At 40.9% G+C, this 61,415-nt stretch overlaps 2 protein-coding genes across 2 annotated transcripts; one reads left to right on the top strand and one right to left on the bottom strand.

Annotated features, from left to right (window-relative positions):
- Window positions 1–4,102: 4,102 nt before the first annotated feature.
- On the bottom strand, window positions 4,103–22,335 carry pde6d (phosphodiesterase 6D, cGMP-specific, rod, delta). The gene is made up of 5 exons (XM_079267022.1): window positions 22,109–22,335; window positions 13,597–13,685; window positions 11,847–11,972; window positions 7,082–7,187; window positions 4,103–5,660 (listed from the first exon to the last, which is right to left on the bottom strand). Exons 1-5 carry the CDS (start codon window positions 22,156–22,158, stop codon window positions 5,579–5,581), a joined length of 453 nt encoding a protein of 150 aa, XP_079123148.1. The 5' UTR covers window positions 22,159–22,335; the 3' UTR covers window positions 4,103–5,578.
- A 5,227-nt stretch (window positions 22,336–27,562) lies between these two features.
- On the top strand, window positions 27,563–55,267 carry cherp (calcium homeostasis endoplasmic reticulum protein). The gene is made up of 20 exons (XM_079267973.1): window positions 27,563–27,710; window positions 28,782–28,955; window positions 30,590–30,628; window positions 33,904–34,073; window positions 39,605–39,742; window positions 39,836–39,987; window positions 40,104–40,215; window positions 40,922–41,011; window positions 45,708–45,900; window positions 46,168–46,331; window positions 50,111–50,365; window positions 50,540–50,732; window positions 50,840–51,078; window positions 51,533–51,666; window positions 52,285–52,371; window positions 52,600–52,752; window positions 52,883–52,996; window positions 53,094–53,188; window positions 53,332–53,517; window positions 54,415–55,267. Exons 1-20 carry the CDS (start codon window positions 27,686–27,688, stop codon window positions 54,450–54,452), a joined length of 2,751 nt encoding a protein of 916 aa, XP_079124099.1. The 5' UTR covers window positions 27,563–27,685; the 3' UTR covers window positions 54,453–55,267.
- Window positions 55,268–61,415: the final 6,148 nt, after the last annotated feature.

Below are 61,415 nucleotides of genomic sequence, written 5' to 3'. Positions count from 1 at the left end.
TAATCAAGAGATAAAGTGTATGATCATTATATAACAATGTTTAAACAATATGTAACGAATGTTTAATGCATAGAATGATTTAACAAATGTAAAAACTGATTAACAAATGTTCTGTGTGACCGGAGCTGCGATAAAAGTGTTTTGTCAGGATGAGTTGGCAAAAAGTAGGAACAGATGTTATTGGGTGGGGTTAGGAAAAGACTGTCGCAAGAGATGAGTCATAGAGGCATAATATAGGATGAAGCCTGGACTTGTGGGTGGGGAGATGAGAGCATGTATTGAACAAGGGGGGGCCGACAGAGCCCAAATGATGGATAAAAGGAGAGTTTGCAGGCAACACACTGGGATTTCGACACGGGCGCCGTCCAAGTGAGCCGATGAGGAGATACGGACGATTGCAACTGATGTATTGAGGACTTCGTCTCTGTTCACGGAAAGAAGACCGCTGTTCGTGGACAATAAGATTTAAAGACGGAGGTTTTCCTCTCCCCACTGCTCGATTCTTAACAACTGGACAACGGAGAAGACGCAGCAGCCCTAGAAAGACTTTGTACTGAGTTTTGAGGACTGTTGAACGGACTCCGCTGCAGAGCGGGAGGACCGAGGGTCCGGCCGGACCTTCGCTCCTAACAACTCCAAAAGAACCTTTTCATCGCACCATTGAACATCCAGCTCCAACCGAGCCGTCTCGGCATCTAAAACTAATGAGTATAATCTAAGAAGAAAATTAAAGTAACGAATCAAGTGTAGTAACGTTTTATGTGAGCTGTAGCTTAACCCTTGTTAACTAACTAAATATAACCTGCAATAAATATCTAATCTGCATTTAAAGTAAAATTCTCAAGTGCATTTATTTGCTCAAGTAGTAAAAAGTTCCTCGTGGCAGTAAAAAGTTAAAGCCATTGTATGTCTAACAACTGAGTTCTGTAAGGTTATCCTAGAGACCGAATCCACTTAACAATCCCTTACGGTTTTAGAAAGAAGTAATCCTAGCCGTTAAAACCTAACCTGGCATTTACCAAGAGCACGGATCCAGAAGAGGGAAGCTGCCATAACCGATGCGACTGGTAGGAGCGCCCGGGGCCAGGCTGGCCTCTCGGCCGAGTGCACTCAGACCGGAGGAAGCAGGGTAGACGTCGGGAGTAACGGCAGTTAGAAGAGCCAGGCGAGTTCCCTCGCAAGAACGCCAGCTCGACAATCTTTTAATAGAGAGCTGAGTCAGTAAGTAGCCCCGTATCGGGCCAGAAGTACCCCAGGATCTAACAGTGTATATGTGTATATATATGTATATATGTGTATATATATGTATATATGTGTATATATGTATATATATGTGTATATATATGTATATGTATGTGTATATATGTATATGTATGTGTATATATATGTGTATATGTATATATATGTATATATATATGTATGTATATATGTATGTATATATGTATGTATACATGTATGTATATATGTATATATATATATGTGTATATATATTGTTACGCCTAGACCTTCGCGATAAATGCGCGATAAAATAATTGTCTGCGTTAATTAATTAATGCGTTAACTTGCCCAGCCCTAATATATATATAGATATATATATATATATAAAACATCAATAACAGGGTAAGTATAACAATATCCATAAACAGATATCCAAAATATACACGATGCTAAAAACCTAAACAAGGTTAACGGTAAGGGTCATAAATTGCTAATTTCTCAAGTTGCTTCTTGGTGAGTTGCATATATATGCATGTAGCATATCAAATTTCAAGAATGGGTTAATGTGTATGGTTAATTCAAGATGTTAGCTCAATGATTATCTCCATAATATTGTGCTATATGTCCCATAAATCAGGAAGTTGTAATGAAAATGACTTCCTGTGGCGGTGTTATCAGTTTGTAATCAGTTATCTAATGATATAGTTTCTCTAGATGGCATGCGCTGGAATCCAGCAGCACCGTAAAGAATCTCAGAGTTATCTTTGATCATAATATGTCCTTTAACTCCCAGATAAAACTAATTTCAAGGACTGCCTTTTTTCACCTACGTAACATTTCAAAAATCAGGCACATCCTGTCTCAAAGCGATGCAGAGAAATTAGTTTATGCATTTGTTACCTCTAAACTAGATTACTGCACTTCCTTATGTTCAGGCTGCTCTAATACGTCTCTTAAATCTCTCCAGTTGATTCAGAATGCTGCAGCTTGTGTACTGCCTACTTTGGACTACCCCGCCTTGCCTCTGCCCCGGTAACTCACTCAGCCTTCTGTCCTCGACCACGAGATCCTGCCGCTGTTTCCCTGTGATTTTCTACCTGTTCTGTCCAGAGTAAAATAAAGCGTTGATTCAAACTATCCCTGGTGTTTGTCGTACTGCTCCTGGGTCCTTACTATACCCGTTACAGCCATAGGCCTAGACTGCTAGGGGACACTGAGCTCCTCTCTCCTCTCTCTCCTTCTGTATGAGTTCATGTTACATTACTAACTTTGCTTCTTCACCAGAGTCTCTGTGCTTTCTCGCCTCACAGGTTTCCATGGATCCTGGTGATATCTGCACCATGGTCCTGCCTCCTGCCGTGGTTCTGTCATATGCATTGGATTTTGTAACTCTGTTATCTTGTTTATTCTGTACACATGACATCTATCACACTTCTGTTCATCCTGATAGAGGGATCCCTCCTCTGTTGCTCTCTCTAAGGTCTCTTCCTCTTTTCTCCCAGTTAAAGGTTTTTGGGGGGGTTTTCCTGTTCCAATGTGAGGGTCCTGGGACAGAGGATGTCGCATGTGTACAGATTGTAAAGCCCTCTGAGGCAAATTTGTGATTTTGGGCGATACAAATTAGATTTGAATATTTTTCAAATACTGTGCATATCATACTGTCCAAGTATCATGCTTGCAGCTAATGTGCAGCACGCTGTTGGATCCTGCCCACCTGACTAGTTACACTCCAGTCACTCACCCCTTCCCTTTCCTCTCCTATAAACTGCCACCTCAGAGCAGAGTTTCCCATGACTGTTACTCCTACTGGCCCAGCCTGTCATTAACCCCCTCAGCTGTAGTTCTCCCCATTCTGACTATCATGACAGACAGGCTGCTCCGTTCACACCGCACTCTTGAAGCCATATACAACAACAAGCTCTCTTACATCCATCCCAGTGATGTTCACATAAGCTCCCAGCGCCAGTTTATCGTTTACAACTCCACTTCTGTCAACTCAATCCCGTCTCTGTCGACTTAGCACCGGCGTACAACCACTCCCTCATTACGTCATCATAACAAACAGCACGTGAATCCAGCCAACCTCAGTCAGAACCCTACCCAAATCCTCACAACCAATCAAAAAACATTGTATGTTCGAAATGCAAGGCAGTAATTCTTCTCTGACATCATAACCAAAAACAAGAACAATACACGCGCCTTATTTGCTACCGTCGACAGGCTAACAAACCCTCCAGTGTCGGTAGCTGCTGAACTCCAATCCACCTGGGCATGCAATCAATTTGCCTCCTTTTTTACTGACAAAATTCAGAAAATTTGACAAGCAGTCAGTGCCTCCACATCAACCACAGGATATGTGTTGTCCCGATCACTGAATAACATCCATTCAAATATCATGACACAATTTCATTCAATCGACTTACCGTGGCTCACTGGGTTAAGAGGGTCGTCTTGACCGGAAGGTTCGATCCCCGACTGGGACGTGTCGAAGTGTACTTGAACAATACACTGAACCCCCGGCTCCCTGGGCGCCGATCAATGGCAGCCCACTGCTCCCTATATACAGGGATGGGTCAAATGCAGTAGTCAAATTTCGTGTATATGTAAATGTATATGACAATAAAAATGGTTTCTTCTTCTTCTTACTTGTATCAGTTTAAATCTTCAGTACACAATGAGCCTTCAACATTCAGCTAAACCTAAACAACCTACACAGTGCAATTACAGTATGAAAGTTCCTTATTTCATACTGCTGCTATGCAAACCAAATATTATGTGACACAGCAACAACCCCCAAATGTTCGGAATATTTGGTTTAAACATGATTAACTCACAACGGGAGAGGGAACCTTATCTGAAAGCAATGAAGACCATAAACACCATGTTATTACAACATCGGATGACTTTAATCCACAACTCCAGTCATATTATAACACAAGTCTATTGTACACTGCTCAGTTAGCAGCTAAGAAAAAAACAAACAGTGAATTGGATGGGAAGCCAGAATGTGCAGGGAAGAACTGAGTTTAGCCGCTGGTAACATCTTGAACTACTGAGAATAAATGATGCAGGACTCCGTTTACACCTGATGATGATTTCGTGAAAGTTGAGCATTTTAAGTACAAGTGGATGTATTTAACCCCCCCTGTCTGCTGATGAATGTCCCCCAAACACAGTGCTTTTCAACCATGTGTCATGACAAAAGTGTGCAGCTTTTCATTCAAAACAATACAGGCAAGAAGCAATCGAGATAAACCAGCATCTCTCGTGGTTTACTGGAATAAAAGCAGGTGCTTGGTCCTCCATCACACCACACTGAAAACCTCTGTTCTACACTGGGTCATTTGGTCAGGAAACAGGAAAGGTTTGGTTGGTAGAAGCTGTGTCCCACTTCAGAGGCTGCCTGCAGGGATGTGTCCTTCGGAGGACTAAAGCGAAATCACAAGTTACAATACTTGACCTCACAGAGACCACCATTGACGATGCATTCAGGCAGTCCTTGTCAGCTCGTAAAAGTGGACATTTCAGAGTTGATTTGTCATATCCGTATGACGTCCATTTCACTGATGATACACACAACAATATTCCGACTTGACAAGTACACAAAAAGTAACCAGTGCAACAGATTTGGGGATATTGAAGACTACAATGTACCTTTTGTGTTCTTCAAATGTATACAAAAAGAGGCTGCATCCCAATGGGACCTTGGAACGGGACAGTCAATATACCTTATCATGAAGTGTGGACTTCACAGGCCTCTGGACTTCACTTGCCTCTGGAGTGGGACACAGCTAGAGGAAATGTTAACCTGTGTTTTATGATGAGAAACTCTTGAACGTATCTCAGGAGAGGCACTAAACTTCCTCCCTCGACACTGACAACACATGGAGAGCAGTGTTTCCAAACAGAAAGAAGATCACATCAGGCAGGTTATGCGTCTGATGTTCTGTTCCTGAGTAAATGCAACCTTGGAGTGAGAGAGAGCAGAATTCTAAAAAAGCCCAAACCAGAGAGTGGCTCCCTGGCTGACTGGTGATCAGTGGTAATGTGTTTACAGTGGAAAAGTCTGGAGGGGGATAAGCAGAGAGAGATGATGTCGGAACAGAGGACACAGCAGAGTGCTCTCTCCTCTTCTCACCTCTTCTCCCAAGGTCTAGAGGAAGTTTTCAGGTCAACACAAAACAAGAGAACAACCAAACAAAAAGCTCACTTCACTGACTTGTGGAGCTGGGTTTCATCCAAATGTGCTGATCCCAAGTCAGCAACGAGCCGTTTACTGCTGCAAATCGTAGCTAACATTGGTAATTTATAGACCTTGGCAGGACATCAGCATTTTGGAGGGTAGTCAGGGGGTCAGAGGTCAGACATAGAAAAGTCGTACCCTGGAGGTGCTGACATGGAGGTCGTCATCGTAGAACTTGGTCTCAATGATCACATTACCACTGGAAAACAAAGACACAGTCTGAGGCATTGAAGTCCACTACTGTGTCATGTACACTTTATAACATTATAAATTCATGAATGTGCAAGAATCAACAAAAGGTTTTCAGGAACATTTCAACTGATTACAACGTGGGTCCTAAACCTGTAGTTTTCATTCCTCTCCGTTACAAACACTACACTTATCAAGTCAATAAAGAGGTCTGGTGATAAATAAAAAGTCTGACAGAAGAAACTCGCGGGGACAGGTTGATTGTTTCTATTTAAAAATGACCATCGTAATTAAATGTACAAAAGGCCTTATCTATAAATGAGTCAAGTGAATTAGTGCGTAAATAAGGCTTCCTGAGACCAAATAAATGCATTTAGGCAGAGTTAACAGGTTATCTCATATTAATTTCCTTTTACCAGTTTAACAATATACATTAAGGTGGAATCAATCTGCTCTTTTTTCTCATCAGCAACACAAACAGAATGGAAGCTAACTTTTATTATTCGATTCAATGCTAGAAGTAGACTACAATTATCAGAAAAAAACGAACATTCAGGCTCCCTCATGTGGCTCAAAGGTGTACTGCACATATAAATGTTAAAGAAAAGACTGGAAGAATTTCTGCAAATGTATTTGGCGACCATAATAAAATCTCCTGCGACCCACCTGTGGGTCAGGACCCAGTCTTTGGGAATAACTGATCTAAACCACTTTAAGTGTATTCATTTAAATACAACATGCTTATTGGCATGAATGTAACAAGGACAATATTGCCAAAGTGTAAAGTAATAATAAGATTATAAAGAAAAAGAAAAATGTATAATTAATAAAATCTGCCCGTAAAAGCCATTTGGTTGCTTTTGTAGCTCGTAGTTTGAACATAGCACAGGAACACTACAGGAAGAACAGATGGTAAAAGTTGAAGCAGGAAGTGGGTCAGTACACTGTTCACCTTTGTTTTCTCTTTTCTAACCAGTGGTTTGTATTTCTAACCCATCAGACTTTACTGTGGTGATGTTACGGTGTTCCCAGATCTGAACTATTAACTTGGTGTATACAATGTTATCAGAACCGATAAAATGATGGACAAAACTATGAAAATAAAACACACACTGTGAAAAGTTTCCTTTTAATATTCCCTGCTCATTTGTAAGATTGTACAAATATGCGCAATCCTCCAATCTTCAGGTCATTAGAAATCAGAGTACATTGCCAGAGACTGGTGCAGAAGGTTTACATCACACAGGTTGTTTCTAATGTGCACACGTTTAAAAAAATAACCTGTAAGTCACATGTACAGTTTTTTGTTTCCTTTTGTGTTGGTTAGATAGCTGTACAAACTTAAATAGAAGAGATGAGAAAATAAGATCTACTACATGTGTCAGCAGTACGGGAACCTCAAACAGAGAAATTAACTGATTGGTGACTCACGTTAAAACATTGGCTGGCATCATCTGGGACTCTGGGGCTGCTTCTATCAGAGACTGCCATGTGTTGGTGGAGTTGGGGATAACAAAACCAAACTCAAAGAACCATTCTGGACAGAGACACAGAAAGACAAAGAGTTCAGTGTTGCCCTCACAACATACAATATCATTACTAAAAATCCTGATTAGAAAGTAGTTAGTGTACCATAATGACCTAAAGACATTGTCAGACTTAGAAACGAGCAACATAAACATGTTATGCCAGTGTGTATTGTGTGTTGTCTCCTGGGGCTTCCTCTAACCTCACCTCTGTACAGCAGGGCCCCAGGGAGAGCACTGCAAACACACAGTAATAAGGAAATGACAACGGCTAACAGTTCTCTGTTTTTTAAGATATATTTTGCCATTTCGGCTTTATTTGATAGAGACAAACAGGAGAGGCAGGGCAGAGGGAGGGGATGACATGCTGGGCCCGATCAAACCCAGGCTGCAGCGGGAAAGACTCAGTCTTAATTAACCTAACCAGTAGGCCCCTCCCACAGCTGTCTGTTGAGGACCTGAGGTATAAAGCAACTGCTGTATCTTATGACACATATTAGGGAACAAAGTATTTTTGACTGCCTGTGTCCAAATATTTAATTTTCACACTTTGGACTGGAATTTAAAAAACACAACAAGCCATTTCTCACCAGACAACGTTTGGTAGAAACTCCCCCGCTTAGTCTAGAGGTGGGTAGTATACCGGTTTCATCACCGTCACCGGTGTCACGTTCGATTTATTTATTAATACTCTCTTTACAGTGATGAATACACACACGTTTTGGTTTTAGCACAATAACTACGTCACTCCCACACAGTTCATACTGTTACGCACAAGCTACCAGCGTTTCGTTTCGTTGCAGAACCTGTTTTTATTTTATTTTTCTTCTTTTATTTTAGCGCCCATGTTCACAGGTTGGAGCAGACACATGGCCCGCTAGAGCAGCGAGGCTGCAGCCGCTGTTGTTCTGCCACTGCCAGGCCTCAACAAATCATTTTTACTGTCTATTTTTTGTGGAGAAAAAATAGGCGACACACACGGTTCATTTATTGTCATTGTACAACAGGATCGAGCAATAAAAACCCCGAAATACACTGCCTGCGTGACCAGCACGGAACCTCTTGCTTTTTATTTCGGCCCCCATGTTAACAGGTTAGAGCAGCCACTCCGCCCACGTGACAAATGCGGCACAGGTGTGGCTCGGCTGCGTGCATCTTCATGGTTCGAGGTTTCACCTATTTTTTCTCTGTGCCTCCGGGTTCACAGCAAAAAAAGACAGTGAAAATGATCTTTTGTAAGTTTATTGACATCATACCAGCAATAATACTACAGTTTTGATGTATATATCTGTAGAATTTGTCATTGACATGAAAAAGGTTTAACTTAACACACTGTAAATAAAAGCTCCCACATATTTTCTGTGGACAGAGTACCATCAGTTGTTAAAACAATATTTGCAGGCAGTGTTGTATGAAATGCAGTAAGTTGCACGGCTCCATGCATTAATAGAGTAGCATTTTTTAATTGTGGATTGTTATTATTTTATACAAATGAGCATACACTTTTAAATCTTTTTCTGTGTAACTGGAAGAGACCCCTATGGACCCGTTTTAAACTTTTTTTTAGGGGGGACAGGGGAGCTTTAGGTGAGGTAGCAGTTCAACAGTAAGTGCCACATATAAGTGTTGTACACAGTGGCGGGCCGTCAGGGCCTGCAAGGCCTTCTCTGCTGGCCTAAACAGAATCAAAAAGCTATATATATTTAAAAAAAAGAAATAAATCTATTTTATAATTTAATACTTTTCTTAAACACACTACATGTATTACAATTTATAGAAATATTTTTCCCATTATCTTATTTTCTCATTGCACAGACTCACCTGCAGCCACTGCAGCTTAAAGTAAATGGGGACGATATTGTTGATTGTCATAGTGTTCAACCAATCAGATCTTTAGTTTGACGTGTCAGCGCCTGCTAGCCGGCCTATAATGACGTCAGCATTACATGCCGCTCAGTGTTCATCTGTAGCTTTCCCGCTAGGTGCAGAGTGTGCTGTGATTGGTCAGTGGGCGAGCACGTGACTATCGTGAAACGAAACTTAACAGCTAGCATAGGCTGATGGGTAGTCACGTGATGCAGCTCAGTCAATCAAATATGAGCATTCTGACCAAGTGAGCTGCACCATGACAGAGAGTGCTGAGAGGAGGAAAGACACTGCAGAGCAGTACATTCAAAGTTCAAGTTGTGAAAGTAAAATCCTATGATAATCTCTTTGGGTCGTGGCTTGTCATTAAGGAATGACAGTGGATACCACAGCCAGACGGCCCGCCACTGGTTGTACATAACCAGAAAGCTGAGAACCAGATGATTAATTTCTTTATGCAGCTCAGCAGTGTGTGTCAAAAATGAATAAATTAATGAAAATAACTTAAACATTATGATATGACATATACGATGGTCATTCCCATGCTTTATTATGTCTCATCAGTTGTTACAGCAATTGTTTGAGTTGGGTAACCATTTGTTACATAGATTTGGTGCTCAATTTAACAAATTGTTACCACTCGACAATTGATAAAAAATATCAGAAATGCCTCCAAAATACCACATGAAGGACCATCATATAAAAGTCATGAAGATTTCAGTTTTTTTTCACTACACATGATTGTTGATTTCAGGAAATCTTTCAAATTGTGTCATTGTTCATCTTTCCTGAGCTGACGGGTGTTGGATACCCCTGACTGTGGTGATTGCTTCTTTGTTTCTTTTCAATCAATCTTTATTGCCCCACCTCAGGGCAGCTGCTGCTGATTGTGAAAAAGATCTGTTCTGTGAGTGTGTGTGTCATGAGGAATTGTGGGTCGGTTGTTTTGCCTGGCCTGGCACTGCTCACTTCTCTCAGGCTAAGTAGTGGCCTCTCACTGCCCGGATCTGCCGTCCTCCAACCTTCCACTAGATGCGATCCCTGAGCTGCAGGTGAATAGTCAAAAACATTGACGTCCTATATCTTTTCTTCCTTGATGGAAAACACCATGAGGTCAAGGAAAGATGTGAAGAATGGTAAATGGTAAAAGGACTTGCATTTATAAAGCGTCTTTCTGGTCTTCCAACAACTTTCTGTGCGTCTGCATTCAATTATTATTTTCAATAACTGTCTGTCTTGCTAAATAACAATGCAAGACAGGTGAATCCGTGTGTTCCAGTACTGAGTGAGGACTTTGACCATCCTTGCAGTTATTTCACAGTGTACTACTGCAGATCATTTGGCTATGGCAGGAAGTGGACCCAAATGTAAGGCTCTGCATTGTGTTGCTTCAGGTACTGGTGAGAAGTTGAAATACAATCCAGGAAGTCGGGTTTTAGCAGTACATGAGTCATCAGATACTAGAGAACTTTAGAATACTTTGAGACAGAATGCATTTCCATCCATCAGCTATAACCGATCATCCTTGGGAGCAGGGGTTCTTAACCTTTTTGACCTCGGGCCCAACTTTTCAAGTACAAAGTGTCCCGGGGCCCACTCTGACTATATGCATCAAAAGTGTCAGAAAACCTGTAGGTCATACAGAAACAGAGCAGTGGGCCTTTGGAGTCAGTCAACATTTAAGATTTTTGTCCGCATAAAATAAAAAAGTATCTTTCAGTATAAATAACTGCCGGTGGCTGTATCTGTACAGGTAAAGGACAGTATAGGGCTGTAACTACGCTATCAGTGAACAACTGCCTCAAATTTGAAGAATTGGACAAAGTATGACCATTCTACAGAGTTTCTTCCATGAAGAGATCCAGGCGGAGCTCTAAAAGGATATTTGGAGACCCAAATGGACACATGGTAACCACATGATATTCTGACACACTAAAGGTGTTTCTCCTTTTATATTTTGATGTTATATTATTTTACTTTTATTTTTATAATAAATGAGATGATACAATGTGATGATCACAAAGACATTTATTATCATGTGTATGTAAACCTGCATACACAACAAGAAGCCCAACAGGCTTTCCCACGAGCGTTGGATGTTTCGTCGCTTGGTGTCGCTTTATTTTTGAAGGCTCCAGTGCTTCGTTTGATAGCATTAGCTCACATTCCACACACTGAGCCCTCGGCTCTGCCTCGTTGCCTCCGTTCACAAAGCCGTACTTAAGAAAGTCAGGGTTGTACTTGCGCACACATTTAGACTTTTGGGGGGTATGGCACCACTGTCGTCTTCATTTTTTCTTTTTAATAACTTATCCATAACTTTCGCTACAGGCTAGCGGCTAGCTGAGTGTCTTCTTCTGCTTATTGCAGCTTGTTAAACAACTGACTGACGCATTACCGCCACCAGGTGGTGGGAAGCTATATTGTAACTGAGCATCTCATGGATAACAGTAATATCTCTGGTGTCTTCAATTGATAACCTATGCGGTCCTGCGGCCCTCGCGCGGCCCACAGGTGCAAAACTGAAAGTTTTTCGCGGCCCTCTAGGTGGCGCTCGCAGCCCAATCATGGGCCGCGGCCCTATGGCTAAGAATCACTGCTTTAGAGGGTTGCGGGCGGAGAGTAGTAGGGCACACCCTTGCCAGGTCGTCAGTCAATCACAGGTTTTACACATAGAGACGGACAAGATCAGTGGAATAGTGTAAAACCATTGGGATTCATAGTGCCATTAATGGTCAAAACATCCGAAGGTACCTTTTACTGACTGACCTTCAGGTTCTGTACCTTTAAAAAGTTCAGATTACCTTCTAGACACTGTCCTTTGAAGAAAACTTTCTGTTCCAGTCTGAACTTTTCCAGTTTCTCTGAGGAGGAAAAGTTTAATTCTCTGGACACTGCTTTACACTTCAGGATCTTCTTCGGGACACGAGCTGCAGAGACAATGAAACTAGAATTAATCAGAATAATAAAAAACAACCAGACAAACAAATTCCTTGTATGTGAAAGCATTCTTGGCCAAATAAAGCTGATAATTGAGAGCTATAGATTCAAGACCTGAAACTTGTTGATTTAATAAATGTGACCCATAGCAACCAGATGTTTAAAAACAAAGCAAACACTTCCTTTGTAGGTGACCGTTTGTAGGCTTCCATTGTCGGCTATCAGCTGAAAGAGGCCTGAGACTGTATAGTATAGCCCTTGTATAAAGGGTTTGCAAAAAAATCATTTATTTTACATGAAGAACAAAATGCTTTACAATGTCTCAACCAGATGGAATTCTAAGGGCAGAAAGAGACAAAGATCCCTCTTTCAATAAGAGTAGAAGAAATCCCAAGTCATCAAAATGTGTGCATAAAACTATTTAAAAAAGTGTAAATAATACATTTGTTGTAACTTTGTTTGTGTCTTCATTTAGTCATAATTGAAGGAAAGAAGAACAACTTAAATACAACAGGCAGTGTACGTAGTTCAGTCAACCAAAAAGATCAGCATGCACTAAAAGGTTAATTGCATTGTAAAACTGTGTGCATGACCTCAGTATATTATGTGGCATAGTGTCCTCCATGAATCCTTTTTGCCTTTCTGAATGTTTGCACTCTAGTGCATACAAAATTGTTTTGTAAGTCAAATATTATTCTTATTTTTACACTAGTCCTTCTGCATAGCCTGAAGAGCATATGCTACATTACATGTCACAAATTACCATTTCTGTATGGGTCACGAGAACTTTTGAATCCTAGTTTGTTTATAACTACGGTAAGAATGGTGGATAAAAGATAAACCAGAAAGTAGATCATACAAATCTGGTTTAAGTTCAAACAAAAAGGCTTCGGTACACTTTTTAATGATTCTACATAATTGGAGTAAACTCAATCTCTGAACTCATCGGTCTGATGACAGATAAGCCTCTGCGGGGCAAGGGGCTGTACTTCAGGGGTTCCGGTGTAGCCAGCGGATATCCGGGCCAAGACTTCCTTCTCTGTGCGCTGCAAACTGTTTACAGTCCGAGGAGTGACTTGAGACTGGAGTTAGAATTGAGAGACATATACGGCCAAGGTTGTTTCATAAGTCGTCAGTTTACAAGCTCTTTAAACCAATGAAAAGCTAAATCATGGTCAGACCATAGCCGGTGGGTTCCCAGATTACATTTTGGTCAATGCTTTCCATCTCTTTTGCTCTCCACACGGATGGTTTACCTGTATTTAACCAAAGCCTGCCTCAAACGTGATTGGGCAATACTACTCGGACTACAAACGGAAACAAGAATGCTGCTGATGCCATAATATTGTTTGATTGCCTACATACCATGCATATCAATGCAGAATCTGTTCATTGACATTCGGGTAACTGTCTCATCTACCTGTTCGATGGCTTGTTGCCCCCCGTGTCTCCACATCCACAGATCTTATGTAGTTGATGAGCAATGATTAACAAAAAACAAAAAAGGGTAGGGGCCAGGAAAACCATACCGACCAAGACAACTGGCCAACAAAAAATAGCCCAAAAAAACCACGCTGTGCTACGATACATATACTGTATGTGTGTCTAATGTACCTTCATGTTCTACTCCTGGAACAGAGAGGTCCTCAGTTCCCTGCCACAGCACTTTGCCCGTCTCTGCATCTCGAAGGTTCATCCAGTTTCTGTCAGGAAACGGTTAAGTGGCAACAACCAAACTAAAAAATAGACTAAATAAACTGAACTGAACAGTCTTTGAACATTTACTAGCACTTATGTTATCAACCTTCAGACATCCATCATTTGACATTTTAAGTTAGCAGAGTTTACATCATATAAATGAGAACAGCAAAGAGAGCCAGGAGGAGTGAGACGGTGCCTGGATGCGGGCAAGTGATGTGACCCATGACCAGATTATCATCTGGGTTATAAAAAGGCAGCGCAGTGAGAAAACAGACACTTCATATACATTGATGTATATAACGTGGACCTGTCGATGAGCATTCAACCCGTGTTGAACCCGTTCATATGAGACAGCTGTCCCTATGTTTGTCTCTGTTAGTAATGACTTCAGTCTGCAGTGCAGCTCATAAACTTCACTGATAAACCAGAGAATTGTAGAACATTTTTGTATCATGTCTCTCTCTCTTCAAGTTTTTCAATTTAATGGCATTAATTGGCTTTATTGGCATGCAGTCCCATATTGTGCAGCTAAGTGCTGCATGTCATGTAGCTCTGTGAAGCTCTGTGTCGTATGTAGGAATAATCCATTCAGGAACCATCCGTCCAATTACATTTCAACAGATCACATCACACTGTGTGTGTGCATGTCTTTAGGTCATTCACTGTCCCACAGTTTGTGGCATGTTAACATATGAAGCTCTAGCATAAGTTCAGTAAGGAAGACTATACTTTGCATGCTTAGGCCTGTCGTTTATTTCTCATACATCTGCCATCCACTCTTTTCACTCATGCTCACTCATTATTCCATTGCTCTTATTGTTCGGGGCTGTCAGTCATGATATCAGCTGTTCTGATCAGCTGGTCTCCTCTATCCAACAGCACAGTTATCCTGCTGCTGTCTCTTTTTAAATATGACTGTCTCTCTACCTTCAGTACGTTCATGCTACTGTTACCTCCCCATCTCCACCCAATCTTCACAGAGTCATCCACTTCATCAACTCATCATTCTATCAGCCACCACCACCAGTGTCTGGACTCTACGGGGGGGATTTATCTTCTGCTGCTCAGGGCAGACGCCGCTACATTACAAATCTCCCTGTAGAATCCAAGCACCAAAGACTGTCAAGACTTTATCATCACATGTCATCTGTTAATAATAAACTTATCTTTTCTGTCTCTGATTGAAATGCTGTGTAGGAAGATATGCCTTGTCTCATTTTCCTTGGAGTCTTTTTTTTAATGTAGAGAGGTCATTAGGCTGTTTGAAATCTGAAATTACAGTTGAACTGGTCAAAGTAAATGATGTGTCTGATAATATTCTAAACTACTTTGGCTTTTAGTTTATTTTATCCAATGTTCCAAACAGGTTTCTTTACTTTTGGTTTTCTCTGATTGGTGTTTGGAGAGCAGAGTTGTTGTGAGACTGGTCCCAGTTTTGTCTGAAAGGGGGCAGTTAGCAACTGACATAGGGGACTCAGCTGTTGGGCTTGGAGGGCTTTGGAGTGTGGGTGTCTCAGGGTTTTAAGGTGGTTTAAACGTATGAGTGCTCTCTTTTGAATTGTAACTATAAGTGTGGCTAATTCTGCTCTATGTGCATTTGTTGGTGTATTTCTGTGTATGTGTAGATGTTACCTTATGTACTTATGTATAGTTGACTGGATCAAACTGGTGTACTACATATAGCCTGTATCCCAGTAAAAAAATAGGAAAACACTGTAGATTTATCACCAGATAGTTTTTATAATAGCTGAGGTGAAATTTCAGCATATATACATATCTAATATCAGGCTTCCATCATGTTGGTCTAAATTCATCTGAGAAAGCATGAAAAGAAGCTGTGTGGAGGGGAGTGAGAGGAAGCTGAAGAAGTCTTTGTGTGGATGATGCCGGCTCTGTCCCATCAGTCTGTCAGTTGGTCAGCTGTTCCTGACCTCCACATTCACTATTAACACAATACAGCTGTCAATCGAAGAGCCTGGAAGGACCCAGTATGTGACTGCACTGTACTTTTCAGCTTCTCTTGCTGCGTTGCATCTTCACAATCATTTCAACAACAGTCTATGGGTGCCCCAATGAATCATCACACTTTAAATGTATCCATCTACTTACCTACCTATCAATGTACCTTTTTAACTGTGAAACATACAGAGCTTTTAGAGCAAAGTCAATTGGTAGGTAAACAGGTAGGTAAGTGGACTGTACTTGTATAGTGCCTTTCTCGTCTTTCCAACCACTCAAAGCTCTTTAACACAACATGTCATCATTCACCCATTCACACCCATTCATACACTGATGGTAGGGGCTACCATGCAAGGTGCCACCTGCCCATCAGGGTTAAGTGTCTTGCCTAATATATACTAGTGGAGCAGAGGATCGAACTGCCGATTCTCTGATTGAAGGACAACACCACTTAGCCACAGTCGCCACATGCAGGCAGGTAGGTACACATCAGTAAAGCAGTAAAGAACAGCAGTAAAGAATTATCATCCCACAGCTTTCTGTTCTAGAAGATTCTCCACTCAGTATCCTGTTACACTCAGAAACTACTTAGTGTCACACACACTTGACTCCACGCCATCTGTGAAACTTCCCATCCTAACTGCCTCAAAACACAGCTTCTGAACCTCCGGGGCCTGCCATGTCAGCATATCGTTCCATGAGTGATGAGAACAGAGTTGCATTACAAATGCACACAGCAATCTGAAAGGGCACGATTTCTCTGTCGCAGAGATTCACCCTAATCTCATAAGAACATTTTGATAGTCATAAATCCAGACATTTAAAAAATATTCAGTAGAACACATATGTTTAAGAAGGGTTTGTTCCACTGTAGTAATGACCATCATTTTCACCAGTGTGTCATATATTTCATTAGTTAGGCTACATATTTGATTATTCAATTTGGATTTATTAACCCTTTCTTTCTGCAAGAGATACATGTGTGTTAGGGTTCATTTTTATTTCCAACAATGAAGACATTTAATTGTTTTATGTCTCTAATTAATAACAAAGCCCTCAGAGTGAGACAGGTATAAATGTAGTCCACCAATAATCTGAAACAGCCAGGGTGGACTGATCATATATGGACTAAAGAAAAAAACATAAAAATCTGATTTAATATTTGTTTTTTATATAATATTTACACCTAACTTTTAATCTCAATCAACAAAACACTCAATTCCACTTAAATGTATTCAATTGATGTTATTACAATTTCAAATCACATCTCAAATATCTTCACATGTATGTCAGTTAATACCATATTCTACTAATAGCAGAGATTCATGAAACCCCTGAAATGCTTGATTAGTGACTATACTGCTTTAAGGGCTGTTTGTAATATGTATTTATCTACTCGGGGTGTCCACGACTAAAAATCTAAATGTGATTTGGTCGAGTTGTGGCTATTAGTTGACTGATTGTCAAATGATGTTCTTTTTCTTATCTTGGTTATGGATGCGAGATCTAGACACGGTTTCTTATCCTGCTTGCTTTTCCTGCTACGCCTCTCCTTTAAAATATATGTAGCTCTGATGGTGCTACATTGTGTTATTAATTAATGATGAATGATCCTTTATTTCATTACCATATTTTCCAGGCGCTGGGACAATTTCACTGTGAGATTTGCAGTCGAATCAGGCTCCTTAATAGGACCCCTAATGTATGTATGAATACACGCACACACACGCTTAATCCTTGTCTATCAGTGCTGTACCACTTCCACCATCCCCCACCTCTCCTTCAGGCTTTCTAGTAAAGTGTGCTGAGTTGAATGGTTTCTCTAATCCTCTAAATCCAACTAAATCCAATCTCCTACATCAAACTCATCATCCTCCACACCTTCCAGAATAATCCACGCCACACTGCAATGTCTTTCTCACTCTTTCACCAGGTGGCACGTCTCATTTCTAAATGTTTCACTGTAATCAAAAGAGAACCCATGCATCATTTTAGAAGGATGTCCATAATGAAAGTGGTCGAACAGATATGTCAATGAAAGAAGTGGGCAACTTGTTCTGCTTTAGGAAGGAAAAACCATGATCCACATTTTACTGTTCATATCTGATAGGATAATGTGTGCCGTTTTCATTTATTCTCTCTCAAATCACTTCCTCAACAAACTGACCTAAAGAAATTGATTGAAGCTCCAACAACATCATATGAGGTTGTACCACTGCCTCCTTGGGGCCTGCTGCAGGTTGTGTGTGTGTAAATCACTAGGGTCCCTGCACACATCAGAACACACACAAGCTAATGAGCCCCGAGTGAAAAGCTGATGTCACTGTTTAGTCTGCATATGTTTTAATAGTTCAAAGTATATGCAGTTTCCTAACCCCAACCTCTATAACACTCCTGCTGCACAGACACAAGTTCTCACGTCAGTCAATTCACACCTCAACAACAGATGGAGACAGTGGGATATATTCTTGCCATCCATTTGTTTGAAGGCAACCCTGCCATATTATTATCAATTAGTATAATGTAGTTTTTGTTTTTATTTGGTCTATCAAGTGGAACAATTGACAAATGTAATGATCTCAGTTTTGTTTGTTCAAGAAGAGTATTCGCAACAGAAGGTCAACCAAACATATCCTCAGTTAGACTTTAGAAGATGGACGCATGTTCTTTTAAAATGGATTAGGTTACATGCAGTAATCTAAAATTAAAATTAAAAAATAAATTAATCCTCTGGTTAAAAAATTAACCAGAGGATGTCCCCAGTGCCATTTAGAACCAGATCAGAGGCATGTTTCATGAAGAAGTTTCAGGGTTTACGCAGCAGAGTTATCGAACTAACTTTTCTCAGGACACACGATCTGCTACCAATAACTAAGTGTGACTCAAGAGCAAAGTCAGATAAGCATCCTATGGCTCAACTATTGCAATTTAATTCCTTCTCTCCATTATTATTGTTAATAAGATACAATAACAACAAACAATCATCTTATACAACAAGCTATATGCTAATGAGGGACACAAGGTTAAACTGTGCTTAAGGCATGTAATTGAAGACGTTCAGGGGAAGACTACTATTCTGTTCACTGTTGCAACAATCAGTATCTCAGGATGACAATACGTTCAGTCAGTCTTTGGGTTTGAATATGTGAGACTAATAACTGACTATGGCAGCAGCTACTGCTTGTGTCAGCATCTTAGATGTTCTGCTCTTGAGAAACATTGACAAACAAAGAGAGTTTCACAACTAGACCGTCTGCTATCTTTGCTTTAGGGGTAGTTTTATATTCTTATTTGAGTTCTTCATAAGGATTTTAGATAGCACATGATGCCTTTCAAGTCTCGAAAAGAAAAAGATGTGTTTATTTTCTGTGCTGGCTGTAATAGACAGAAGGTAGTAAATCCCTGTTCCACTAAATCATGGATTTAGGCATTACCACACTACAGCAAGAGGCCTGACCTTACCAAGAAACATATACAAGTTCACACCTTCATCTTTTGTATGGACTGGGAGAGTAGTATATAATAAGGGGGACAAATAGTTTAGGTATTTCAATATGCATACTAACTAATGTTGTTTGATTATGTTTTCACTGGCTGGAACACTAGGTCTCCGTTGCAGTAAGGGTAGCAGGCTGCAGTGCTCTGCTGCTTATTCTAGAAGGAATTTCTGGTACTAATTCGGTTTTACATAGTCCAGCCAGTGAGATGGAAAGCATCAATTTGTCACGTTGGCTCCACCCACACACACGCTCCCATCCTAGACACAAAACTACAGTTTGCAGTCGTAAAAAAAAATTCAACAAATTTGGTATAGTGTAGCAGTGGGGAAGAAAAAATGTGCAACCACTGCAAATTAGTAGGTGATGCTGGATGTTATTTGGCACAAAAAAATAGACGCGATGTAAGCAGGCAATCGCTCAAAGTTGTCATTTCACACTAAATTAATCTCACCAAGCTGCCTGATCGCGTAGCGGTGGCTAAGTTATATAGAGGTAGGCAGCAGCGTGTGTATGGTAGATCTATTAGCTGTTAGCCAAACAGACTGCAAACTGTTATCTCATTGTGGGCACAGAGTAGCAGATGGGGGGGTTGAAGATGCACTCAGCAATGTCATCACTGGAGGCCCAAACCGGTTAAACTGGAGAGTAGTGAGTGAGAAGTCAGAAGCAGTCAATGGATAAAAGATAAAAGAGGCAATAAAAGGTATTTTGAGAAAGGGTGAATCACCACAACCACGAGACATCCTTAAGCATGCAGTCACAACTGGGTACCCAAAATATTAAGCAGTTTACTGCAGCAGAATGCGAGATTAGCCTTGGATGGACACATAGGTAGTTTAGGTACACACTTACTCACTCACTCATGTAAACCACACACGCAACCGATCGCATGATCCTCCTTGCAGAGATAAAAGGGTCAAAGAATACTGTTGATGAACTGACTTCAATCTCTTAATACAACATTTTGGTTTTGGATTATAATTCCAGGAGGGTTCTCGTCAATGTGGCCATCTGTCTGAGGTTACTGAAAAATGTAAATGATGTCAAATAATGATGTTCAGGTGCGATGGAGGTTTAAAACCAACAATATCTCATCTTACAATCTATATCATCGTCCTGCTGCTTTCCTGTTTAACTTGGGTCCAAAACGGATGTGGTTCCGTTTCTACTCCCTTAGGTGTTCATGTTTACATAATAGTCTGCATGTTCATACGTTTTGACTTAGACAATATGTCATGGAGAGTATCACTTAAGCCCTTAAGTGCTTATGGCAAAACTGAACTGCTGTCCAAAGTGTTGAACCTGGGATCTCCAAGCCATTCATTTTCTGACAGGCAGGGTTTCCGTTGCAAACTAACAGTAATAAACACGAATAACAGGTTTAATGTTCCAGATGTCATTTTAGAAAGCTTGGCAGTGAATTCAGCTGGCTGTTTTTTGGGTCACAAGCTTTTTGTATTATTTTGCAGAAAGAGGAAAGGCCCAGTCACTCTCTTACAAGATATATATAGTAATAACTCAGTAAGTCATAAGGTGCCCAAAAAGTGGCTTCAGCCCACACTTTTTTCCCTTCAAATTTGATGTTGTGTTTTGCAATGTTTCTTTTGTTGTATTCAATTGATTTACAGCTGGCAGCTGGTGTTTAGAAAGCCCTTCACTAAGAGTACCCTACATGTTTTTGAATTATTATATTATCTTATCTAACCATTAACACACTTAAACATATAAATCTCCCAATGAGCTAATATCTAATGAAACAGAGAAACTTGTGACTTATCTTAAGTTCAACAACGCATGTTATTTTTTAGATCATCTTACCCTATGCCACTTATTTTCAAACAAAATCACAAGTCAAACAGGTGCTAAAGCATTAATAATCAGCAGTAAATCATCATAATATCAGCCAACAAACGGTATCGTAAAAAAATAAGTTCCTGATGCATATAAACACATCCTCATTGGTCGGTTCCAGCCAAGGACATTTGTCATAGGTCGCGTTCTCCTCTCTCTCTTCCTATGTTTTCTGTTGGTGGCTCCTTAATATACTATCTATGACAAATGACTAAAATTGAAAATAAAAATTGTCTATTGTATGTGTGTTGGAGAATATAACCTGGTTCAGGTCTGCCTGCCCGGTCACTTGTTTCCAAAGTAATTTCACTCGTTTTAAAAGTACTCTTAAACAAAGGACTATTTTCAAATGGCAGCAATAACACACATGTGACAGTAAGTAAGACACTCACTGTGACACAAACATAAACATTCAGATCTCAAAACACTATCAGAAATAACAAGTATACGTGACCTTCGGAGAATCGGATAACACAATTCCCTGGTATGATTGGTAAGAAGTGGCGCTTTGAAAGTCACTCATTTGTGATGAAGTTTGGCTTCACTTCCATAACGTCACACATCTTCCCAAATGTAAAGTTACGTTGCTGTCAAACAGCAAACAAGCTATAGTTAACGCGAGCAACATGTAAGCTAAGAGCTTAAGTCACTATTAGTAAGTACAAATGTGACAGAGATCTCTGTCACATTTGTACTTACTAATAGCGACTGATCAGTCGCTATCAGCTACGTCAACGTAACAGTGACGTTAATAAAGCAGCGTACAGCTGCACACCGAGCAGCTAGTCGGCTAATTAGCCACAGCCCAAAGACACTCAATGTAGCCAGCTGGCCGTCATTCAAATTGGAACTAGCTGGTTCGTAACTACAAGAAGATTTTTATTTTGTCACATCATATAAAGACAGACATCGCCTGTGAAACGTTAGCTGACGTTATCCAATGAGAGGTGAAACTGACATATTAGCCACAGCAGCTAACCTTACTGCACAATCCTACTCAGTCACATGTCACTAGCATCTTGCTTATATTAGTTGACGCTATATTGTACCACAGAGGACAGACAGTACTAACTTACGTGTCTAACCTTCGCAGAACATCAGCACAAAAAGGATACAGTTTGAAGCCCTTCAAAATGTCCTTGGCCCTGTCTTCGTCTGAAGACATTTCTCAAATAGTCTGTTTTCGGTTCTTACAGAAAATCCAGGATCTGCTGAAATAACAAAGCTGCTGTTGAAGTAAGCTTCCCTAGTTAACTAACTAGTCTTCCAGGTAATGGTTGCATGAAACCAGCATAAACTATGTGTACTTAGTCTATATTGTTGGACTGCAGGTTAAATCTGATCCGATAAGGCAATCAGCTAAATATATCCAGCAAACTAACAGACAGCTAGCCAAGCCAGTCAACGGCACAGGGTAGCTCCTATCAGCCAATCATAGGCCGAGAATGAGAAGCATGGGTGGGACAACACTGGATAGAGACGCGTCACCAGGGGCAACGCCGCACACACTGACGACTGATCGGGGCCACGGTGACAGGGTTCGTGCGTGAAGCACCACTTATTTCTCATTTCAAATGGAAGGAAGACTGGAGTTGCAATAATTCTTCCATTTCTTTCAGTTACTCAGAGATTATTTGTGCTAGCAACCAAATCGTATATCTTGCTGCTAATTACGCAATGCAATTTAAAGATGGTTATGTGACCACAATCCGAATCAGCTTTATTGGACAAGTATGCGTCCACGTATAATGAATTTGTATCCGTTTTTCAAACTCTCTCAAACTATTTCCACAGAAATAGATACTAGGGACATTGAAAACAAAGCTGGACAGATAAGGGTAAAGAATAGCAAAAAAATGTAGTGAAAATAGGCCTAATTATATATATATATATATATATATATATATATATATATATATATATATATATATATATATATATATATATATATATATATATATATATATATATATATATATATAAATAAAACAATTACCAATAATAAAAAGCAACAAAACGTCGATATAGAAGTCAAGTATTATGTGAGGTGTAAACAAAACAAATAGTGCATTGGTTATAGAGGATTGTTGCCAGTGTATGACTGTAAATAAAATATATTCATTCAATGTTAAACAATATGCGCTATACTTGTAAGCTTATATTGCGGAGTTGTGAGGTCACTGTAAGTAGGTCAAATACTCTGAGCAGGGCATTCCGTCGCCTGTTCGCACGATAGAAACAGATACAGTGGCCCTGAAAGAAACACTTGCTTAAACCACCAGATTAGGGCGGAAACTGCCATCTTAGAGTAGAAGAGTTCTCTTTATCTATTCACACAGAGACTTCCAAATAGCTTAGAACTGCACCCTTTCTGGCACCTTAAGTGTTAACAACATGCATAAACACTGATGAGCCAGAGAAGGCGGATCCGGACGTGAGCCAGTGTGGGTGGAGATGCCCAGTGCTCCAACCAGGCTGCTGTTCTGCTAAACTCAGCCCCGCCTGCAACTTTGCTTTAACCCAGCGGTTCCCAAACTTTTTAGGCCGCGCACCCCCTTCTACATCCCGACCGGGTTCGCGCACCCCCCCCCCCCCCCTTAAAAAAAAAAAAAAAAAAGACGCAACAGAGCCTTTTAAGCCTTTATAGCCGCATAAGAATCGGACCAATGAGAGAACAGTTTGCTCGCGCGTGGCATTTGTTTACAAGATTTAGTCCGCTGTTAAATGTTGCAGTGTGAACACAAACCGAACAAAGGAGCAACTGCAACAAAGCAAACGAACTGAAGGTGTGAAAACGCCCTGAAACACTGCAACAAAGTTTCAATAACTTTCAGTGACACAAGGCGTCACTTTTAAAGAGCAATACGGATGCGAGCACACACGCACAGGCTCAGAGGCAGATTATCACATTTAATTTACAATTAATGAGCGACTAATGTAGCCAGGATGTCTGCGGACAAAGCATCGATGCGGCGCGACACAGTGTTGTTGGACACCGGGATCATGTTCAACTTTTTTGCTTCTTTCTCCCCAATCATACATTCCACCATCTCTCTGGCAGCTGGCAAGCTCACGTCTTCGGCGATTGTGTGCGGTAGCCCCTTTCTCGCTATTCTGTAACCAGATATGAAGCCCGTAGTGCGTCATTTATAGACCAACACATGAATGAGACTCCAGTTGTTTTTGGCTGTTTTTTAACTCCTCCAATTTCGATATAAAGAATGTAAGGGGCTTTTGACTTGCACTGGCATGCTTGGTGTTCAGGTGGTGATGTAAATAAGAGCTTCAGACTGTTAGCCAGAACCTCACTGCACACCACGCACTGTGACTTTGGGCAATCTGCGTTGCCAATCCAAGTGAAGCCCAGACACACATACTTTTCATCATATTTCCTCTTTTTTTTCCCAGTCTGATGCTCACTCTCATTTCCTCTTTTTTCACCTTGACTCCGCGATGGGCCGATGTGCTCCCGATTTGTCTGTGCTGCACCTCTCCGTTCCCCTCGCCTCCGATGCCTCTCTCTCTCTCTGTCCCTCTCCTCTTTTACGACTGATGGCTTCAGATGTCCCACCTGACAGTTTTTAAATTAAAATTACATTTTTTTTAAATATTTAATATTATTACACCATCAGACCGCCATTACACTTTTCCTCTCACGCACCCCCTAGAGGCAGCTCGCGCACCCCCAGGGGTGCGCGCACCCCACTTTGGGAATCCCTGCTTTAACCAATAGGCTTCCATCAGAAGAACCTATAACACGCATGCGCACTCTGCTTATGCGCCTTTTAGCTTTCACTTTTCTAGGTCCGTGCACGTTTAACTGCTGGACATAATACTTATGTTACAAATAAATGTTATTGCTTGAATTGAGCTAAGCCTCGATCTCAGTCTGTTCACTCACAGCCTCAACATGACTGATGTTAAGTGTTCATAAGAGTCAAACCCTGTGGGAAGAAACTGTTGTTGTGTCTGAATTGTCTTTGCGTTCAGTGTTCCATAGCGCCTCCAATAGGGGAGAAGCTGAACAACTTTGTGTCCAGGGTGTGAAGGATCTGCAGCGATGTTTCCTGCCCCTCTCCTGACTCTGAAGTTGTTTAAGTCCTGAATGGACGGCAAACAGGCAGCAATGATTTTCTCTGCAGTCTGTCCGTTGTTACAAGGTTATCTTATTGTCATTGTACAACAAGATTGGACAACGAAATGCAGTTTGCAGTACCATATACAACAAACACAACAAAACACAAAAACACATGAAAAGGTGGAGAATGAATTAACCTTAAGGGGTCTCACATAGGAAAGAAGCTGCTTCGAAGTCTGGTGGTTCGACAGATGATTCTTCTGTATGTCTTTCCAGACGGCAGCAGGGTGAACAGGGTGTGGCTGGGATGAGTTTTGTCTTTTAATACCTTTTTAGCATTTCACAGGCTCCTCTTCTCACCAATATCACTGATGCTTAGTAGATGGGTACCAATGATTTTCTGGAGATGCACTCTGTTCCTGTCCTGTTTGGTGGTTGTTCCAAACCACACAGTAATGTGTTCAGAGAACAGACTGGATTATTGCGATGTAGAATTGTGTCAGCAGCCCCTGTGGCAGGTGAATCTTTCCAAACTGATGTAGGAAGTACATCCTCTGCTGGGCCTTTTTATATGATTGAGGGGAGGGAAGCTTACTTCAACAGCAGCTGGTCCTGGAGTTGTTTCTAATCACTCTGACAAGCTGGACTATTGATGGAGGATATGTGGTAACAAATAGAAGATTAGAGGACACCACTGTAGGCTTGTTATGTTTATATGTCTTGAGACTTTCGAAGAAAAGACCTAGATTACCACCTGCTGGCCAAATCAAAGAATAGCACCTTTGTGGCCGGTTTAAAATCCTCCTGTCTGGCACATATTTTGTGAAACCTCAACAGTTTTGATTTAACTAAGCCAGCATAAGCGTGCTTTGGGTAGTAGCTTGTTTTGTAGAGCAGAGCATGAGTGTCTGTCTCGTTAAAGAATACTTTAATGTCCATTGTGTGGGTTTCCTGGAAACATGCACCTTTAAATGTGGTGGTATCCAAAAAATCCAGAGGTCAAACTACTAGCAGATTTGAGGTATTATGGTTATTCAGAGTGTTTATAACCATATCTGTCAATACACTACATGTATTATAATTTGTGTTCCCATTGCACAGCTCCTGTCTTCCTCTGTTGCTCTGCTTCCAGCACAGCTTCTTTTAAGGAGAGCTTTTATCCAATCAGATTCAGATTCAGCCGGTGTTTCGTTCGCTGCATTTTGGTTTTGGTTCAAAAGGTCACACATCCTGTTGTCTATTATGTGAGCGCAGTCCACCGAAAACATTATATTTCCCACAATTTAAGCTTCTGCATTTTCCAAATGCACGAGTATTATTCAAGCGTATTGTTCGGTTCGTAAGCCTCGCACCAAACAGTTTAATACGGATACGTGTATTATTACACCAATAGAAACAAATAACCTTAGCTCAGTAGCTAAGCACAGAAGGCCCAGGTATAAAATGCACGGCCTGCCACTGCCAAAATGTTACAATTGCGGCGGCAACCAGCGTGTTGGTATATGGTGGATGTGAAGTAAATAAAAGGGAGGTAGAGATTTAACAGGTCAGAATGCAAAACAAGACCACATGGTCTGAAGCAGTCAAAAGGGTAAACCAGAGGAGAGAGAGAGAGAGAGAGAGAGAGATATACAGGAGACACAAATGAAAGACAGCAGAACAAACAGCAGGAACAGCCAAATGAGCTAGGGTCAGAAGGCTTTGCTGGCCCTGACGGCCCACCACTGGTCAGATAACATCATGTAGAGACAGCAATCAGGTTAATGTGGATCCCAGTTCATAGTGGCATTGATGGAAATGAAGTGGCTCATTCCCTAGCTAAGCAAGCTCTGAAACAGGATACAATCATGGATTTAGCTTTCAGTAAAACCGAAGCTAAAGCAGTAATATGGAGCAACATCATGTTTGCTTGGCAAACTCATTGGGGTGAATGAAATAAAGCGTGTCATCTATATGAAATAAAGCAAAAAGTGTGAGGGATGAAAACAATTGGAAAAAAATCAAGAGAGCAAACAATCATATCAAGACTGAGGTTAGGGGACAGGGCTGAATAAAACAATACAATCATTGGGGAAACATCCATCAGATCTGTGTGAATGAAGAAACGGTTGAACATGTTGTCTGTCACTGCCAGAAGAACAAAACAAAAAAGCTGAAGAATGAATTGAAGAAATATGGGGTGAATGTATTTATTATTTCGAAAGGAAAATATAAAGCCTTGTTTGCATTTTTTTTAAGAAACTGGATTGTTGAATAGAAGTGTTTTTTTTGTGTTCATTTCGTTTGTTTGTTTTCTCCTAGTTCTTAGAAATGGAATAAGTAACTCTGGCACGCTCCACTATAGTAGATGGCGGTAATGCGACTTTAACGACAGTTGCCACCCGCCATTAAATAAATAGAAGAAGAAGAACGCAGGGTAACAAGTACTAGCCAATCAGAAGCGGAGTAGGGCGGTTCATGATAGCGTCATCATAATGAATAAAGTTGGTTTCCGGCCTACGTTACAGGGGGTAATGCTGGTTTTTTGGTCAATTTTATAAACCAAGTAGTAACATATACATCGAATGGTCTGATCTATTAAGGTTCAGCGGATCTGCTGTAACTGAAACAAATCATGGATATCCCCAATCACCCCGAAGGTGAGCAGTAACGTTACGCTGCAACGTTTTATTATTGTCATTGTACGTTAGCTAGCTAACATGCTACCTCAAGCTAACGTTATTCAACACAATACATTACCGCTGCATTTAGCCGTTCGGCCAACTTCGTAACGTCAGTAAGTGTGTGTAACGTTACACTGTGCACCAATAAACAAGGGCAGTATAAACAATTATGGACATTAGCATTGGAGCGCAACAGCTATGCTTTCTTAACGCTAACGGTAGTTCGGAAGTATTACGTTAGTTTCCTCCCACGGCTAAATTCATATAACTCGACCGATTTCCTTCTTTTCGCCTTTAATTTTCCAATGTGTAACACTATGTGGCATGGTGAGCAGTAAAACGGACTAAGACACATGGGTTTGTAGTGCGGACTGTTTGTGGATTAGGATGCCCTCTCCTAAGGCTAACATTACTCCACCAGTTTAGGCATTTGGGTGTTAAAAAGCACAATATCAGCAGAAATGTTCACCCCTTGTTAATTATCACAATCATGGTTTGTGCCTCTTCGGTTTTTCTGAAAGATTAATACTCGGGCAGCAATCTTTGAAAACCCAGAAGATCGTTAAACTGCGTGAGACTCTTCTAACCATGTGGGTGTAAAAATAGTCTGCTGCACAGTGACCGTTTTTTAAAGTTTCCTAATCGACACATAGATGTGGCCTCAAGTAACTCATTCTTTTGCTCAGTTTTGAATGACATGAACCAAAATTTAAAACTATTTCAGTTACATTTGGGCATATACATGTTGCGTCATATTGTTACACATTTTCATATACAATTGTGTTTATTATATTCAAAGAGATGGTCCACGTCAGGAAAGTTCCTAAATAGGAAACCGATTACTTTTTAATCTCGCAGTAGATGGGATTCTTCTTTCCCATCGACTGGGAAAGATTGGTACAAATCAGGTGAATGTTGTCAGAAAATCACAAGTTATTGTCATTTCTTGCACTCGTTTTGGTTTGTTTGTTTGTCACCACTTTAAGACAGATCCCCAGCTGCCTCAGCTCTGACTGTGTGTGTTCCCTCTTCTTTTTTCTGGTGCAGATCAAGAACTGAGGAATGTCATCGACAAGCTGGCCCAGTTTGTCGCTCGGAACGGGCCAGAGTTTGAAAAGATGACGATGGAGAAACAGAAGGACAACCCTAAGTTCTCCTTCCTCTTTGGGGGAGAATACTTCAGCTACTACAAGTGCAAGCTTGCTCTGGAGCACCAACAGCGTATGTAGTTAAAAGGACAGTCTCGCACAAAACCAGAATTTGCACATTGATATTTTTGTGATGTTGGAATGTTAGTCGTCTTTGCAATGACTCAAAGCTCTTTACAACACAAGCCAGCATTCACTCATTCACAAACGCCTTCATACACTGTGGCAGAGGCTACCATTCAAGGGGCCAACCTGCCCATCACGAGCAATCACCATTCACATGCACACTCTCACACGGATGACACAGACATCACGAGCAATTTGAGGTTCAATATGTTGCTCAAGGTCACTTTGACTTGTAGACTGCAGGGGACAGGGATCCAACCACTGACCTTATACAGTCATTTACGCCAATAAGTGTTAGTGATAAACATGTTATTCATGTTATGAATTTCCAATCTACTTTAATACAGCTCACAGAATGCTGTACACATTCCGGTAATACTGACCTCAAACATCTCTGTGAGTCAAGTAAGCAAAGTATCTTTTACAAACAACATGTAATAAATAAACAAGGGCAGTATAAACAATTATGGACATTAGCATTGGAGCGCAACAGCTATGCTTTCTTAACGCTAACGGTAGTTCGGAAGTATTACGTTAGTTTCCTCCCACGGCTAAATTCATATAACTCGACCGATTTCCTTCTTTTCGCCTTTAATTTTCCAATGTGTAACACTATGTGGCATGGTGAGCAGTAAAACGGACTAAGACACATGGGTTTGTAGTGCGGACTGTTTGTGGATTAGGATGCCCTCTCCTAAGGCTAACATTACTCCACCAGTTTAGGCATTTGGGTGTTAAAAAGCACAATATCAGCAGAAATGTTCACCCCTTGTTAATTTTCACAATCATGGTTTTTGCCTCTTCAGTTTTTCTGAAAGATTAATACTCGGGCAGCAATCTTTGAAAACCCAGAAGATCGTTAAACTGCGTGAGACTCTTCTAACTTCAGCCAATAATAGTTTTCACCGAACAGAGCCTGAAGGCATCATAATGTAACTGAATGGAATCTTCATTCGTTGTCCATTAGCCACGTTACCAGCTCTCCTCCAGTCATTTTCAACACATTTTGGTTGTTTACAATGTAACATTATAAGAGATCAGCCAACAGAAAGCATGAACGATGTCCCAATCGCATATTTTACTGAATACGGATAACGGATTGTCAGTGAAACTTTATTTCACACTATTATTGTTAATGTGCCGAACCGTGAGGGGGATCAGTACGGATCACAGATCGATCCTTTACACCACTACATATTTCACATGGCTTTTAGTGGCTGAATCCAAATATAACATATACTGTACTGGTTCTGCCAGTACTTAAAAATTGTAAAAATAATAATCTCTGGACATAATCTCTACACCCTGCTGCTGTAAAATGATCAGCAAAGTTATATAACTGTAGTATTATGTACTTACTCATAGTTTTTACTCAGCAGACTATTAATATAACTTGCATAAGTAGAGGAAGTTAAAGCTTCTTACTGCACCTACAGTTTGTTTTGGTCACTGTATGATGATCAGATTATCAACAGTCTGTTAATAATAGCACCGTGTTGTGCAGGGTTGCATGGAGTTAGTCTGTCAGTCATGTAATACCACTGAAATGCATTACTGTATTAACGTTTGCTTTTCTTTTAGATCCTTCTGCCCATGATGGGGAGGAGTATAAATCTGAAGGTATTTATTGGGAACCAGATTTGTTTGAAAACAAACTAAAATTTGAATTTGTCTGTTACTTTTTTCTGGTTAGTATGTTTTTCTTTTTGAGTATGTGCTGAATTGTTTTGAAGTGAGAATGAAGTTAGTGATCAGAACTCTCATCAAATTGGGCCTAATCCTCCATTTTCAGTCAGGTTTGATGAGACAAATGGAAGGAGACCAGAGGTCTGTACCACAGAGCAAGTTCAACATACCCTGGTTATCTTTTGCTTATCTGGTTTAACTAACCCTAACAACCGCTATCCCCTATCGCTACTGAGAATTTAACAAACATAAAAAACATGACGTAGATAGGTTTGCAGTTTTCAAGAAGTATATTTCAAATTGCATCTCTTACACACATGAAGATAAAGTTGTGAACACCGGCTGAATATCTATTATCAGAATCATTATAACTGTATAACTGCTACTGTGTAAAGGGAATACTGCTGTTAAAAAGCACCTTATTTGTTTAAAGTGTTTGCAAACCAAATGTTATTGCACTTTTGTTCATATAGCAGTACTTTTAAAATAAAAGTGCGCAATACACCACTTTTGAATTCATTATTGAACTTTGCGCATAACAATGCGATTAATCACGATTAATCGCAAAAAATCATGCGATTAAAAATTGTAATCGTTGTCCAGCACTACAAATAATATACAATATTACACAAATACAAAGAAGTTAAAGTCATAATCCAGACTAAAAGCAACACAGTTTCAGACAAATGCAGAAAGGAGAGCTGGCAAGAAATCGACGACTGTGTGGGTGTGTAAATTAACATCATCAAATTACATGTGTGTATTCCATTAAATGAATATGCAACTTAGATGTATTCTTATTCTTTCATCTGCAACCCCGGCGCTGTGAAACGGACTTTTGGGCAAATAAAAAAAAATATGAAAACATAATTCAAACTTGAGCAAAGTAACACTGCATCCAGTCTGTGACTGTAAGACAGGACTCCAACATGTCGCACTGCAACACACAGCTCAAGAAGCTGTCGCACATAATTAATATATGATATGAATAGAATATCTATAGATTTTCTTTTTCTATTTGCTCCCAAGTCCGTTTTACACCTCCGGGGTTGCATCTGAAACAATAAGGCTCAAGTATTGTCACACGAGCTATAAGAATAGATTTTCAAAACATTAATGAATTATAGTCAGATCTATCGTGCTCTAGATGAAGCAGTGATATTATAAATCTGTTAAATTTTGCATTCACACAGTGGGCGATTTCTTGCCAGCTCTCCTTTCTGCATTTGTCTGTTAAACTGTGTTGCTTTTAGTCTGGATTATGACTTAAACTTCTTTGTATTTGTGTAATATTATATATTGTTTAGGGGTGTAACTGTTCACAAAATTCACGGTTCGGTACGATACAGTGGAGCCACGGTTCGGTACGTTTCGGTACAGTAGAAAACTATAAATGCCAGAGAAATGTACTTTATTTTAAAATATATGTATTCATTACAACTACCGTAACATCATTAAGTTATTCTTTGACTTTGAACAATGATGGAACTATACCTGAGTGACCCATCTTCTGGGGTGTCTTCTTAGCAACACATAAGCATAAAAAACAAAAACGGCTCCTTAATGTTATGTAGTATTGTTACTTACATCTTGCTTACATCTTGTATTGTTACTTACATCTTGCAAAAGAGATTTTTAATCTCAATGGGACTACCTGGTTCAATAAAGTTTTATTTTTATTTTATTTTTTTATTTTTTATTCAAACGTATTCGGTTCGTCGTGCGTACCGAACCGTGAGCCTCGTACCGAAAGGTTCAATATGAGTATGCGTATCGTTACACCCCTAATATTGTTATATATTATTATATAACGATCCATGAGCAGAGCTTTGTCGATCTCTGATCTCAAACGTCAACGCTCCGGAGCAGGTTAGGTGTTTAGCACAAGTTACCATGGTGATCTATCCCGGTAAGGAGTGAACCTCCCTCAAAGGACTGAAAACCCACAGTTAACCCTGAAATGACCTTGCTAACACCAAATCCTGCTTCGTAGTACAGGGCCCAGAGGCCTGAAATGCACCTCTGCTGACAGTGTACTTGTCCATGTTTGTGATTGGTCAGATGCTGCAAACACCGCCCTTTTATGTGAACACGCTCACAGCCAGATTGAGTGGGTGGATGATCCAGATAAACCAGATAACCAAAAGATATCTTGGGTATGTTGAACTGGCTTCATAGTACAGGGCTCTGGTGACAGGTCTTGTTCAAACTGTTTGTCTCTAAAATGCTCTGCCTGCTCTTTTATCTGGAGAGCTCCTGGATAGACTGACAAATACACAGTTCCTGTAATATTATACTGATATCATTTGTGAAAAATATCATATGCCACCATTTGCCATTGAGTAGCTGCAAGAGAATGTTACAGTAACCACAAATCACAAGCGATAATTCTGATGACTGGGAAATACATTTCATGAGATTTAAAAATATTAAGTAAGGTCAAAAATGATAGGTCTGAATATATTGTATGTCAAGCTCACTAAAGTCATAACACCTTACCATACATACGCTATATGGTGTCTAACTGAGGGCAGTGGGGCATTGACAGCTTGCAAAGCCTTAATGAATCACATTAAACTAATCCTTAGAAATTGACATTTCTTCACATGACCAACATACTAACTGATCCCTAAAGCAGCCTACTATTTATTGGCTTAGGACATCCTCAGTTAGAATTCTATATGATTCATTTTAACAAAGCATTTTTTGACTTGCATCTTGATTTGTAGGCCAGGGATTCTGTCGAACATCAAATAGTTGTATTGGTTTTAAAATATTGCCACATTGTGGGAATGGGACGTCATCTCATTGCAGTAGTTGAGTAACATATTGTAGCTATGTTTGTAAACCTTGGTGCCTGTGATCGTTGGCGGTTCTAACATTTCCTTTCAACAGTTTCTGCAGAGGTTCAGGGCTCAAGGAATGGTCAATGCTGATTGCATGTCATTTAAATTATGTTCACTCTTCTGCTCGTACTTGAAATGTTTCATCAGCTTGCTATATGTAAGCCGATGCATCTTATTTGACCTTTTACAGGTCACTTTGATTTAAATACTTTTATTCATATGTATATGATTTATGGACTGCATCCTTCTCTTTGGGCATCTGCGTCACATTAGCAGTGGCACAGCATCAACCCTCCCAGCCTCGGCCCCAAAATCAGAGCTTTACCAAACTTCCAGACTGAAAGTTTTCATATTTCTTTGCAGAAATGTACAACCCAGGCACCAAAGACGTGGTTGATATCCCTCCTCCAACAATACCGATGATTGCTTCTCTTCCGATTCCTCCGCCTGCAGCGCCGGCTCTGGATGAGCTCATCCAACAGAGCCAATGGAATCTGCACCAGCAAGAGCAGCATCTGCACACACTCAGACAGGTACAGAGCAATAAAGAAATGAATAAATCTGGCACAGTGTACATCTTCAGTTTCCTTCTTTTTTTTTTTTACTCAAAAGCAAGTGCTAGTAACCAGCTAGGGGATTTAGAAATTATTTTGGTGAGGTCATTTTGGTATTGCATTAGCATACAGCCTGCAACATACAGCGCAATTCTTCACAATTTATGGTGTTTTAAATTTTTTTTTATTCCACTGACAATGTATCCGGTACAGTACGTGACAATGGGAACAAGGTATTAAAGGAACCGTGTGTAATCTTGTAACATTTCAGGGGATTAATAGACAGAAATGGATTATAATATCCATAACTGTTTTTATACATGTATAATTACCTGAAACTAAGAATTGTATTTTCTTTAGCTTAGAAAACGCTTCCTAGAGAGCGGAGTCCGCCATCTTGCACCGCCGTGTTTCCACAGCAGCCCAGAACGGACAAACTGAACACTGGCTGTAGCGAGAGCCTTTTGCGTTTTTTCTTTACCTGAAGATAGGGATGTGTACCAAAACTCAGTATTAAACGGGCCCTGGTGCTTTTTTTCTTTTTGTACTTTTTAATGTTTTGTTGTAATTTATTATCGCGCTGCAGCGAGCATCTCCTCAGCTGTCTGTCGGGCTGAGCTCCTCCAACTGTGTGTGCGCGCGCACACACACACACACACACACACACGAAGCGCGAGCAGAGGCTGCGGTGGTGAAGTGAAGAATACTCGAGGTGACAGCGACTACGCTCGTTACTAACACTGCATTAAAACATTCGTGAGTAAAAAGCCAATAGAGCAGGGTCGTCCTTCAATCAAAGGATCGGCGGTTCGATCCCTGGCTCCGCTAGTCCATGTCCATGTGTCCTTGGGCAAGACACTTAATCCCAAATTGCTCCCATAGCTGTGGCAACGGTGTGTGAATGTGTATGAATGATTACATAGTCCTGGTTGGCACCTTGCATGGTAGTGTGGAGGATGAAACTCACCCCACAGATAGAAGGCCAGAGCACAGAAATGCTGCTTTTACAGTCGACACGCTGCAATAAGAAATCTACCAAGACTGGTTTACAATTATAAGGAATTTAATTCCACTGATGCAAGTACGATTACAGTTAAACATTGGAGTACATACTCCTATGAAATATTAAATCAATAAAACCCCATTTGCAAAAAACTCAACTCAGCTTCTCAGGTATAAAAAACACGTCCGTCGTCTGAGAGCCATCACGAGAGAAAAAGACTTGAAATTAAACCTCCCACATATTCGTTTGCGACTCCTCCCCTCCCGTCTATCTCAATTTCTATTGGCTAATTTCTCTACGCACTTCTGTAAACGCCTATCTCCACATCTCTCTCTCCCTGAGCAGCTAACACATTCAAATCCTCAGTTATGGCTTAATTCCTTCTATGATAATCCTTCAGTATAAATGTTACACTTCTGCCACCTTGGCAGAAGCTTCATGTCTTATTAGCTCCTAATCTTACAACCCTTTATGTTTATCTTAATTATGCATTCCCAAAACCCTTATGTTTATGACTAATTATGAATTCTTAATTATGAATTATTAAACACTTTTATTATATCTACTGAACACCGTTTTTTGCTCAAATTTCTTACAGTAGCCCCTGTCATCAGTGTGTGATTGGGTGAATGATGACATTGTAGGTTTAAATGCTTTGAGTGGTCGGAAGTCTAGAAAAGCGCTATACAAGTACAGTCCATTTACTATTTACCATGACTAATACTGACTGATGTCTTTGTTCATTTCTTTATAAACGTCACTCAGAAATGTTACCTATTTTATTAACAGTTTACATTTGTTTCTAGTGAGATATTAATGACTTCAATGACTTTCTGTTGTAAACATTACGGTTGCTGCTCTACAAACAATATTTAGTTATATTTAGAATATAATTAAATTCTAATCCTAGTGTTAATTTGTGTTTGAAATTTAATATATGTTTTTAAAAGCAACTATTTATTCATGAAGAAGAACTGAGTTTTGATAAGAGTAGCTCAGAGTAGTAATAAAATCCTGAAGATATGTATCTACTCAAAGGCTGCGTAGTTCTCCGACATGCTTGGAAAGGGAGGGGTGAGTGGAGGGGTATTTAGTAGTTTGCAATCTGCAACACACTACTCCAGCGGTTCCCAAACGTTTTAGGCCACGCACCCCCTTCTACATCCCGACCGGGTTCAGGCACCCCCAATCCCCCCCCACACACACACCCTAAAAAAAAAAAAGCAACAGAGCCTAAAAATCGGACGAATGAGAGAACAGTTTGCTCGCGCGTGGCGTTTGTTTACAAGCTAAAAAACACAAAGAAGACAAAAACTCTTCCTGCACCGTGCCTTCGAAAAGGTAACAGACGTACACCAGAAGATTGGCCAGATTGGCCACATCTGTAGACTCGTCTACTTGCAGAGAGTAAAACTCACTCTTCTTCACGCGACCGACTAATGTAGCCAGGATGTCTTCGGACAAAGCATCGATGCGCGCGACAGTGTTGTTGGACGCGGGATCACGTCCAACTTTTTCGCTTCGCTCTCTCCAATCATACATTCCACCATCTCTTTAACATTTTTTTCCCTCTCCACCACCGCCTCTCCTTCTCCCTATTACGCGGTCAGAATACCACCACAACACGCCGCCTGTCTCCGGCAGAAATGCGCTCATCCACGCACGGGAACAACACCAAGTTGTAAAATATACCTCCATAACACCCCGCCACTCTCGGCTCATACCTCCCCAGCAACGAGGCACATCACCCGGCCACAATACCTCCAGAATATCCCCCGGGTGAAATCCGGGACTTGGTTCCGAGTGCCGGGCGCTCACCCGTTGGCGCGGGACGCGAGGTCTCCAGCCGCCCCGCCGCGAGGCACCCAATCATCAGGTCTGTCAGCCCTCGGAACAGGTCGCGGGGCAATAACTTGTGGGTGGCGGGGTAGAGGCAAGGCAGATCACAGAAAAATAATAAAGACGAGAGTACAGCAAAGATATGTTGATGAGAAACGTATTTGTAATACGTCAAACACAAACGTAATCAGGGAGAAAATAAGTTCATGGTAAAACGTAATTGAGAATGCATTTTAGTTTTGGGGGAACGTAATTTTTAGGAGACAGGACTGCACCACCATTACATTGTTCCTCTCGCGCACCCCCTAGAGGCAGCTCCACACTTTGGGAATCCCTGCACTACTCGATGCCACTAAATCTTACACACTGTTCTTTTAAGTGAGGGAATAAGGGAGTAACAATCCTGGAACTTAAAAATAACTTATACCAGTGGCGGGCGTGCACTTTATACCTGGGCCTTCTGTGCTGTCCTACTACACTTGAGCAGTCGCCTAATAAGCTCATTATGATGCCACAGCTACGGTTATTTGTTTCTATTGGTGTAATAATACACGTATTTGTATGAAACCGTTCGGTACGAGGCTTATGAACCGAACAATACGTTTGGAAAATGCAGAAGCTTAAATTGTGGGAAATATAATGTTTTCGGTGGACTGCGCTCATGTAACAGACAACGGGCTTTGTGACCTCTGAACCCGGAACAATAACAAAAAACAGCTGAGGCTGCGTCACCGCGCGTGTCTTCAGGGAAGCGGGGAAACAACAGCCCGAACAGACAATAACCCTACGCATAACGGGATGCGTCGTAATTAATGGACAATGCATATAGTCCAAATCAATGTAATTAACACAATGACAAGAACAAACTCACAAGAACCAGTCTCATATATTTATATGACAACAAATCAATCCAGCAACACTGCAGTGCTAGAGCACGGCCGGGCCATTCATATTATTCATAAAAACGACACGATAGACAAATGAACACAGTAGTAACGCTGCTGTAGATGTAAAAACGCAAAAGCAGTTGACTTACCACAGCTGCTGTTCACTTTAAGACAAAGTCCATCCTCCTTTCTTTGATAACAAAGACTTTAAAACCGTGGTTGTTCAGAACATCGGTGCGGGTCAGTTCCAGCCAGAGTCCTCCTGTGAACGTGTTCGTTGAGTTGTAAATCCACTCAGGTCTCTCCAAAAGGGTTTACCGACCCTTTGATACGTCCAGTTTTTCTGGAAATGTCCTTCTCCAGAAATCCGTTTCTCCTCCTTCAGCCATTGAGTGTTAAAAAAACAAAGCTAGGTAAAAAAAAAAAGAAAAGAATCTACACCAAGCAAAACACTAAAAATGTCATAACTTCTCTTACATATGTTTCAACCTGAACTCTTACTAAACACTAAGATCTGCTAGCTAGCTTTCTGTTTGACAAAAGTCATGCTGGCCCACTGACCAATCACGGTGCACGTTAATGCAGACGTGCTTAGGATGCTACCTGGGTGGTAGTGGCACGTCAAAGAATACGCCCCACATGTCAAACTAAAGATCTGATTGGTTGAAGACTGACAATCAACAATATCGTCCCCATTCACTTAATCTGCAAAGTCTACCAAGAGGACCTCGGGCCTCTCTCCTTACATAAAGACATGGGCTGAATCTGATTGGATAAAAGCTCTCCTTAAAACAAGCTGTGCTGGAAGCAGGGCTGCAGGCTGGAAGCAGAGCAACAGAGGAAGACAGGAGCGGTGCAATGAGAAAATAAGTTAAAGGGGGAAAAAAAATATAATACATGTCGTGTATTTGTGAAAAATTATAAAATAGTGACTTATAAAACTTTGTGATTCTGTTTAGGCCAGCAGCGAAGGCTTAGCTGGCCCTCACGGCCCACCACTGACTTATACTGTGGCTTTTTGTTAACTAAAACGTACCTATTCAAATATTACGGGCCTCTGTATGAATATTACTGAACAACAAAGCTGGAAGTTTGGGAAAAGATAAGTTCTGTACTTCTTAATGAATCAGCTGTGATTTATTTCAAAATGACGATATACCACTTAGCAAAACCGGAGGGATACAGACAAACAAATTCCAGAAAGAAGATAGGTAAACTGCATAGTCTGTTTATATTAGGTATGGGTCACCTATTTATTAACTTTGCAACAATACATTTGTGTTTTCACCAGATAAGAGTATTTTAAGGAGCATACTGTAGGCCTATTGCCTGTATGTTGCTGTGTATGTTACATCATTTTTACCAAATTAATAAAATCAGCTTAAAAACTAATAGCATGAATGAACGTTTTGTTAAAGGTGTAATAAATACATTTAAATGCACACAAAAGAATAAAACTGACAACGCTTTTCAATTGGCCTCTTACACACACACACACACCAATGGCAGCAGAGCATGCAATGTGCTGGTCTGCCTTTCGGATGCATCTTGGGGTTCAGTTTTTTGCTCAAGGTCACTTAGACAACTGTGTGATTAATGGAGCTGGTTCTACCTCCTGAGCCACAGCAGCTGGTCTTCCTTGATGAGAAACAACTTTGGTTTGGCGTCTTTTACTATTTTGTATCCAACCTGTTAGCTCCTGTTCCACTTCATGACGGGCTGAAGCAGAATGGTTAATATCATTTTCTGATGCTTTTTTTTCTCTGTCCCTTACAATAAAGGAACAAGTGACTGCAGCCATAGCTCTGGCTATGGAGCAGCAGACCCAAAAAATGCTGCTAGAAACTCAGTCGGACATCACAGAGTTTGACAACCTGCTGCAGCCCATTATAGACACCTGCACCAAAGACGCCATCTCTGTAAGCCTGCCATAATAGATTATTTTAGTGATGCTTATGTTCGTAGATTCTTAAAATATTGATATCTCACTCATGTGTTTGTCTTCCTGACAGGCTGGTAAGAACTGGATGTTCAACAACGCCAAGACTCCACAGCACTGTGAACTGATGACATCACATCTTCGCAACCGCATCATTGCTGATGGAGCGCATTTTGAACTCCGCCTACATCTCATCTATTTAACCAATGATGTTCTCCATCACTGGTACACAAACCAAAATACATTGATCAATATGTCAATCACTTTACTCCTACAGAAAATAGTTTAGCAGCTTTCAGTATAGTCCTCTTTGTAATGTGTGTTGAAATGTGTCTTCACAGCCAGCGGAAGCAGCAGAAGGATTTGTTGGCAGCACTGCAAAAAGTTGTGGTTCCCATCTACTGCACCAGCTTTCTGGCCGTAGAGGAAGAGAAGCAGCAGAAGATAACTAGGGTAAACACTTTCAACATATTTACCTCGTCTCAGGTTACAGTACTATTAGTCTAAGCTCATTATGTGAAGTTATTGTGAAGTGGCCTTCTATGAGCCCTGATCTAAATCCTATTGAACATCTGTGGAAGGAGCTGGAGCATGTAGTCTGGAGAAGGCACCATTCAAACCTGAGACAGCTGGAACAGTTTGCCCACGAGGAGTGAGCCAAAATACCTGTCGACAAGTGCAGAAGTCTCATTGAGAGTTATAGAAATCGCTTGATTGCAGTGATTGCCTCAAAAGGTTGTGCAACAAAATATTAAGTTAAGGGTACCATCATTTTTGTCCGGCTATTCTCATTCGTTTGTTTTTTTAAATGATTCTGTTGAATCACAATTCAAAAGTAATGTCTGATTTTCGTAAGTTAATTTTCAGTACATTTGTATTTATTACTACTTTTGCCAGTTTCAAGTTATTTCAGTGACCATTGTGGGTTTTTCTTTCTTTAACGGAAGGGTACCAACAATTTTGTCCACGTGTGTAGTATAATGAATTAAGTACCATCGTGTCAGTTGCACTGACTTGAGTGTGTGTCGTTTTTAATAGGACAGTGTCAACCTTTAATGTATTGAATTGGAAAGCTAGAAAGAATCTGTTCCTCTTTTTAGTGAAATTGTTGTCCCTGAGTCTACTGTTGGTTTTCTCTGATTATCCCTTTCCTTCCCAGTTGTTGCAGCTGTGGGAGAAGAATGGGTACTTTGACGAGGAGACCATTCAGCAGCTCCAGAATCCAGCCCTGGGCCTCGGCCAGTACCAAGTGAGTGGAATGAAATTTAAGGCTTTACTTATTTCTCAAGACAATATTTACCTCAGGTTTTCAAAGTCCTTTAATTGCCCCTTTACTGTAAGGGAATAGAATGTTGTTATACCTTTTTCCAGGATTTAAATCTCTGATCTGTTTCATTTGGCTTGTTCCCGGGATCATAAGCACACCATTGAAGTATTCGTAGTTTGTGATCTAGTTTATATTATCCTCTTATCATGTTTCAGATTTTTAATTGGAATTTGATCCATGGATTTTGCAAATTGTCTCCCCAAATTTTCGTGAGCCAATACTGCATGAATTGTGGATCTTTCATAATGGAGAGTTAGATGTCTTTCCACCTTGCACAATACATTGGGGTACACAATTAATTAAGGGTTTAATCTGGGCAGCATTGAAGTAATCCTTAAAATTGGGTAGAGTCATTCCTCCTTCGGGAGTTGTAGTTTTAAATTTAACCCTGAGTATTTTTCCCTGCCAGATAAGTCTTGAAATGATTTTATTCAATTCAGAAAATAGTTTTGAGGGAATTCTTTACAGGAAGTGCTTGAAATAGGAAGATATATCGTGGAAGAATGTTTGATTCAGATTTAGTTTATATCCTGCATATCTACCAAATGTTTCTAGCAGGTTCATTAATTAAAAAAGAGTCAGAGGGGGTACTTAAATAGATCAAGATATCATCGGCATACAGGGCCACCTTGTGGACTGATCCATTTATACAAATGCCTTTGATGTCTTATCCACTGTGCAAGAGGCTCTATATAAAGTGCAAAAAGCAATGGAGAAATTGGGCATCCCTGTCTTGTTCCACGCTCTGTCAATATATGAAAAGTTAGACTTGATAATACAAATATCCCCATGGTCAAAATTGTGAGATAGAAAGTCCAAATTATGAGATAGAAAGTTGAAATTATAAGATACTTTAACACAACAATCATAGAAGCAGCTCTTTATAGGTTACCCTACATTTGACATAGAAATGGATTGTGAGTACATGGAAGACCACTTTAAACGTGGCTTTACAACAGGTGAAATACTTCACTTTATGGGATTGTACTCAGCAAACGCACCCTTGAAAGGATTTTAAGCAAGAAGCAGCTCTGGAGTAGAAAGAATAAAACCGATGTGGCAACCTTCATTGAACAGCAACTGGAAACATCTGGTCAGTGTCATGGTTACAGATGGATGCACCAAAAGTGCCATGGGGATATTTTTATTGTCAAGTCTAACTTTTCATCTTTTTTTGTAACTTTTTTTTGCTGCTGGAAATGGGCTTCCGTATAAAGTCATATGATTGTCTTAAAATTAAAGTCTTTGCTGCTTTACAGTGTTGGGAATGAAAAGGAGCGTGTTTGGTTATCAGCAAATATGAAACTAAACTATCAACATCAATGGAGTTATGAACATCAATAAGTCATTAGCAATTACTAATAATAACGGGGCACCACCCTGCGAACAGGGACTGATAACCAAGCTATAAATTGACTCTCAAAATTTGTTTTCACTCAGAATGTCCACAGTCAAAGTACTGTTCTACAAACAGTGACGGTTGAATTCGGGCACAGGCCACTACATCCAGCTGTTATCACACACACATGCACAAGTAATCACAGAAGACTGCTCTTTAAAATAGAACAGTTTATTAAATCCAAATAACAAATGATCAAATCAAATAATATCAAAAGCCAACAAACACTATCATACAATTATATGTTTCATACCTAAAGTCAAGTGAACAAACTGTGGTGTGAGAATATATATATGTGTATGTATATGAGGGGTGTATGTGTGTAGGGGAGGAGCAAACTACTCAGACAGTGGTAGAATGCAGTGGTGGGCCATCAGGGCCAGCAAGGCCTTCTCTGATGGCCTAAACAGAATCACAAAGTTATAGCTATTTTATGATTTAATATTTTTTCTTAAATACCCTACATGTATTATAATTTATAAAAATATTATTCCCATTATCTTATTTTCTCATTGCACAGCTACTTTCTTCCTCAGTTGCTCTGCTTCCAGTGCAGCTTGTTTTAAGTAGAGCTTTTATCCAATCAGATCTCACCTCTGTGTCTCTCGGTAAGAAGAGAGGCCCGAGGCCTGCAGACTCACAAGTGAATCCCTGTGCAGTTTAAGTGAATGGGGACGATATTGTTGATTGTCATAGTCTTCAACCAATCAGATCTTTAGTTTGACATGTTGGGCGTATTCTTTGACGTGCTAGAGCCTGCTAGCTGGCGTACAACTACATCAGCATTACGTGCAGCTCAGTTTTCAGGTGCAGCTCTGCAGTGAGGTGCAGCGTGTGCTGTGATTGGTCAGTGGGCGAGCACATGACTATCGTGAAATGAAACTTAATAGCAGAGGCTTAGTCGGACTAGTGAGAGTTCAAATTGAAAGATGTGGAAGAAATTATGACATTTTTTTCATTTTGCTTGGTGTAGATTATAATTTTTTTTACCGAGCTTTGGTTTTTTATCAATCAATGGCTGAAGGAGGAGGAGAAACGGATTTGTAAATTGGGATTTAACCGTGGGATTAAACTCTTTGTCAACAAAGAAAGGAGCATGGAGTTTGTCTTTAAGTGAACAGCATTCGGTAAGTCAACTGCGTTTTTTTTTTTTCCATCTAATATCTGAATGGCCCTTTGAGTGTGTAGCAGAATGCGTGTTGCTGCTGTTGTTTTCCCATTAAGCTAGTTAGCGTAGCCTTCCAGAACACTTGCGGAGCCCCAGCTATTTATTTTTGGGTTTTTTTTTGTTCCGGTTCAGAGGTCACACAGACCGTTATCTCCTACACGAGCCCAGAAAACATTATATTTCCCACAATTTAAGCTTCTGCGTTTTCCAAATGCACTAGTGTTATTCAAACGTATTGTTCGGTTTGTAAGCCTCATACCAAACATCTCGTAGTAGCCCAGCCTTTCGGAACCCGTTGGTGATGGTGGATTCTTTCACACTGTTCCGCGCTGTTAGGATCCACTGGCAGACTTGAGAAAAAGTTGATCTTCTCATGCAGCGTGTCTACGTTGCTCATAGCTCTGAATAGCATTTACGGCTAACTGGCTTGGCCAGTTGCTGCTAGCACAACAGCTATTCAGAGCTATGAGCAACAACAGTTATTGCCTCATTGCTTTTCGTTTGGTAGCCGTGAGAGACCATAGTCTGTAATGCAAGTATGTCTGCATGAAAAGATGTACAAAGATATATTATATATTCGCTAATGCTAATCGCGGTTAGCATTTCCCCATTGGCCATAATGTTAAAATTAGCTTAGAAGCTAGCGAGTCGGACATGTACTGTTAAAAGCATCTTGCCGTTCAACCTTTTTTGTTAACAGTCCTAGTGAGAGGTAGGTCAAAGGTACTTCATCCATATTGTAGCGACCCTGTCAGTAACAGCTGGTAGCAGAGGGGTTGCTGGTAGCAACTGTTCTGTGTCGGGAGCTAGTCATTGTTGTGTTAGACCGGAACCGGAAGTTGCGGTTGTTGTGGCGGCGAAAAGCTACGGAAAAATCCGTATATAAATCGCACCGGACTATAAGCCGAGGCCTCAAAGCGTGGGGTAAAAAGTAGCGGCTTATAGTCCGAAAAGTACGGTAAATACCCTCAAATTGAAGCTCAACGTCTGCACTCAAAGCACATATTGTTTCATTTCAAATCCATTGTGGTTGTGTACAGAGCCAAAATGATGAAAATTGTGTCAATGTCCAAATATTTATGGACCTGACATTCGGCTGTCATATTGGAGCAGTCCATTTCAGCAAGTTGACTCAGTGGTAAAGGAAATAATTCCTCATCTTGGACATTAGAAACATGAACATTTACAAACAAAACATTTCCACCATATAATTTTACTAAAACAACTCAGTATCTTTCTATGAGCCTGCAACAGAAAATGACAGATTTTTTTATGTAATAATATAATCACATCACACCCTTCCTGTTTGTTGAATAAGATGAATAGTAAACCAGACCAACCCACTCCCAAAAGTATTTCTTGTGTCTAAATGTGTTTTCTGTAAGAATTCTATTTTGTATTTTTTAAGAGTGTAGGGCAGATTTCCTCCTAAAAACAGATCACAGCCATGTTCCATGTACATTCCTCAATACTCATTTACAACTATTTAAGATTGTATGCTGCATTACAACAATTGCTGTTTCATATGACCTTGACCAATCTATGACTTTGAACTTTATCTGAACTCAACAAAAATAGAAATAAAACGACCAAAATGAAAAGAGATGAGAGGAAAGAAAGAAAGAAAAGAGTCCTGCAGAGTCTAGTTACATGATTACGTGTAACCTCACCCCCAGCTCTGAGCTTAAATTCACCCACTGCATAGTTTTGCAAAATGCAAAATGTGCAATGGGCTGAGAGATGAAACCACCCCCACTTCTGGGCGCACTAAATTCAATTTTTTAAAGGGAATGAGAGGAGCTGATTTGTCATTACCAAATCTTGCCCTAACTCCACTTGCTGATTCATATCTATATACCGTATATTTTCAGTCTCTTTTCCACAATGTGCAAGCTGTGCCTGATTCGCGCCAATGCCGGTGGCAATTACAAAAATGTGCTGGTCACGCCCATTTATACATGCACCTGGTGATTTTGCTTGCGTTTGGTTTTAATTCACTGATAACCCTGGATCAATCTCAGCGAATCGCAATCTCTTGCCCTCTCTCTCAGGCGTCTCTAATAACAGAGTATGCTGTGGTGGTGCAACCAATCCAGCTGGCCTTCCAGCAGCAGATCCAGGCTTTAAATACCCAGCACGAAGAGTTTGTAGCCAGCCTGAAGCAGCAGCCGCAGCCTGCCCCTGCAGCACAGTTAGCTCCCCTGGTTGAGCCTGAAAAGGCCCCGCCTATGATCATAAAAGCTGGTGAGAACACACACACAGACACTTGAAGAAATTAGAGGCACAGCCTGATACATGAAGCCAGATGTATTGTTACCATTACAGCAAAAGTAAAATGTTACCATTTTATCTTAGAAAAAACGTAAGTTGTGTACAACATCAACAACAATTCTTACTCAACGGCTTTTATTTTTTATATTGTTAAAAAGTTGGTGGTTTGTGATCTGCTCTACAATAGGCAGGTACATGTATGTTTGTGCTGTAATGTGTTGGTGTGTGTTTTGTGTGCAGGGGATGTGAAGCCGACCATGTCAGTACTTCCTCCAGGGGAGTTTGATGGGGCTTCATCCAGACCACAGGACCCCAGCAACCCCAGTGGACCTTCAGATATCACTTCTAACAAACCTGCGTGGTATGACACCCAGCACGTGGGCCCCTGGAATCCCAACCAGCCGGTAAAGACCTGTGTGTCTGTGGGTTGAACTAATGTTTTGATGAATCTTTTTCGCGACAGAACAGTAAACAAATGGGCAATCCCAATAGCAATGGTGAACATTCAGACAGATAGTCTGTAGGTTTACATGATGGACAGACATGCTCCATACAGGTGTGGACAGTGGCTCATCCTCACGATCCATCACCCGCATTTACATTTATTTGGTTGGCAGAGGCTTGTGTTCAAAGCAGCATATGAACGAGATACAATCCAACCTACAGTAGTTAACGGCAAAGCGTTGCAGTGTCTCAACACTCGGTTTTGTAGCGTGAGTGAATCCTGCCCCGGGGAAGGCTCAGACCTAACACGGTGGTAACTCCGTCTGTAGTCCGACCAATCTTCGTGGGTTTTAGTGTCCTCACAGAAGTGTCAGAAAAATACCTTCGGCCTTTTATCTCACCCCGTAGCTGAGTCGTTAGGATTTCGGAATTGTTGTCTTTCTGAGAGTCTTGTACGGCTAAGCCCTAGGTGCTCTCAGTAGGATGTAACCCTAACACCAAGTATGAATAGTTACGTAGATCGGCTGTACCTTACTATTGCCTATTTTTAGTTTCTCACCATTTTTTGATGAACACTGCCAAATCTTCATCCAGGGAACTTACCGTAAGCTCCTCTGGTAGAGTCAGTCATCACATCTGTATCACATGTTTTAGGGACAGGGGAAGAGGGGTACATTATTCTAAAGGACCAGAGTCTTTACATACCTGCAAACTTGTTGCTTTTCGGCGAAATTCGCCGTTTTCAATCAAAATATATCATCCACATGAATCATGTAGATCCAAAGAGGTTTTTTTTGGGGGGGGGGGGGGTCAACTAGCCAGCCAGTGTTTCTCAGATTAGAGTGAGACGAGGAGAAAAGGTGATGTCGTGATCTTCTCAATAGAACATCTTTGATGTGTCGAGTCTTGGCCAATCAGCATTCAGATGTGTACAGCATCTTTATTTCCCTCCGTTACAGTTTAAGTTCCATTATGTTCCGTTACCGTTCAGACTTGCTGGGTTAAGTTAACGTCCACTGCATGCGGAACTTTGTCGACTGTTAACGTTCGTCATAATCGCGATTTAGAAGGAAAAAACATAACGTGATGAAACATGCAGGCCCCCGTGTTCTGGTTCAGTTCACGCGGTCACTCGTTGACGTTAAACCGGAACACCGGTGCATCTGGTTGCAGGTTGTTTTTTTAACTCAAAGTAGAATGAGGATGATTTCGTGGTCAGAATAACTTTCATGACCATGAAACATGAGGCCCAGATACTGATGAGATGATGAGGTCAAAGAGCTTCCGGGAGAAGAGGCTGGTTGTGTAGCGCAGCTTGATGCAGGGCTGAGCTGTGAGTGGAGCTGGGCCTGGATAAAGGTGGAGCTGGGCCTGGATAAAGGTGGAGCTGGGCCTGGATAAAGGTGGAGGTCTAAACAGATGTGAGTACAGCTTCCTGCTGTCACAGTATTTTAAATACATTGATAAGGCAGGGTATGCTAAATGCAGCCTCTGCTCCAAGGAGATGAACTACAGCAACAAGGGCTCACATGCCCTCTCATCACACTGTTCACTGTAATGACCACAGCCAGTGTAGTAACAGTCCCAACAGTCCCACGTTGCTCCCAAGAACCATGAAGTAATGAGGGTTAAGGTGCCCGTACCTTCATTTCAGCGGGTTGCTAATGCAGAGGTGTGTATAGATCACAGCTATTATTTTACTCTTGATAAGCTACCTGAGATTAGTAGATAATATACTCTTGTTTGGAGTAGATTATCATTTTCATTTAAATAATTTAACTGGATTGAATTCTTATTAATTGCAAATATTAATTGATAGGCCACAATTCTAACAGATTTACAGTAACAGTGGAAGTTAATATTGATATTAATATTATCAATGAAAACGAATCACTTTATTTGTACAGGCGATGGTTCTCGCTACTCTTGCTATCTTGTTTTTATTTGACCAAAACCTTTGAAAGTGAGACCTCGGTCTCAATGGATTGTGTCTAAATAAAGGTTAATAATAATAGAGCTGGAAATAGTGATCAAAACAAATGTATTATTCAGTTGTTAAAGTAAATGTCTTATCACTTCATTTTCTTCTCAGAGTACACCAGAATGCTACATTTTAAAGCTCATATTTAAAATAAAAGGCACCCCGCCGCGGACCGTCGGGCTTGTCACCTTTTTCACCCCTCATGAGTTTGCAGGAATGCTTTAGTTTGAATCCCAGTCACTTGCAAATAGTAAGGCTGTGGTTTTCTCACAACTATCACATACAACAATTTCAACTCAATGAAACAGTCTTAGTGCTACAAAAGCTAATGCTGACAATCCTGCTGTTAACAGGCTCTCTCAGTCAGCTCCCACTGTGAATTTTTTTCATGCTGTCTTCTGATAGCAGAAATGTCTTCTTATCCCCTCTCAGGGTGTAGACTTTTAAGCCTATCCTTTTTATGAAGTATAATCCAGACTCTACGCTGGAAATCGCTGTTTCTCTCAGCTCTGCTGGCTCCTTTTATGCTGGTCTGAGGCTGATACCTCCCTTATTTCATGCGTCACTCACACGAGTCCTGTTTCTAGGTCAGACACAGAATGTAACTGGTTTGATCCTGTTTTGAACAGGAGGGATTATATAATGTTTGAGGGACTATTTTACATAAAGCGTCTATGCAATTTATATGTTGAATCACTTATATCATGAAATATAACGTGTTATATGTTTTAATGGTTATACTTTTAAATCAAACAGGTTAATGGTTGTAATAGTTATACTTTTATGCTTTCATATTTGTCTACAATCTTCTAACAGTTTCATGTTTCACCTTGCACAAGTGCCAAAAGGCTGCAGGTGCATATTTTTCCAGTGGCTTTTGAAAATGGAAGATTATTTCCAGCTTTGATGCAAAGAATGAAACACTCCTACCGAGCCTAGACATTTCAAATCAGCCAGCTCCACAGTGTGTGATGTGATGTCTAATGTGCTATATCCTTTGCTATTGACGAGTCCACTGACAACAGTGACTGCGGTTTTCCATGTCAACTTTTTTTAAAACATTAATTTAACAGGCTTTCCTTCCTGCCTCCTGCAAGTGTTTTACACCAATCATGACACTGCATATTAGTCATAATCGTCATAGTTTTAATGCTATTCATGGTCTCTTTATAGTTACAGTACAGTCCAGCACACCTGCAGAACAGCTTTCCGTCATGTTCTAATGACTTTGTTAATCTGTGATATGAAAACATATTTTCAAAGACATAAAAAGTCCTTGTTATAGTTCAGTCATAAAATTCTAGCATACCATGGAGTGTTTCTCCTGAGTAGCTGCTGACAACACAGTCAGCCCAAGGGTCAAACTGAACAGTAGTAGAGAAGAGTAGAGGGTTCTGCTGCCCCTCGTTTCTATCGCAGTTCTATAGTAAGGTCAGACTCAGTTTGTAAAAGTCTATTGCCTGCCATGCTAATGCTACAATGATGCCACTAAAAGATGCCACTTCTCGACCGATGATTCAAATCATCATCGTTTAGGGGGAAGTCCTGTGCTCTTTGTGTGCAGCAGATTTCGCCTCAGTGGTAGGTCCAGGCCCAGCAGTGGTTCTTTCCCCATCCCCCAGCCATGCCCGGGTCCCACCTTCTTGTAATAGTGCTTGCCCAGCCTTCAGAATTCCTTGCTTTGGGTTTGTGCAGTGTATGTGTGACCTCAGGCAGCAGACAATGTTCAGGCCCTTTCTCATACTTGTCCTGCCCTAGCCTCCTTTTGACCCAAACCAGCCTCCCCCTCCTTGCCCTCCTTGGAACAGCCATGAGGGGATGTGGAATGAGCAGAGGGACCCAGGAAATTGGAGTGGAGGTCCACCCAGAGAAGGAGGCTCCTGGAGCGGTCCTGGTGGGTCTGACCAAGGCCCTCCATCTTGGAATTCATATGACCAGCAGCCGCCATGGGGGAACCAGCCTGACCAGCCTCCATGGGGCCAGAGGGAGCCCCCATTTCCTCCACGCATGCAGGCATGTGGTACATGATCATTGTCGTTTGACTGGCTTTGCTTTGATTTATTTGATTTGATTCGATTTTTAGTGTATTGCATTGTATACTCTACATTTTCAGTTTGTCTATCCTTGATTTTACTGCTCATTTACATGAATGACGGTATCCCCTGTGTCCAACTTGCATTTCTACAGAGACCTCCCCATTTCAGAGGGCCCTTCCCGCCACACCAGCAGCCACCTCCTTTCAACCAGCCCCCACCACCACACAGTTTTGGACGCTTTCCTCCACGCTTTATGCAGGACGACTTTCCTCCCAGACACCACTATGACAGGCCGCCGTACACCCCGCACCACTTTGACTATGCTCAGGGAGATTATCCTGCAGGTGAGTGCAGAGGCAGTTAGTGATTGACAGCTACCTATTTTTGCACCTGTAATTGTATTTATTTACTTGTCTCAAGTATTTTAACAATATATACCTTCGTTTGCCAGACATGCCCGGTCCTCCCCACCACCATCCCAGTCAGAGACTCCCTCCCCCAGGTATGGGGGCCGATCATCCTCCCTGGGGTGGAGGCCAGCACCCGGATTTTGGCCCACCCCCACACGGCTTCAATGGCCATTCTCCCCACGTTCGTCATCGTCAGCAGCCAGTGCAAGATGACCCCAGTCTGGTGCCTAACGTACCCTACTTTGACTTGCCAGCTGGTCTCATGGCTCCACTTGTCAAAGTACGTCACCGTCTTCTGATTCGAGCATTTTACCCCCCCTCATAACGCTGACAATAACATTATTGTTATTAATAACTTACAGAAACATTACCTTGCACCTTGTTGGGGACCTGCTGGTATAACTTTTCAGCTGACAAAGTTACTTTATTGCTCGAAGAAAGCCATCAGGATTGAGTAGAGGAGAAAACAGTGGTTAAGTCTGATGAAGCACTGCCACAGTGGCTTACAGAATGGTCAAGGTCCAAGACAGGACAGTTGAAGTAACGTACAGACGAATCAGAATAGCTAAATGGATTATAATAATGGAAAAGACCAATCCAAATCTGCCATAAAACTATAATTTTCAAAATAGAAAAGACCAGTACAGTTTTAGAATTGACTAATTAGACCCATTTACCCTTCAACAGTCAAACCTGCATCTCTCATGGTCCTCCTTGTTATGTTTATTGCTCAGCTAGAGGACTGTGATTATAAACCTCTGGACCCTAAAGACATCCGGCTGCCCCCTCCCATGCCACCTAGTGATCGCCTGCTAGCTGCTGTGGAAGCTTTCTACAGCCCTCCATCCCATGATCGGCCCAGGAACAGGTACACACACACACACACACTTAAATTCTGTCTGCAAGACAAATCAGATGGAAATTGCAACATTGCGAATACATCAGATTTTACCAATTGGTCTACCCCTTTAACTGGCTGTTGATAGCCCATTGAAATATAAGGATGAAGAAGAGATGCAACCATTATTACTTAGTTTCACTGTGGGCTGCTGAAAACACTAGCATTTACAGAACCCACAGAGTGAGAGGAGCACACATCCCTGGGGGGCGCCAGTCTTTCAGTTGTTCAATGTCTTAGTCAGAGCGAACGAGGGATGTGAATGTTGTCTTATGACTACAGTAAAACATTTTCAGTTTGTTAGTGACAGATTTGATCAACATTGAACCAGATCTAAAGTTCTTCAGTCTGTAGTTCCAGTGATTGTAGTTATGCCCAATAGGAATTCTACATTTTTTAAGCTGTGTGTTTGTATTTTAGGATTTAATTATAAAGTAGCTGTGTATGTATATATAATGTATATAATACATAATTTGTTGTGCAGAGGCAGCAGTTACCACAAGCAGCACCTGTGTAGTGCTGCGATCTTCTGTTAGAAATTGCTGTAGTTCCTAGTCTACAGATGGCTGTGGTTTATTCCTCCACCAGTGAAGGCTGGGAGCAGAACGGCCTGTATGAGTTCTTCAGGGCTAAGATGAGAGCCAGGAGAAAAAAGGGACAGGAGAAACGCAGCAGGTGAGCTTCCGCTTCACTATCTTTCTCTTTTTGTTTGTTTCTCTTGTTTGGACTTTGTAGTTGTCTGTCAAAATGAGCTTTCAAATTGCTGTCTGTGTGTTCATTCTGATCAAAGTTCTGGTTGACATCTGTTGTGGGGAGGATGTCACTCTTGGATAAATAAGGGCCCACCTAACCAACAATTTTATGCTCTCTTTTCCCCACCCTCTGTCGCTCACCTCCTTCCAGTGGTCGTGGAGGTAGTCGCTCCAGTAGTCACTCTCGCAGCAGAGGGAGATCTTCATCTCGCTCAAGCTCTCGCTCCTCAAAGTCCTCCAGGTCACAGTCTCGTTCATCCCGCACCCAGTCCCGCAGCCGCTCTCGCTCCTACTCACGATCCAGGTCTACAAGCACACATATATATATACACATACAGTATATATCAGAATGTAATGCTTCTGACACTATGGAAGAAGCAGAGCTGAAAAATAGATATTTTTCTTACGGGCATGCTTAACCTACCTCTTATTAGGTCCAGGAGTGGATCCAGATCATCTCGGAGTCACTCTCGCTCCAGATCCAGATCACATTCACGTTCACCTGCAAAGAAACGCCATGGCCCTAAAACTCAGAGCTCTTCTCCTGTGTAAGTCCTCTGTGCTGTTCTTTGACCAGATGTTTTCCTGAAAGACCGTTCTTATGCTTACTGTAGTATAGATGACCACTACTCCTGCTCTCTACAGCTCCACATCAGTGTTGGTTACCCCTCCCTCCAAACCATCTACAGATATCAGGCTAGGGGAAGAGAACAAGGGCCATCAGCTGCTAATGAAGATGGGTATGCTTATAATATTTGAGATGTTTGTAAATTGATTCCATCCTGAAATCTACAAGCTGCATTTGGCAACTTAATGTCATGGTAAAATGAACCACATGCAGTATATACTGATTTCTAGCTGTTCTTGTGTTGGTCTACTCTAGGCTGGAGTGGTTCAGGTGGTTTGGGGGCCAAAGAACAGGGCATCCAGGATCCAATCAAAGGAGGAGACGTCCGGGATAAGTGGGACCAATTTAAAGGTGTGGGGGTGTCACTGGACGACCCTTATGAGAACTATCGCAGGAACAAGAGCTACAACTTTGTCGCCCGTATGAAGGCACGAGAGGAAGGTACATACACGGAGTGTTATGTTGAATTTGAAATGGAATGGAATACTGCTTACACTTAACAGCCAAGATTAGCCATTTATGTTATGATAATGGCCCAAATAAAATTGTGCTCATGCAAGAACCACTCGTACGAACACATTTTTTCTTAAGTGGTGTGTACGAGTGATTTAGGAGAACTTGCCGCATTCTCCAATTTTCTCGAAAACTGAAATTTCTCTTATGTCTTGTCAATGACATTGTAACATCACCTATTATGGCAAGTATTCTTTCGTCCATCTCCCTGATGGAGACTTCCCTTTGACCCCCTTCTGATACGGTCTTCAATGACTTTGCTGTGGCAAGACTTTTTACAAAAAAAACATTCATATCGAACCATTTCTTCAGTGTTTCAGTACGACCCTCGGGTTGTTTTCCCATTCTTTGGCCCTAGAATCTCCCGCTGACGGTGTTAACATGTATAGATTTTCCTTTATGATAGCATGACTCAAATGTCTAGAAATGTATTCCTCTGTGCCACTTTCATAAATGAAAACTTCCAAACATATGGGGCAGGACGCTTAGCCTAATATGATATTATTGGGCGTTAATTATGCTACTTTCAAATTATCACCAACGAGTGCTCATTTACACAGTTATCTGAAGTTAGGAGCGGCCCACCGCACGAAAAAAGGAAGAGCAAGTTAAGATAAATAAGAAAATGTTCTTGCATGATAAATGCCTTTTTGAGGGTTGTATTATATAAGAACTGTGTTTTTATAATTTCACAAGAGTACATGTTTATGAAGCGCAAACCGAGAAACGTATTCCGTTGCACCATATCTTTATATTAGAATTGCTGTTTATGAAATACGGTTAGATTACAATAAGTCTGTTCTCTTATTTCTTTTCTTGACTCAGTCAATCGGGAACCCCAGGAGCCCCCTCCAACTGATTGATGTCATCAAATAACGTCGAACGACTCCTCCTTCCCCGTTGCCACCTCCACCATGGATCAGAATTTCTGTCACTTTTCAATCCAGGATTTTAGTCAGCAGTCCCAAATCAATCATCTCTCCTCAGAAACCAGAGTGATCATACAAAGCATCACCACATTTGTGAAACCTGTGAAAACCTGTCTTTTTGCCCTCTGCTTAATCAAAAGCGTGGATTGATTTGTCCAAGCAGAAAGTATCCCATTTGCAGATGGACCAGTCAGCACTAACACTAGTAACACTGCAGAACTCAACAAGGATTTTTAAATCAGCAGACTTTGCAGGGACACTGGAACTACATTCTAATGAAAAATGGGGGTCGTAGCACGAACTAGTTAACTCCCAATCTTTCGGATTTGTCAATTATCGGTTTCTAAAAAGAGCTTCAGACCTCCTACAATATTTAGGCTGACAACAGATGGCTGACTCAGACTTTGACTTGACATTTAAATTAAATAAAAATCTCATTCACCCCTCATAGTATCTCCAATAAAATGCAACGGTTTTCTTTGCATACACTTGAAAATATATATTTTTGAAACATTCAATGCAATGCAAATGTTTTGTTTTGTTTCCAGAAATAATGCATACTTACGAAGATACCACAGATCTTACTTTGGAAGTAATATCTGCTGAATGAATAGTTCTAATGAAAACTGCTCACTGGTTGGTGTCAGAAATGTCAATGTTGGAAACCTCAACTTCGGCAAATAAGACTGAAGTATTTTTTCTCCACAAACAGAACTGGAGACATGACCTAAATAAACAGAACTCTGACTCACAAATGTGCCTTTTTTATTATGTGTACAGTTGTGTTCAAAATAACAGCAGTCCAACATCACTATCCAGATCAATCACTGTTCTTGGTAGAAATATAATTTCTACATGGCAAATAATGTACTAGTAGGTGTAGTAATAGAAAACCAACAGTCATGACATGTATGCTGCGAATTCTGTGAAATTGAATCATTAATTGAAAGGGGGTGTGTTCTAAATAATAGCAGTGTGGAGTTCAATTAGTGAGGTAATTCTGTGAAAAAAACAAGTGTCAAACATGTAACCCTTATTTAAGGACGAAGGCAGCACATGTCGTACATGCTGGTAATAGTGCATTTTTCTCTGACAATCTGAGTAAAATGGCTCTTTCCAGACATTGTTCAGAAGAACAGCGTACTTTGATTAAAAAGTTGATTGGAGAGGGGAAAACATAAAGAAGTGCAGAAAATGATAGGCTGCGCAGATAAAATGATCTTAAATGCTTTAAATTGGCAACCAAAACCAGAAAGATGTGGAAGAAAATGGAAAACTACCATTCGAATAGATCGAAGAATAGCCAAAATGGCAAAGACTCCACCAATGATCAGCTCCAGGGAGATCAAAGAAGGTCCGAAGTTAACTGTGAGTACTTTTAACAATGTGAAGCCCCCGCAAAGTTCCATTGTTGCAAAAACATGTGCTGAAGAGGTTACAATTTGCCAAAGAACACATTGACTGCGCCCTCTAGACCCAAAAAGAACAATCTTGCTTTCATTAGTCCACAAAATGTTGTGCCATTTCTCTTTAGGCCAGACAGTTTGTCAGACGATCCCCAAACACTGAATTCAAGCCACAGTACAGTGAAGCATGGTGATATGGGGATCTCATACTATGGTGTCGGGCCTATTTATCGCATTCCAGGGCTCAGTTTGAATACATCAAAATACTTGAAGAGGTCATGTTGCCTCATGCCGAAGAGGAAACGCCATTGAAATGGATGTTTCAACAAGACCGACCCCAAACTCACCAGTAAGCGAGCAGCATCTTGGTTCCAGACCAACAAGATTAACGTTATGGAGTGGCCAGCCCAATCCCCGGACCACAATCCAATAGAAAACTTGTGGGGTGACATCAAAAATGCTGTTTCTGTGACAAAACCAAGAAATGCAGAGGAATTGTGAAATGTAGTCCAATCGTCCTGGGCTGGAATACCTGTTCACAGGTGCCAGAAGTTGGTCGACTCCATGCTAGTTTCAAGTCTTATTCAATACAGCATGATGTTCATTTGGTAAATTATGGTCCATTTTGAGTATAATAGACAAAGCAGGGTATGCTTTAGGGTGGGGCTACCTTGATTGACAGGTCTCTACTACGGCATTGTCCGGTCTGTGTTTTCATCTCACAGCTTTAACCGTTTCATAGTGTGTTTTCAGTTCATGGATATTAATAAACATCACTTACTCTGTGTCAGTTGTATTAAGCTACACACTCTGTCACTTTTTGTTGCAAACAAGATGGCGACAGCCAAAATGCAAAACTCAAGGTTTCATATCGGCAGTCCACAAACCAATAGTAATAGTAAGATCTGTGACTGTCCACTTTTTAAAAACAGTTCTAAACCCTAATTAGACAAATACGAAGAAGGTAAACACAATGATAATTTCTAATATTTTAATAAATATGGGTCCACAGTTAATTAAAAGGGAGGGATGCAACAAGAGAGAATGCAGGTCCACAAGACATCAAATTCATAAGGCATAATAATGAAAAATATTCGCAACTATAAATATACCCTCCAATTCACTGGACGGAACCCAGTTGCCGTCAGCCTTGATCTCCTGGGCCAGCCGCAAAGCAGAGCGGCTACTGCACTCATTCACATCACACATCACTGCCCTATAGTGCATGAGTAGATCTGACTGTAGATATGTTTTGTGTAGTCTCTTAATTGCATCTGTTTCCCTCGCTTGTGTCTTTTCCTTGCATCTTAATCAGGGATGGATGGAGAGATGCAAGGGGTACATCCCAAGTCTCGTGGGCCCAGTCCCAATGTCCCCCCTAAAGCCTTAAACCCTGAACCCTCAGGAACTTATTGACGTCACCTGTTAAATGATTGAGTGTGAGAGACTGAAATGGTGTAAACAAAATAAGACAGAACTTTGCTGCAACATATCACGTTACCATGACAACGTCAGAATATGTGTGTACAATTGTGGGTATTTATTTTATTTGTATTACTCCCTAATTTGTGAGCCTTCCAGGCTCTTTCCTCACAAGATGAGACGTGATTATCAAATTATCTATTTACTTGTTTTTGTCAAAACAGCTTCAATGAAAAAATTGAATCTTTGAAGAATAAATAAATTATCTTCTGATTTCATGTTTTTTTTTGTTTCATCTTTAATCCTTAATGTTGCTGAGTAAATTTAATATGACAGGCTGAACACACGTGTGCCATCCTCTTAGTTTTTCCTGCTATATGTAACTGATCGGACTGATCTAATCTAATACCTCACCTCATTGGCAGTGATAATGGTCCTGGGTTTGCTAACTAGGCCCTCGATGAAATCTCACAATATTTAGGCTTTAGCATCAGACATCATTGTTCTTATCATCCGCAATCAGCAGGTGCAGTTGAACGAGAGAACGCCACCATTAAATCTAAACTAGCCAAGTGTTGTGAAGACACAGGGTTATCTTGGGTAAAGGCACTTCCACTGGTGCTTTCCACATGTGAATGCGTATCAGAAACAAACACGGTCTTAGACCTTTGAGATACTGTTTGGAAGACCCCCCTGCACGGGGTTGGGGCCAGTAAAACTGGCTTTGACAACAGATCATTATGAAGATAGTATGCTAAGATATTGTGCTAACCTTTCAGTTTCACTCTCAGCACTTCACTCACAGGTGAAAGCTGCGCATCCAGCATGACCTGAAACCAGGAGACTGGGTGCTCATCAAGTATCACAGGAGAAAGCACTGGAAGCAGAGACGCTACACGGGCCTTTTCCAAGTACTTCTGACCACTGAGACGGCGGTGAAGGTGGAAGGGAAGGCGACTTGGATCCACGCTAGCCACTGCAAACGTATCCCAAATCCGGAAGGGAAGCTTCAACAACTGCCATGGTTGATGTCGAAGGAGAAGAAGGACTGGCCACGGTTGCTGTCTGAGAGGTTGAAGAGGTGTGAAGCGACCACCTCCCTAAGCCAAGCTCCAACGGTGACATCTGGCGGTGATGTAAGAGACTGGTTGCTGTCCAACGGAAACAACATGTAAATGGCACCTGTTCAGAATGCGTGGTTGGAGCCTGAGTAAAGGCAAGGCAAGGCAAGTTTATTTGTATAGCACATTTCAACAACAAGGTAATTCAAAGTGCTTCACATAAAACCATTAAAAGCATCAAAACATAAGGCAAAAGAAAAGGAGATTTAAAAACAATTAAAGAAACAGTGTAAGAAATAAAATTCAGTAGTAAAAAGTAAAGGAGATTTAAAACATACATTGAAACAATAATTGCCAGTAAAGGCATATGCGTATTACTAACCACGTTAGTAATGTGCAAAGTAAGCCTAGAATTAAGAAAACTTGTGACCCGTACACCGTCCCACAACCAGGACAACATCGCACTGAATTTGCATGACTGAATTAGCTTACCAAAGAAATGTTTCTAATTGTTGGATATGTCAACATATGCCCACTTCATCTAGAGCTCCTATGCTAGTTCCTGTTCCATTCACAGAACCAGACTGGGGTGGCCTGACCTATCTCGCCGATTTGTGAGTAACGATGAAGATTGTTATACTCCTCCACAACACACTGCGTCGATCTCACAGAACATGTTTGACTATGAAGAAGAAAAAAGGAAAGTCATACAATTTGCGGTGAAAACATTTAATCGTGAAAATAGGCCCAAAGGTAATCAGGCAGCATTGTTTAGATTAACCTATTACAAAAGATACATCCAACAAGGATTAAAATATCACATGCAAATGACTCTGGCTGAAACTAATTGTATATCGGAAAATAAATGGTTAAACTCTGTATGTACTCTCACGCCAAATACAGCATCTATCCGATTTGAAATAGGAATACAGAGCATACCTTGGGCAAATGATTTTAAGGTCACGCATTCGTTTTGGACTTGGCATAATTGTACTCAACCTTTAATTCCGACCAGACCTCAGAATAGAGATTGTGCCAAACCAAAACCTCCCATTCCTGTTCATCCTTTGACCAACGTCAGCCGCTGTATTCATTTCCACGCGTTAGGGGGTTTTCTAATGGGGATGAGCGATTGTAGTAATGACATTATTGATGTTTCCAGTGAATCTAGGGACCTCGCATTACCGAAACAGGTTTATTTTATCTATACAGCTGTGTTCCAAACATAGGGAACCTTCACAAAAGGTCAGTTACCGGAAAATGTTATTTAGCGTATCTTATACCCTTAATCAGACAAGTTAACTCTAAGGAACTCGCTCCGTTCCACGTACGGTACAACCGTGCCATTTCACTAGGTTCAAGGATTTTGAGTGTAATAATACCAGCGTATGGCACCTATAGAAGTCAAGAGGAACTAGTGACACTCTCAACAGTATTAGAGAAACACATGAATAAAACTTCGACAGCGCTCTGCCATGCAAACTGAAGTGAATGACAGACACGCTTTGGACCTGGTTTTGGCCTCACAAAGAGGTGTATGTAAAGTGATTAATACTGAGTGTTACACTTACATCTCAGATGCAACTTCGGCAGTTCACGATGTGAACTTGCACATGGACTGGAAAGATGATAGCTTCAAGGCTCTCTTCCTGCTGACATCTGTCCTAACTTCAAGTCCAGCCATGTTCCGACTGTTACATTCACTCATGCAGCTGCAACTTTTACAGAACAAGGCATTAAAGAATTGCATGAAGACCATGGCTGGAATCCCTTTGGGGGAACACAGGCGTGGTTAGGCTCGTGGGGGGCTTCTCTTTTTAAAGGAGTGGTATGGATAGATAGTAGATATTGGGATTGTCACCGCCCAACATGTCACGCTAGCCCACTGACCGATCCCGTATGGCTAGGCCAGCTAGAAGGCTCTGACATGTCAAAGAATACGGCCAATATGTCAAACTAAAAATTGGATTGGTTGAAGACTTTGACAATCAACAATATCGTCCCCATTCACTTAAACTGCAAAGGGATTCACTTGTAATTCTGAAGGCCTCCGGGCAGATTTTCTTTTAACCTAGAGACAACATAGAGGTGAAATCTGATAAAAGCTCTACTTAAAATAAGCTGCACTAGAAGCAGCGCTGCAGGCTGGAAGCAGAGCAACTGAGGAAGACGGTAGCTGTTCAATGATAAAATAAGCTAATGGGGGGAAATAATTAGAATACATGTAGTGTATTTATGAAAAGTATAAAATTATAAAATAGCTATAACTTTGTGATTCTGTCTAGGCCAGCAGAGAAGGCTTTGCTGGCCCTGACGGCCCACCACTGACTATTTGAGTTTTTTTCCTTGTTTCTGGGGGTGGGGCACCGCAAAGAAATGATGTTTATAGGGCAGTCAAATGGCCAGCTGTATTGTCCCTCATTTCTACATTACTGTGGACCAACGCGTCTGCCAAATGAATACCTGTAAATTACAGAAACAAACTCTAACGCTAGTGTCAAACATGTCGGCATAATTGATCAAGTATGGTTCCTATTTACATTTGGAAAACAAATAATTTCTTTCAGAGTGAAATCATACCATTATAGCCCTATTTGTCTTGTTTCTCTAGTACTGCATCACTGTGTAGCTGTGGCTCCATTTGAAAGATCCAGAGCAATTCTTAGTGTCATTTGATTGTCAGTCAATAATGAACTTACTTTTTGATTAATTGTATTTGATTATATTTAGCAAGGTACATTTGATGTGAAGCTGAAATGTTGTTTTTGACCCCTTCATTCTCACATTGCTTCAAATGCACGTTGCTATAAGACTCCACACATGAGGTTAACAAAAACCTTGTGCTATTTACGTATTGTTGTTTTTTTCAAACAATTTATAGTAATCCACTAGAGGGCAATGTTTATCTATGACAGCCACAGCTCTGCCAAAGCACTGAGAGCAGGGAATACCTGTCGCCGAGTTAGTCTGAGCCATGTGGGTCACAGGAGCTTTGCTTTTTAAATAAA

Source organism: Melanostigma gelatinosum (assembly GCF_949748355.1).
Source record: "Melanostigma gelatinosum genome assembly, chromosome: 4".
NCBI lineage: Eukaryota > Metazoa > Chordata > Actinopteri > Perciformes > Zoarcidae > Melanostigma > Melanostigma gelatinosum.
The sequence above is the reverse complement of the archived record's forward strand: the minus strand, read 5'-3'. Positions and strand labels throughout refer to the sequence as shown.

Bases quoted from the DNA above. Each gene is read 5' to 3' on its own strand.
- pde6d (XM_079267022.1), bottom strand. From the start codon at position 22,158: ATGTCTTCAGACGAAGACAGGGCCAAGGACATTTTGAAGGGCTTCAAA. The intron at 11,973-13,596 runs GTACATTAGACA...TTGTCTCTGCAG, and splicing joins TCCAGGAGTAGAACATGAAG to CTCGTGTCCCGAAGAAGATC. The intron at 5,661-7,081 runs GTGAGTCACCAA...TTTGTTTTCCAG, and splicing joins ATGCCAGCCAATGTTTTAAC to TGGTAATGTGATCATTGAGA.
- cherp (XM_079267973.1), top strand. From the start codon at position 27,686: ATGGATATCCCCAATCACCCCGAAG. The intron at 41,012-45,707 runs GTGAGTGGAATG...CCTCTCTCTCAG, and splicing joins TGGGCCTCGGCCAGTACCAA to GCGTCTCTAATAACAGAGTA. The intron at 51,079-51,532 runs GTACGTCACCGT...TTTATTGCTCAG, and splicing joins TCATGGCTCCACTTGTCAAA to CTAGAGGACTGTGATTATAA.